The sequence below is a fragment of the Ixodes scapularis genome, unplaced genomic scaffold (genome assembly GCF_016920785.2).
Source record: "Ixodes scapularis isolate PalLabHiFi unplaced genomic scaffold, ASM1692078v2 PGA_scaffold10__122_contigs__length_95168666, whole genome shotgun sequence".
NCBI classification, from domain to species: domain Eukaryota; kingdom Metazoa; phylum Arthropoda; class Arachnida; order Ixodida; family Ixodidae; genus Ixodes; species Ixodes scapularis.
In genome coordinates, this window is record NW_024609836.1 from 60115056 (window position 1) to 60176003 (window position 60948).

Here is a 60948-nt window from a genome sequence, read left to right on the forward strand (position 1 = left end):
ATTTGCTTTATCCGATGTTTACTAAGAATTGTTTACGAATTTAAAATCGCTCGCTGAGAAGCGCGTCACGCATTATGCGCATTCGAGTCCGCATAATTAAACGTACAAACGGTAGTAATTCGTAGCACGTCTATACCTCATTTTTTGGGACGCTGAACTGTCACCGACTTGCTAGGTTCAAGACTTCGATCAGCAGGAGGTCTCCCACGTTTCGCGTCGACCGGGTGAATAAGCAAGGATTTAATTGAAACGACCCCGGAAGCCAGCCACCGCCTCTTCCTGCCAGTTAAGGAAATGTTTGTTTACTGGTTTACAAAAATCAAGAAGGATTCAACTTGGAACTTATAAGAAACCAGCACTCACGGGACATATTGGAATTAATAGGATAGACGGAGTCGCTTTCACCCAAGTGTTTACTACACACCCGAGAGGTTCTCGAATTTCGCTTTTCTATTTTCAATTTGATGAGACGTTCCTTTCTCAGTTTTGTTCTGACCAAATCATAATCTAATATATATATATATATATATATATATATGCTGTTCGCTGTGGTAGGTGTTGTAGAGGGGTAAACCGCTGGATATTCTATCTTCATCATCCAGACTTTTGTACCCGTGTTTTACCATCCCAGCGCTTCGACACATCCGGGCCAAAAGTATTCATTAGTACGACTAAACGTGCTACGGTTTCAAGCTTCGGTAAAATGTCCTACCAGAAAAACTTTCAGCCTTTCCACTCTGGAGAAGAAGGAAGACCAGCGAAGCTGTACTATGGGGGAAATGAAGTAATGGCCGGCAGCAAGTCGGAAAGCCAGAATGGAAATGCTCGAAAGGTTACCGCCATCTATAAGCGACGGCAGCAACAAGGCAACCGGTTTGCCGCTTGTCTGGTTGGCGCCGTCGCTCATAGATGGCGGTAGCTGTCCAGAGTTCTCAGAGTTCTGTGTCGACATTTGTTTGGTACCGGACACGATCCTGGCGAAACTAACCCTTAACAGCTCCGCTGCAAAAAACACAACGCGTGAAACAGGATTTGCCTCGCGTTACCCAAACAGCGCATGAAGCGAGCTAACGAGCCGAGGGATCCAAGATCTGCGCGGTCTGTTCCAGTCCGTCATACCCGTGACGTCACAAACAATGATGATGATAGCTAGAGAAGCGACCCCCTGTAGTTCGCGCACGCCGCCAGTATCTGAAATATACTTTCAAAAATCCCCACAAATAAAATGGCTCAGAAAAAAAAAAAAAAAAAAAAGACTTTTTGGAAACAAGCATTCAGCCACGACGGGTTGCAAAGGGTTGCAAAAACACAATAATTAGCGAAATAATTACCTAGATTTTACTAATTATATATATATATATATATATATATTTTTTTTTTTTTTTGGAAATAAACATAACGCAGTGATGGGAAATGAATCCGTGTTTTCGCATTGCGAACTGTCCCCCTACTGCACAAAGGGGGACCTTAATCCATTCCCGCAATTCACAAATGCTTCAAGCATTCCTAAAATTGACAGATGTAGAGGTTTCCGATGACGCTCAGCCAGTTTCTAATTGGAACCATACGTTCATCTTCACGAATTGATAAAGGTAATTAGTTAATTTTAGGTAATTATTCTGCAATTACTGACGTCTGCCGTGGCTGGCAGTTTGTTCTCGAAAATTATATCTTTTTTCTCAACCAACCTTTTGTATAGTGTTCGCAGAAATGCAGAGCCTATTTTCCTGCCATATAGGCGATCAGAAAAAGGTAGTTTCTAGTGTTCAAGGCGAAAAGTAATCAAAAAACGTCTGGTACATTCGTTATGGTATTTCGTCATAGGAAAAGAATGTTTGTTTTTACAGAAATATTTGTCTATGCTAATAGGTACATAACGCATGACCTCATTTTATCGCAAGTTAGAGCGAAGAGCTTGACGCTTGAGCGTGAGGTCCGACCATGTTTCGCGGAAACCTCAAGGTGGCATATTAAATTGGTCCGATGTGTGCATCTTATGAAGGCTGAAATATAGTATTCGGCGCGGAGGCCTATTGGGGTACTTTTCTATGCGGTAAATGCAAAAAAAGTGGCGAGTTACAAAATAAAAGCCCCCCCCCCCCCCCTCTCCCCTTACATTTTCTTGCCATCTGCGCAGCGCAGACCCTTTCACGACATTTCTAAAAAGAGAAACAAAAGAAATAAAAACTCTGTAAAGTTTTAAAAACACCCTGTATCAAACTATTAACAATAATAACATTCGCGACTAGTCACCTACACCCCTAAATTGTTTATAAAAACTATTGTACTTCTCCTTGTCTTATTACTTGGATGATTTACTACCCAACATGGCCACTCCGACGGTCCCTGTAAATGGAGGTGTCCACCCAATTAAGCCACGTTAAAAACAAATCAATCGAAGGCTAAAAGTTATACCTGGCGTAAATGACCAGTTTGTTCTAAAACACGACTGAGCGAACCAAAGGTTCATCGCTAAGCAAAAACGTGGCGTGTAGTGGTGATGAAACTACAGTGCCATAAACTATCTAAGATAGTCAACCGTTCTCCACACAATGGTCACACAGTGTGTGTAACGTATTCACCACCGAGCAGGTATTAATGTGCCAAAACAAACAAAAGTAACGTGCAAAAAAATAGAAAAAGAACGGGCGTTTCTTTTTTTTCAACAGTGTATTCAAATACATTACTAGTAAAGTATTTGGTGAACCTTTTCCCTGGGGGTAAATATCTTTATACAATGAAAGGGTGCAGGAAGGGATGTGACCCTACCGAGAACGTCGCAGCTTGCTCATGGGCGCTTTTTCCCTAAGCTGACAGTGCGGCGGGAACTAGGCGCCTGCCGGACCAATCAGCCGCCCTTCTTTCATCACGTTACCCCGCTTTCTGCTCGTGGGTATGAGCGAGAATGTGACCACGTGGCGAAAGACGAGCGCATGACTGGTCTAACGAGCACGTACCAATTCCACGGCTCTGCCAGCTGAGAGGTAAGCGGAGATTTCTCGAATGGGGGAGCACTGCAGCTCGTCGCGGTGCTTGACCGACGACGACCCCACCTGCCTCCCTCCCGGCAGGGGAAACAGGTATGTGTCGAAAGGGTCGGATGTTTATATCGGGGGAGCGATCATCCCCCGTCAAGGACGCCTTCTTTCAGAAGCGCAGGGCTGTCCCGAGGATCCCCCGAAAAGTCGCTTCGTCCCACTACAGCCCCACCGCGTGAACTCGGAGCACTCACCATCCTGAAGATAGGCACTGAATTCTGGGTTGACCTCTGCTCGTGCATAACCGGTAAGTGTCTGCTCGTCTGCTGCTAGTTCAGTCTGTTTAGTCAGTCGATGCTCCTCAAATGGCTCGCACCGATGTCTCGTCAACAGGTATTTTGGTGGCGTTGCTGCTCAGCACGTATATATATGTATCGCGTTCCATACGAGCTGCAATCAGTCTTTCGTGTTTTTTTGACGTGCCTGCCAGTTTTTGGAAGTCCTGTGGTCCGAACTAGTATAGAATGGAATGCGAAGTTGAGGTCCCTCATACTTCGGGTCCTTTGACACACTGAGAGTTGATCAGAACTTGCGGGGACCGTAGATGCAGAACAAGGTAGGGTCGGGTGATTTAGGTCACAATGAATTTTGTTTTTCCCGGTAAGACCGAGTCGGAACGAGCACCAGCATGGCGCGATGACGGCTATAAATGTTCGCGCAGTGCGATCGCAAAAAAAAAAAAAAAAAAAAAAAAAAAAAAAGTTAGAAATTTTTTCTCCGAACGCCGCTGATTGGCTCAGCCGCTCCGCGACTAGATCGCGTTGCAAAAAGTTGCTTTTACGAAAACGTGGAAAGATAAATCTACATAACTTATTTTTAATCTAATAAAGGGGAACTACAAGTTAGATTATCAAGATTACTTTAACTTCAACACGTCTAGGGTCACAAGAAATAAACACAGTAAATCAATCACTGGAATAAAATGCAGGATTGACTGTTACAAATACTATTGTTTTCCTCGTGCCATCCATGTCTGGAATGCGTTACCCGAACGAATTGTCTCTTCAAATTGCTTTGCATTGTTTCTAGCCTTGATAAACCGTCTACCTCAGCTTTGAAGTTTCCGGCTTTGATACCTCTTAAAAGAATATTTTTCTACTCTGCGTGCGTTCCCAATTATATATGTGAATTTTTTTTTTTTTTTTTTTTGTGCTAGTACATTTTGTTTTTGCTTTATCGTAAACCTTGATCGATGTCTCTTTCCTAGCTAGGCTGCCACACGGCGGCCGGCAGTATCAATAATTAATAGATGAAATGAAGTGGAAGCTCCTCCCACCCCTTTCCACTTTGGCAGAACGAACGCTGGAGAGGAGGCGACTCCCTCTCCAGCGTTCGCTCTGCTAGAGTGGAAAGAGGTGTGCTCAAATCGGCGTCGCTTTCTTTTTTTTCTCAATGGTGTCTTTTGCGATGAGTTATCGCCGGTGTGAACGCGCCTTAGCTGTATTGGCCATGATCAGCACTCGAAAGTTGTATACAGCGACCGCGGGTTTATTTTGATGGTAGTATTTCCTCGGTGTCCTTGCAAGCCCTTTCGTCATGTCTGGCTCCCTGCCCGCCCTGATGCTGTTGTCCTGCCTCGCCATGGTGTCCCTGTCCTGGACCGAGGCGGCCTTGAGCAGGACGGAGCGGGCGTCCTTGCCGTCTGCGGTGGGGCGTCTGCTCGAGGTGCCCCTGTGGGCCCGACGGGCGGGCAAGGCACTGACCGCCCAGAAGCCCAACCTCTGGGGTCGCCTGGGCTGTCTGGACAGGGTGGCTTGCGTCCTGGGCGTCGCTGTCAAGGAGGCCGGTGACCGACTGCGCAGGTTCGTCTTAAGAAGAGAAGAAAAATTACACTGTATTTTTCACTGCAAGAACAAACTACGCACCGCAGAGCGTTCAATCTTCGCTTGCAGTTATCGCGTTCAGTTATATGCTGAGCGATTTTTGGAGCTAACAGGCCCGATTTTCCACCTGAAACCCTCCCCTTCTCTTCTAGCCTCAGATCCTCCCTTGGTATCTAACATCTCTCTTTGCGAGCGACAAAGTTCGCTTGCACATTAAACGCTGGTTCAATCACTGGAATTTGAATGTGATCAACTGAGTTGTAACCGCCTGTGACTGCTCACGACGACAAAGCACACTGGCTGGTGCCATCTGCGTGTATTCTGGCAATGTTAAGGTGACCATTCCGCAAACATAGCGGGTCAATTTGTTCACACAAGTTCTGCAAGACATTCAGTCTTGTTCTACCCAGATCGGAAGATTTTCAGGGCTACATATGATAGATATGGCACCGGTGTGTTGTTTTCTGGTCGGTTCTAAGCGGTTTCAAACTTTCAACTCAGTCGATCACGCTCAAACGCAAGCTTGATTTGGAGGCTTATTAAACGCGCTTCCTTGACCTGCCGGTACTTGCAGGAAAAACCTGCTGCCTTCGGGCGCACTGGAAGGTCACCAGTCCGCGTTCGCCGAGGGTCTTCGGTACGGCAGCAAGGCCAAGTGTCGTCTGGCGTACGCCTGCACTTTCAAAAAGGGGCCGGCGGGACAGGACGTGCCACCGACGGTCTCAGCAGCCGTCGAACCCCTCTCCAAAGGTCTGAGCAAGAAGAAATCCAAGAAGACCAACTCCAAGAAGGCTTACGCCAAGAAGGACTAGGCTGTCTTGGCGCACTTTGACACGTCGTGTGTTCGGAGGTTGAGAAAAAACGAAAATGGCTGCACCTCCTCGAAGACTTTGCGGTTGCCAGAATAACTTGAAAACAAGTCCAACTGATATTTTTTGTTCGAACTCTGTAACCAATTAATCTACGAATAAACTACTTCAGAACAAGGAATGTAAAAATTCACTTTCATTTCTTTCCTAGTATTTTACGGATGGTTGTACGTTTTAACGCAGGATTTTTGTGGGAGCGTAATCCAAGATAATCAAATCGGTTATCCAGATATTATTATTATTTTTCTTTAATTCCGATCTGTTTTAGGTTTAAACGAAGTTTCGGTACTATTGTGACAGTTACTGGCCCTCCCGCGTCTGAGCGAGTTGCCGATACTGAAACAATGGAAGCTCCAATTCCAAATGGTCGCCGCTGTCCACTTCATTGATCATTTATTTTTCATCAGATTGTATGCCGAGAAGCGTCAATTGATTTAATGTAAAATTAGGATTCTTCTACTACGCTTAAGTACGCCGAAAATTAAAGTGCTCCAAGTGGGGAAAAACTGTCCGCATGAAATGTTCCTGCCGCCGTCACTGGAGCCTCCTGTAAGCAAGGATGCCTGTTTGTAGAATTTCAACACCATCATATATTTTTTTTTCTCCCTCTCTCTGCTGATTGGTTTTATAGTCAGTTACAAGTTAAGGTAGAACTTCCTCCTCTCCAGCGTTTTGTCTGCTTCCTCCTCCCCAGCCTCCTTTCCCTCACCACTGTTCTGTTCTTTCGATAGTGATGATAATGTAATTAAATGCAAAGGTGCAAGCTCGCTGGAAAAGAAGAGCGATAATAATCCCCGGAGAAGGAGAACAAAGGGGACAAAGGACAATCACAAATCTCCAAACACAGCTAGGTGACTGGTGCGCGACCAAGGAAATCCGCGCGGTCCTGGTATCGAACCAATGGCCCCTCCGTTTCCAGTGCGGTTGGATATTTGTGCTTGTCCCCCTTCTCCATAAAATGTTATTGCATAAAAAAAAATGAAGATAAAATTTTGAGGATTGCTTACATTGTTGCGTGTTTTCAGCTTTACGGCGGGAAGCAGCCGGAGGGTTAATTTCTTTATAACAAACGCCTCCTTTCTCATAAAACAAGGACACAAAATCTCTGGACGCTGCAGGTCGCACCGTTTTGTCCCGCCTCTTTCCTGCCCTCTCTTACAATGTGTTTATTTATTTTCAAAGCGGGTAGAATTTGGAATTCAAACTTGAAAAACTAATTTGAACGCTTTTAAGTAACTAAGGAAGCTGAAAAGAGCAGGACGGTTTATTTCTATGCAAAGTACCATAACATGGGCGAAGCAACGAGACATCATAATGCAAATAATAGAATAAAATCATCACCTGAAAATAAAATAGTAAAAAAAAAAAAAAAAAAAACGCATCTCCACGTGTCACGCTGCAGTATTGTGCTCAAATGCGTATATAACCACGTTCCATACCACACATTCTCTATCTGACATGGATGAAAACGAACGAAATGCTCGGCATGCTGCGACTCACCGTCTACGCAAACAAGCACCATTAGAGCTTCGCCCCAACAAACATCATTCACCACGTGAAAATGCGGTTTCTTTTTCTTTTTTGCCCTACACGAGCAAGGGAGCACATGAGCTCACGAGCAGGAGCACGTGCACCGGACGGCGGGCGGACATAAGGAGCTTCGCCCCTAAAACGCACAAGTTTTAACAGGCGTTGGGGTTTGACTGTTGGTTTCTCAGAACATGTAGTCACGGTTTAGCACTTAGCTCTCTCCCCCCCCCCCCCCCCCCACACACACACACACACACACTTACCAAAAAAAATATTGTTTTGGTCATTATATAGAGGGAAAGTGTCCACATAATCCCGATTCCCGATCATTCGCCAAGTAGTCACTGGCAAGTAGTCGCTCGTAGAAGCGAAACAAAGCCATACAAAAACGAACTGACTGCGAAATGGGCTGCTCTGCTCAGTCAGTGGCACGGACACACCGCACTGGCGGGCCACCGCCGGCCCTCCCTTCCCCTTCCCCGACCTCCGCCTCTGGTTCATCGACCGGCGACGAGGAGTACCGGAGTACCGGTACCCGACTGGTCCAGAAGAGGCAGCAGCAGCAGGAGGCCCCTCTCCCTCGCGAGTGACCGTGGTGCCTTCTTGAGCCATCCTCTCCCTCTGGTCCCTCCTCCGCGCCCGCACGGGGGGGCTCTCCTCTGGACGGACCTTGCGTGGAAGACGTGCGTCTCCGTAACGGATTGCATTGACATCGTGGGAGATATCTTCCTGCCGTCGCCTTCCAGGAGCACAGCCGGTGAGTGGCGTCGCTCGTGATGTGCGTGAAGACGTAGAGCAGCGTGTCGTTTCCTCTGCTGCGCGTGATGACGTGTATAGATGCTGGGCCGTCACAGTCCTGGTCGTTTTTCTTATTTTTTTTTTATAAGTTTGTTTTTACTGTGGTCGTGTTTTGCTTGGTTCGGCTTTTGACGTCCGTGAACCGACGTCCGTGATGTGGGGAATTGGGACGCAGTGTCGGTCGATGTCATTCCCTCTCTTCGAATTCACCGAGTTCCTTCTGCTAATCCGTGAAGAGTTCGAACCCCAAGTAGTTTTTTGATCAAAAGTTTTCTTAGGAAAAAAAGAAGAAAAAAAAAAAAAGGAAAAGAAAAGAAAAACGTTTCAATGTTTTACCGAACAGCGAATGTGTTCAGTGACTGAGCTGAAATTCTTGTCATGGTATTTGAGCTCTGTCCTTTTATTTCTTTTTATCGTAACCTCGTTCGGCGCTCACTTTCGTCGTGACTTTGGACGCTTCTCCCATTATAACGTGCTATTTTGACGTTTCGATGGGATCCTTGCGCTGGTGCACCCCAGCACGGTGTTTCCAAACGATTCCGCTTTGCCCGCCACCAGGTGTGGGCACTACCCGTGCGCGGAAACCAAATACGAGAAGGGTGAAGTGTTTTGCGCATGCGCACAGTACCGACGGCAGCGCCACCGCAGTTGGCGTGACGTCAGTGAGTTCCGAGGGAGCCAATCGAACAGGGTAAAAAAAGTGCACTGTCACGGCGACCGCTCGTCTTTGTGCGTTCTTTTTTTTTATGAAAAACCAAACCGTTTGCGCGCAGAGAAAAAGAAAAAAAAAGTGAAGGATCACGGCGCATTGACTGTCATTGATTTTGTCGGCGACATTTGATAGGAGACGCACAAGAACGACGAACGCCGTGACGGTGCACTTTTTTGGCTCCAGGCAGCGTGGACTGCGGTCGGACGGAGCGTGACATAATACGAAGCGCGACCTTGACACGAAGAGAGGTGTGTGCGGCATCCCGGAACAGGACCCCAAAGTCTAGCGCGCACAAATATTCCCACAAAAACCCGTGCCTGGCGTGCGAAAGGGGGACTTTCTTCCTTTCCACCAGCTTCCCCCACTTCCTCTTGTCCGTGCCTCGTTGCTTGGCTGTCTCCTGCATGTATGCCCCATTGTATCTCGACCCCTACCCATTCAGGCTCTCTTCTTCTTTTTTCCTCCGTTTTCCACGAAACTTTTTTTTTTTTCTTTTTTTCTCGTTATCCCTGCCTCCCCCGCCATCCTTGTTTTATTTATGTTTTTTCTTTTTTTTTCGATCCTTACCCAGCCACTCTTCGTTTTCAGATTTCCCTTTTCTTCAAAGAGGCTCGGGAACTGAGAAAGAAAGAAAAGTAAAAAAAAGTAAAGGGGTAGATTGTCAAGATGGACTTTTCCAAGGAATAGGGGATAAAAGCTTCCATGCGTGCACGGATTTTACCATAGCATGTAAGAAAAATAAGAGAAAAAAAACAAAAAACAAACGAGGTTATATGTTTTGTACCTTTTTTTCTTCGCCGCTTCGCTAAGCCAGGCTGAGCCAAAATCTGGAATTTTTGCGGCATCGAGGTACTAGCTTCTGCACAGAGTAGGTGCTTCGCGGGTTTCCAAAAGCCGACGCAGTAGGTTTCGCTGTACTGCAGCCCCCCCCCCCCCCCCCCCCCCAATTAAAATAAATAAATATATATATGCATGTATGTTTATATGTATGTATTGTTAGCGCAAAAATAAGCTACGGATAGGCCGGGTGAGCTAGCGCACACCAGCCACGGAGCACGTGGAGCGAAAGCTCGCGCTGCAGAACCCAGGGATCTTGGGTTCGATCCCCACCCCTGCCCGTCTCGATCTGGGTGCGCATCGTATCGGCGTGCGGTCGTTTGTATCACCACTGCGTGCTGATACAGCGAGTGAAAACATGACATTTAATATGGGTGTATCCCTTTCTTGCCTAGACTTTTAAACAATGTTAGTTTTGAAACTTTCCCATGTGGTTCGGACCGCTTGAGTAAGCGGAGAAAGAGCGTTCAATAATAAGTTGTTCATTATTGCACGAAAAAAAACAACAAAACAACGTGTGTGTGTGTGTGGGGGGGGGGGGGGGGGGGGGGGCAGTAGTGAGACAATTCGACCTGTCCCAGTTATTTATTACCTGCCCCAGACATTCGGGATGCCCTTAAAACGAAAGAAGCCTTCCTCGAACAGAACATTCTCTTTCGTCTCTTTCGCCACGTACTGTACGTTGCCAACGTGTTCGTCAACAAGAATGCCAACAGGCCCAGCTGCATTCTTTCGGCTCTAGGACCTTCTGCGAGCAGCGAGCGAGGAGGGACAGGAAGGGCGCTCCCGTGAACCTGAACTTCCTGAAAGACGCCCTTCCCCTCTCAGCTTTCTGGGTCACTGGGCTGAAAGGTGGCGGTGCCTCTCACTCTCTCCAAGTCCGGGTTTCTCTTTCCCGCTCCCCTCACCCTCCACCCGTCTCTCGTTTCGTTCGAGTTACGCGCTTATGCGGTGTTACGCAAGACGAAGAAATAAAAAAAGAAGAAAAGTCTGCAGCAAAGAAGGAGGCTACACTCTGTGGCCTTTGCCGCTTTGGGGACCGTTAGCCGGACGGATGTTGGACGAATGAGAGTTCTTGTGTCACTCCGACCGTCGGCATACTCCGTTTCATGTTAGGAAGGACAACAGCGAACGCTAGCGGATAAAAGTTTGATCATCCGTATTCGATCCGTATCCGCAGACTTCATATCCGCGTCCGAACCGCATCCGCAAAATTCAGAACCGCATCCCACCCTCAATCCGAGCATTCCTTTTAGATCACGAAACCAAGCATGAATATAAATTAAAGAAAAAGAGCATCCGGATGGTATCATATAAGTCATCTGCTTACATTTGTACGACAAACTCTTCGTCAGAATACGGTGAAAGTCATTTTATCGTGTTCCGTTTTATCCTATTTATAAAATAAGCGATTATCCTTCCAGATACACTTCGCATCGCTGGAAAGAGGATCGCAGTTATGAGATCGTCTTGAGGTTCCGTGACACTGACACTCTGTCCAGAAGACGCGCTCGAAGGGAATGACATTTTAATATTTATCTTAATTTCTTTGCTTTGTAAAGCCCACTACAAGCAGACACCTATTTTATAAACGTGAAAATTAATAAATGGCAGACTAACAACATTGTGTCATTTTACTGAGGCCAAACAATAAAAAGGGGGAAGAGGAAAGGCGCTCACTCCCCGCTGCAAAGTACTCGTGTATATGGGGTAAGTCGCGAGTACATCACTGGAGAAAATATCACAATAATAATGGCAACAACTCCTCTCGGTTTCAGTTTTGAACGCAAACACTGAATTGCATGCGAGAAAAAAGAAAACGCACACATAGGCAGCGTTTCACTTGTCGAAGTTGCTGCGTATACAAGAAACAGAATATCGTCAACATGGACGAATTAAGACTGGTCTCTTTCCGTTGATGCACTTGATGCTGGCACGGCATGCACGGACTGCGATACGAGAGTGAGATGCGGAAAGCTGTGCTGGCGCAAGTTCCACTAGTCCAGAGGATCGAATTCAGTCTCTCCGACCTACTTGTAGGCGAAGAAGCCACTGGCGGCTCTTGTGGTTTGTCCGTTTTAGGTTTTCTTTACCCAAAGAATATTTTCTGCTCTTTCCCTGCCCATACAAGAACACACTTTCCAGGGACGACTGATGCTCCCGCATTCTTTGCTTTTTCTAGGGACAGCCTTTTTGGCGAGATAGGACGTTCTAATGCGATCTTTGATGAGAATCAAGTCTTTCTTGATGTAAAGCTCATTTTTCGCCCCGATGGCACCCTTTCATCTAAAAACCTCTTAGTATCACTTACTCAGTCACTCTACACTGAGGGGTCGCACACGTTTATGGGCCGCCTCGGCAAAAAATGTAGATCCGGACCCGCGGATATCCGCTTCCGATCCGCATCCGCAGCCCCTGGCGTCCGTATCCGAACAGCAATCCGCCAAATCTGATTTATTTCTATCCGCATCCTCCAATTTATTGCGGAAATCCGCGGATGATCCATGGGTAATCTGCGGATATGCAGAGCTGTAACACTCAACATGCTGAGAGCAAGTCGTCTTCTTCTTGCGTAGGGGTTGTGGTGACGTCAGAGCGACGCCGAGTTCTGATTGGCTTTGATTGGAAGAATAGTGGCTAGACCTGAATGCTAGATGCCTTGAGTGGAGATGCACGCGCATTAGTAAGCGTGCATCTTCACTCCGTAAATATGTAATTATATCGAATGATTTACTTTCTGGAGTAGAGTTACGTATGTTACCAAAACGATTCGAAACTGCTCACTGATAGCACTGCACCGTGCTCATTTCTATCCAGCAGCCCGGTGGCAGGCGCACCTCAGAACCAACCATGTCCTCTTCCTCCATCGCGATGTCCCTGGCCATCTCAACGTTGTTATCGTCTTCACTGGTCATCTTCGTCCACGCCGAGGACACGTCCCGCCAGGACACGCTCGCGATGGCCAACGTCCTGGGCGACCTTTCCGGAAACACATCCGACCTTAGCATCGACTTCCGGAGTCTACGGAGGAACTCCAGATCAGTTCTGGACGCGGCCAGCGCGAGCCTCCTCGGAGCCGCGGCTGCGATGGGGCTCTTGGGCGTCGTCTACCCGATCCTGGCGTCCTTCGGCAAGGTTCCCAGCGGTCCCCACGAGAGGGTGATCTTCGGCAGGGGCCTCGCGGGACTGTCCGAGTTCGTGATGACGAGGGTGGACAAGGGTCTCGAGAAGTTCCCCAGCATCCCGAGCCTGGATCCACAGGAGTGCATGAAGAGGAGCGTCTGTGAAGCCCACAACCAGCCCAACAAGTACGGACTCATCGGACTGGCCCTGCAACTGCTCTATCCGTGAGTATAGGGCTGTCTTCTCTTTGAGGCTCCCTAGTGCGGCGGGCTATACAATCGGGCCGTCTGCAGACACTAGCCGGAGGCGTGTTTCAACTTTGTATGGCTGTCCTATCACATTGCAGACATGTTCGGAGCATAGATATGTATGAAGCAAGTGTAGTGTTTAGAATATTTACAAAAGCGGGTAAACAACCCTGGGTGGGGACTTCCGAAATGGCGTGAATGGATCGTAGTAATCTGGAAACATCGGCGTGTACAACACCACTACAACAAGCATACTTAGAACATGCGTGGGGCGCGTCCGCGGACAGTTCTCTCGTCATTTCGGCAGCGAACACTGTCTTTTGTATGATATATGAAGAGTGCGACCATGAGCGGCAAAAACGGGCGCCGCGCGCTGATTCCCAGAGCAAGCGTGTACCGCTATGCATTGGGCCACTATAAGCCCGCTAAATTTAGCGGATGTTTTTTTTTCGCTACACTTTTGTGGGAAGGGGGGGGGGGGGGGGGGGGGAGGGTAGCTCATGAACGCAAACAAACACTTGTCCTCGCAGTAGTGAGCACTCTTGAGACGGGTGTTTTGCAGGGGCAGATGTGGTCAGGCTGGCGTGCGCGCAAATTGAGATTGAACGTCTCGGACAGATGTGAAGTCACGTGATAAGTGTTTCCCAGATCTATTTTCCTTAGTTATTATTTGCCATTTAACCAGAATCTAAATACTGTCATCTTTAAATTAAAAAGAAATACTTTTTTTTTATAATTCTTTGATCTACACGCACTGCGTTTACTATAATCCGTTTAGGGCGTAACGACAAAATAAAACTTAATACAACTGCTTTTAAGACAAAAGCTTCTTTTTTTTTTTTTGCATTCGTCTGAAGAATTAAAAAAAAATGCTATGACCTGATTTATACAACTATCTTTTGATGGCAGTACACAATACTGCTCTAAAACCAAATTATTACTTTTTTTTTCTTTCTGTGGTAAGAACAAAGTCTGATTGTAGACTAACATGCTGTCTTGATTCAGTTTTTATATTGAACTCCGTAATAAGGCATTTGTGCTTTTCATTTATCTAGTTATTCTTTTTTTTTTTTTTTTTTTTTTTTTTGCTTTCTGCTATAGGTGGCTGGGCCTTGTCGAGTTGCGAATTTGCAGCTTTTCCATTGTTTAAATTTTTTTGCTTGTGAAGCAAATATTATTAACATTATTATTTAAAAAAAATAAAGAACAATTGCCCCCTGAGTGTTTGTCTGGACGGAGTCTCCGTTCATGGGAGTGTACTGTTTTGCGAAGGTCAGAATTTATTACAAACAACTTGACAAAAGGAAATTGTTATCCAGCAGGTGACATTTGTGACTTGTGGAGCCCAATCTTTTCGCGAGGCTTGGCGAGCCACGTGACACTTTCGTCAGCAACTTTCGCTAAGACAATGAAATTGCGGCATTGGCCGATAAGAACGCCAAAGGACCAATCACAATGGCGGATAATTAACTAAAATTCGTTAAGTAACCGAAGCACATGGTAAGGGCAGGAGTGCGCTAAAGTTAGCATTCGTGGCAACGCTAGCTGTCCGAAGACGCGGATGGTAAAATGGTACACCCTGTATGCAATTGCTCCGTGCGGTTCAGAAGCAATGATCGGTATGTAACGGACGCTGTCCATGTCTCACTTACCTGCAGTCCTTACTCGGCGCCCGACGAGCCAACGACGGTGGTGTCCAAGTATCAACTGGCCGCCAGGTACGGCCGCCAGGAGGACGCCGACTGCTCGAGACAGTACGACGGCTGCATCGTGTCTCCGCTCGAGATCATCCAAACCGTTGTCACCTACTTCCTCAGATAGGCCGCTCCGTATCATAGAGGGCGCTAGGATTGTGAGGAGGAACGATGGCGGGTGGTCCCTTTACGCCCTCATATTATCATTATTTTTAAGAATCTAGGATTGCGACATCTGACAGCGTGACAGGCCAGCTTCCGTGACGTCATTTACTGCCACTTCGGGAACATTCTTGGTGTACGGGCGGGATAGGACGCTAAACAGACCAGTCGAAGACGCGCTCCAAGCACCGCAATCAGAGTCCGGCAGAAGGCAACGACCGCCTGCTGGAGGCAGAGCATCATCTACTGGGTCGTTAACGTGTCACCGACCATGGTTTCTGTTCACTACGACGCGCGTTGACCCCGAACACTTGCGGTGCATGTGCGTAGACACCGTCGTTTGACAAAATGGCCGTCGGAGGGAACGGAGAAAAAACTGCGCATGGTTTTGGGCTTCCGTCATTTCTTGAAGTTGTCATCACCGAGGGCTTATCCTGTATCTCTTGGAGGCTCATTGCTGCAAAGTTACCAGAGACATATGGGCGGTCGGTGCGTGCAGCTGTAGTCGCTGACAGACCATGAAGGTGTCCTTTTGACGTTGTCTGATTGGTGATATCAGCTCGCAGCGTCGACTGCGTCTAAGGTTAAACTTAATTATAGATGTATGGGGGTTTAGAGAGATCATAAAATAGCATTTGCTGTTTATGTTGCCGCTGATTCTTTTGCTGCGCTTAAATTGTAAAGTTATACAAAACAGTCTTTTTTTACGTAATGTACGTATTGTTTTGCGGACGCCGAAGTTCGTCAGGTCCCCTCAATTGTGTTCTTGGCCCTTGGTTCGAAATTGTTGCGAATTGATGGGCTAAATTTGGGAGAAGTAAATTATTAGGAAAATACATGGTAGCCCCGATCAAAGCAAATGTATTCTTGGTGTTTTTTTTTTTTTTTTTTTGTGTTAATGTCTTTTTGGCGGTGGTAGGTCTTGCCGCCAGCTTTGTGGAGGTCAAGTTACCGTCGTGATATTTGGGTCCCACCTACCGTTCGGGATGGGCATTCTTGTTTTCGGGGTGAGGAATTCTTTCACTGTCCGTCCTGGTTGCTAGAAAAGTGTGTCATTGTCTTGGGGAGGTGTAGCGTCTGTTCAGTAATAGCTATACGCCGGAGAGAACAAGTGGTGCCATGTGTTGTTTATTTATTATGGGTGAGTCCAGCGACAGTTCGCAGCATTGTAAATAAAGCGTTTACTGAGTCACGACGACTGTGCTTCGTGGTAGTTTATTTCTTCCATAAAACGGATTGCATTGCTTGTAAAAAAAAAGACAAAAATTAAGAGGAGCGAAAGTAATTCTGAATTCCGCGGGGAGCGAATATGCGGCGAACAATCGACGAACCTAGGCCGGCGGTCACTGTTCAGAAGGATGGATGGATGGATGAATACGGCTGAGCCCTTTGGATCGGGCGGAAGCCCGCGTCGAGCGTACACCTCCTGGCGAAATTCGCCTCTTGTTCGCAGCATATTCGTTTCACGAAGTCGAGCATTTGGCTTTTGTAAATTTTTCGTCAATGTGCAAAACATCTGCTGTCGAATTTGCTCGTTCGAGCCCCTATCCCCTATCTGTCTACACCTTGTCGCGTGTACAAAATAACAACTGTCATGTCTGTGCCAGGTTCAAGTTGACAGGTACTATGTAAAGTTTTGATACTAACCGTATTACTTCGTGCGCTTGCCTTCCCTCCATCCCTCTGGTTTCACTGAAGAAGTTTCTATGGAGGCCATACTATCGCTAAGGCTACACAGCCGTAACTGGACAGTGGACAGTCACGTGCTTGTATACAACTTTGAGTAAGAACGAGACAACACAATGCGCTAGAGCATTGTGTTGTCTCGTTCTTACTCTCGTCCCTATCTTGAAACGCTACCATGTTCTCAAAGTTTCAGTACCAACTCGCCCAAGAATCCGCGTTACTTGTATACAAACCCACGTTGCTTCCTAGAGAGCGCATATCCACCGTATGAAATCTGAAAGCTGCCAAAATAATTTCTTGGTGGTTTGAGTAGTCAACGAGATGAATAGAGAGGTCGATTTTCTTCCCTTTCAAAACATTGCTATGTAACATCGTCACCCTAATTTATGTGTAGACCAACCATGTAGATTTGGCAGCCCTGCGATTCTAAAGTGTCATTTACGTTACGCGTTTTCAATATTTACAAGTCAGCCCAGCGTGCGATCTCCTGAGCCCAGCACGCGCATGTTCGTCACTTCGGAAAGCGAACAAATCACGCGCCATTCACACGAACACTGAAAAAGGAACCGGCCATGGAGCCCTTTTTTGGAAAGGTCTATAGTGAGGGAGTTCGAACCACGTTTCCGCCTTTGCGATAACACAGCGCGTCCATGACACAAAATGGCAGACATGCGTCATATCGTGATTCCCCGTGTGCTAGACTCTCAGTGACTTTCAGACTGTCCATCCATCCAAAAGACATCTGAATTCCTCTGCAGTGAATGTTACTTTCGTTCTTAGCGTCTCATATACTACATGCTTTGCGTCCCGTATACAGAGGAAGGCGCATGACTCAGTGTTTCTTACGGAGCTTCTCGCATCCCTCGCATTGTATAAGTTATCTAAGAACAGTACACCCGGTGTTAATACAAAAAGAAAGAATGTCTTCTCTTTTTTTTTTTTTCTTTTTAGCAACGCGTGGTTTATTGGAGGCGCCATCTGGCGAAGTGCATCTTCTCATATTCCTCTTCGGAGAGTCCTTCGGAGTCTTCGAGGCGCGTGGCTGGCGTCACTATGACCATCGTGGCCGCGCCAACACCGTGGATGACACCGACATTGTGGGCCACAGCAGTACCGGCCCCACCGGCACCATGGGCCCCACCAGCACTGTGGACCACACCAGCACTGTGGGCCACACCAGCATTGTGTGCCGCATTGAGCGTCCTCCTTTGGCGGCGGATGGCGTAGTCGACGACTCCCTGCATGGTTTGTAGAATGTCCAGGAAGCAGCCGTCATACTGGCGACCGCAGTCTGCTCCGGAACCTCGCCCGTACTTGGCGGCAAGTTGCAGCGGTGTCATCTGCGCAGTCTCCTCCGCTCCAGGCTTGAATGGCCTGAAGAACACCCGAATGCACAAAGAAATCGGTGATAATCTGCGCCTTTTTTGAGAAGGCAGGATGGCTGATCTTCGCTTCTTATTCTGGTTGTGCGAGCTAAAGAAGGATGTATAAGAATGGCCCCGGCCATAGCCTGGCAGATCGCAACGAGAAGCAGCCGCCGAAGTGGAAAAGTTGGAGCGGCAGACAACGGATGAAAGAGCCACGTGACTGGCGCCCCGCTGCGGTGAGACGCCGAAACACACTTCTCCTGAGCGAACAAGTGTGTTTTGGGTCCTCGCCGCTGCAAAAGCTGTGCGCTGACGTCCAGCTTCCCGAGAAATGGCTCTTTGGTGCTCAGTGTTACCAGATCCTCGCGCTCCAAATCTGCGACCGGGCACTCTATGGCTTCGTCGCCGAACTGCCAGGCTTCCCGCACGAGCTTCCTATCCTTGGGTAGTGCTTCGGCGTCTCGTGAACCCAGAGCGTGCACGCGCAGCCGAAGCACTATAGGCGGCGAGAGCGTGCGGGAGGAATTCGAAACAGACGCCTACGTCGGTCTCATCCTGCCAGTGACAATAGTGTAAGAATTTCCGTCCTGACAGAAAAGCGTATAGTCCGTTCCAACTCAAGAACGTAGGGCTAGGGAAAGGAAGGCCGGGGAGGAAGAAGCAGACGGAACGCTGGAGAGAGGAAGAGGTTTCTCCCTCTTTTCCAGCGTTCCGCTTGCTTCCTTCTCCCCGGCCTTCCTTTCTTTCGCCCTATCTTTTTGAGCTGTAAGTTACTTAGTGAGGCAAAATTTCACCGACAATATATGTTTCGTTACTTATACAAACAAATCCCCCCCCCCCCCCTCAAAAAAAAAAATCTTTATTTTTTTTTTATTTTTTAAAATAAATTATGCATTGCTAAAACGCTCCTCCTCCACCCAAAGGTAACGCTACCGGTCTGAACCAGATGGAAAGTTTAAGCACTAACCATTATTTTCTTCAAAAGTTACGTGATTTTCTCAAACTTTCAATGGGAAAATGGCAACCGACAAAGCAAATTCTAATACAAAAAAAAAAAAAAAATTAAAAATGGACAGACAACGTCTGTCCCTTTTCCTTCCTCCATGAGTGTTCCGTTTTTCAAACCAGTTTCCGGTTTGTTTTTATTCATCATGTTTAGCTAACACCAGCTCGCCTTTTCATTGAACACAACTTTGTCAGAGGGACGTTTTTATGCCCGTGCCGATTGTTATTCAGCTGTGCTTAGCTGTGGCCACAAGATGCACTGAGTGAAATCTCATATACACAGTGACTGATGTTGCGCCATATGCCATCCTCTGAGCCAGAACCAGTTAGACCACGTGAACCACAAGCTGGTTGAACAAGAACGCGAGCGCGCTTCCGCGCTGTTAAAATGTCATAGAACTTACGGAAAGATTAGTTGCAGGGCAACACCGACGATCCCATAGCGACCAGGCCTGTTATGCGCTTCGCAGATGGTCCTCTTGAGGCACTCTTGAGCATCCATCCTGGGCACCAGGTTAGGCATCCTGTCGGCTAGTTTTAGCAGCGCCGTATGACTCTTCTCAAGCAGCGACTGCACGGCACCCATTAGGAAATTCTCAACTCCCCTCGGCTGGAAGTCCCCGATGTCTAGCCTCGATGCCAGTACTGGCGGCTGTAGGACCCAGAGGACTAGTGCAAGGCCCAAGGCCGTCATCAGGGGTGTCGTTGGCCGATTGTTTCGCAACGACGCGCACAAGATGGAGGTTTTTCGATTGTGCTGGTAATGCATCCTGTTGTGTCCTTGGTGAATGCGTGTCTAACTTCGTTCCAAGTAGGACCCCGATGTTCCATAATTAAATTTGGGTAGGATCTCAGATGGTAGCATCATACGGAGGGCCCGCCTCCAGTCCGGCAAAAAGGCGAGTCTGGTTCTCAGCAGTTTCATGGCGCTGCTATCACTCGATCGTCACAGGCTTTAGTGAGGTTGTCGGCGTGTACCTAGATGACGAGAAAAAAACGAAGTTTCAGTCACTTACATGACTGTTGACACAGACACCGCCAGTTGTCGCTTATTGCAGCATCATCCGTGTTGTGGGAGACTTTTAATAAGCTTACAGTTCTTAGTAAAGACGTTCGAGGGATGCATTCTGTAATAAAAAAAAAACGTTTACAAATCTCTGTAACGCGAAGCTAGAGCGCAACTCTTGAGGAGGAGGAGGGAAGGGTATGCCTCCCCTCCTACCCTCCTCCTCCTCCGGTGACGTGACATGAAGAGGTGATGTCATTATCCCCCAAGGAGGTTATAAGTACTAGTAGGGGGCACGTACGTTGCAATATTGGTGAAGCCTAGTCATAAAAAGTTTAAACGATGTTGTGGCCAACGTGACCGCAGATCTCTCTGGCGATTGGTGTGCGTGACATGTCACGTGCGAGATGGATGGTTGCTTGTAGGAAGATTCTTTGCAGGCTTGCGCGCGCTCCGTCCGGTAGGTTTTATCAGATCGAAGGCTAGACGAAGGCTAGCTACGGTCACGTGATGTGGTCACGTTGGGCTGATAAGTGAGGAGAGTAAGGAGGAAAATGAGAAAGAGGTGAGGCGTCAAGGGAGCATGGCTTGTGGAGGCTAGGCGGCTGACGTCATGCCCTCTCCTATCCTTCTATCCTCCTAGTTTTCTTCCCTAGAAACTGAATTGAGGTTGAGGCCAGGTGACGTCAATTTACCCGCTAAATATAGCGGGGAAACACTTTGCTAAATTTAGCGGGGAAATTTTCCCGTTAAATTTAACGAGAAAATTTCCCCGCAAACTTTAGTGGGGAAAGGTCCCATAATAAAGAGTTTTCGTAGATGGTTTTCGCCGTCCCGCCACGCTCTCCGCAACCCGCTACGATACCTGGAACTCTACAGACAAGGCTATCGGCGCGCAGGCGCAGTAGGCGCGGCTTCTTCGTTGCGGAGGGCTTAGCGGAGGGAGAAACGCGACACCGCTCAATCCGGAAACGGGCGCCTAAGAGCTGCGCTCTAAAAACCAGACGTCGCACACTGGTGCCCTGTACGAACAGCCCTGCAGGACAACAAAAGGATCAATGAAGAAACAGCATTAGTAGAAAAGGAGGATTAAATAAATAGTTGATAGGCCAGCGCTAGAGGGTGCTAGTACTAGTACACTCTACCAGAGCATAAACGAAAAGTTTTCAATTTACCAAAAAAAAAAAAAGGGAGGGGGGGGGGGGGGGGTCTAAAGCCCGACAAGACACCGCCCCCCGGAAAGACGCCTTACCAGGTTACACTTACGATTTCGTCTAGGGAATAATTATTCGAAATGAGTCATTTTGCAGTGCAACATGGTAATGAGAGAGCAGCCGAATAAATATACAAATCAAATCAAATTTGGGGGTTTTACGTGCCAAATCAACAACGGGCATCTGGCACGCCACAGCGGAGGACTGCGGATTAATTTGGACCACCTGGGGATCTTTTGATGTGCAACCCAAAGCATGGTTACGGCGCCTCCTCCGCAATAAGCCTCTGGCAGATTGCGGGCACCTCGGCCGGGATTCGAACCCGCCACGTGGGGATCCGTAGGCCAGCGCACTCGCCTCGGAGCCCCCCAAGGCGGCTCCGAAAGAAATATACGAGTATGCTTAATTTAGCTTGACCAGCTTGTTAGTTTTCATCGCGAACATTACTCTATGCATATATCTCCGTCCTAATACTAAAGCAGCAGTTACTATCGTTTTGTTTGTGATATTGCGGGAACAGTAATAATAAGGAGTTTTCGTAGATCGTTTTCGCCATCCCGCAAGTCCCTCCGCAACCCGCTACGATAGCGGGAACTCCACAGTCAAAGCTATCGGCGCGCAGGCGCAGTAGCAACTTCTTCGTTGCGGAACGCTTAGCGGAGGGGGCAGCGCGGTCTACGAAAACTCCCTAAAATGCAAGCTCCCACGTTACTCCTTCGTGCCTCGAACCAAAATAATGCGAGGCTTGTTTGATGCTGGTTTAGCTCTCCCCTACCGAAAAGACATCCCTGCTTGCCCTCCTTATCACCCCTCGTAATGTTGAGGCAACACTCAAGTAGAGAGCTACTGTGGAGCCAGGCTGGCGCTCGGTGGGAACCTGGCGGCCATCGGGCGACTCTTGAGTCCGCGGCCGTCGGTCGCTGAAGCTTCGCTTTTTCGGTCTTGTCTGGTTGCCGCCTGTTTCAGGCATAGAACAACAACACAACGCCAACAACACGTAGATGTTATTTTGTATTTTATGTTTGGCCATTTTGTTTTTCTTTTACGAGCGTTTCTTTGGTTTCTTTATTAGCCGCGAGGGGCATTTTTTAAAATGCCTTTCAGCGTCAAAAAAAAAAAAAAAAAGCATTTCGCTGCTGTCACTATAATGCGAGTGAGTATGGTGTCCTTTAGTATTTATTTTCTACCGCCTGCAGGCTTGTTTCCTTTTTTATTGCTACTCTTTTTCCCCTAGAATTAAGTTTTTTTTTTAAATGTTAAAACAAGTAACATCGCTTTGGGCGGAGGCGATGGTACTTGCTTTTCCGAAGAGCTCGGGAGATGGAGGGGGGAGGGGGGGGGGGGGGGGCGCCCCCCTTAGGTCGGGGCCTATGGGCCAGCGGTCGGTTGTCTCTTCTTATCTCCCTTCTTCCTTCCAATATCCAACTGGTCTCTCCCGAAATAAATGCACACGTGCCGGATAACAGACTCCATTGCTGACCTCCTCTTGCCTTACCGAGATGCCGAGACACTGAAGCGGGCGTTGACGAGCCACTACAACGGCATACACCGGAGAGGACACAGTAGAATCTAGAATGGCAAGAACCTCTCCGGTTGTGGTAATGATAAAGTGAAGTAACCGGAATACGAGAAAACAAAACCTGAAAGTCGTTTATGACGGCGCCCATGCACAGATGCTGCAAAGCGTATTCCATCTCGCAAATATCTGCAGCAAAGTAACGGTGATCTGCAGCGAAGAAATATGTAGGGGCACGAGAGCGTGACTTCAGAAAGTGTCTCTTATGGACGAGTCCTTGTACAAACAAAAGCATGCTGCTGAACTAGGCCCATGCCTTTGCTACAAACATTTGTGAGATGGCTGGCTCAGCTCATTCCTCTTTAAAGAAAAAGCCACAAAATCATCATCAGAATGCTTGCTCCTGACTCCTGACGAGAACGAAAAGGGACAGCTGCCCTCGTGCTCTCGTGGGCCAGAGTCACTCGATCGAAGCAGCAAACCAAGTCGGAAGCCGCCATGTCGGGCACGGCCGCGACCTATCTCTTCAGCTGCGGCGGCCTGCTCAAGATAGTCCAGCTGACTTGCTCCCTGACGACGCTCTACCAGATCGCGACCCTCACATTCGACCGGAAGCACCAGGTCTTTCGGATGGAGCAGGGCGACCTGAGCGTGACGGTGACCGTGTTCGCCTTTGCCACGTCATCCTGCATCCTCACCATATCCATCCTGAACGGCTCCTCGGACGTGCCCGAGACGCAGCTGTACCGGATGAACTACGCCATCGGGGCCCTCGTCCTCAGCGTCAACACGGGCTTCTACGCTGCCAGGGTGTGGGACATGCTGCTCTCGTCGCCGAAGCAGGGTGTGGCCGTCTACCTGTGTGCGGCCAACGCGGTCGCGCATCTGATCAACTATATGTACGCTGTGAGAGCCAGGACCCGGGCCTCCATAACCAATTGATTTTTTGTGCGGTCAAAGGGCGCCGCCATCTTTAAAAAGGCCATTATAGTGATTTGGGACAATCGTTTCTCTGAACAGCGGGGAAGAGCGAGGATGATAAAAGATATCGTATTAAAGGTACTGCAAAAGCAGCAAGCAAACGTATATCGTTATGTGTAAGTTCACGTGGCCTCATCCGCGAAGTCATTCTCAGACGTCGGAGAGATTAAGCGGAAATCCTGGGAATTATCGCATTCTGCACATGCTAGACAACCTCTCAACAACAAGGCTCTCAACAGACCATCATGGGTGAGCAAAGCACTCTCCATCTGACAATGGCACCGACCACGAGCCTCTTATGGGCGAGCACGTGCGTCATGCGCGTGTAGGTAACTTTTGCCACACGAGAAGGGGCATGGCGCTGGCCAGGTTCGTAAAGAAAGCATGGGCTAGGGTGGTTCAACGTCCTTCTGTTTAGGGTGATGTTATCCCTTGTAGTATCCCCGATGCCGACAGCACGCGCTCAAAGGGAAAGTACGAAGAAACCGCCAAGAACAAAATGTCGTCGTATCACAGCAGCGCCACAAGCGCGTGCAGGGACACCCTCTCTCACGCGCTTCTGAAAAAAAAAAAAAAAAAAAGTGTTTGGAACAAAATGGCCCGTTGTCATCAACCCTAAGCCCCCTAAGCAAAGCGCACATGAAAGCGCCATAGCGCGGGCAGGATTGACAAACGTTCAAAGGTACTTCCACGCCGCACGTTGTCTTGCTAAAACAACAAAATAAAAAAAAAATAAAAAATTGTAAAATTTATTTTTTGACACGCGTCCCCCACTTAGACATTTTTTTTTTTTTTGGACGCAGCCGACGTGGCCGCTTGCCGCGCCGATATTCGCTGAGATGCGATCACGTGAGGAGGAGACTCAAATGCCGTACAGGAAAGTAGACGTTGCGAGGGCGCTCCCCGCCGTACGTTCCCCTGCTTTTAAACGCGCGGCGCCGCTATTCGCCGAATTCAGTCACGTGAGGAGCAGACTCCAAATGCCGTGCAGGAAAGTCGGCGCTACGGGGATGAACGCGCAATTCTGGCACAAGATAATAGGGACTTTTCGTACACCGCGGTGCCCCCTCCGCTAAGCGTTCCGCAACGAAGAAGTTGCTACTGCACCTGCGCGCCGATAGCCTTGACTGTGCAGTTCCCGCTATCGTAGCGGGTTGCGAGGGTCTTGCGGGACGGCGAAAACGATCTACGAAAACTCCCTAATTGTTCTGTGTGAGTTTATACAGCCGGAAGTTAGTCTGCCTCAGTCAGTGGGCGTCTATGTCTCAGCTGTAGATGAGCAATGTAGCCAGCGCGGTACAACCGCTAACCTGGGGTCTTTAACGTGCATCAGTAGTGATACACGACCGCACGCCGGTAAGATGCTCACCCAGATCGAAACGGGCAGGGGCGCGGCTCCGTTTCATAACTTTGCGTTCCATAAAGCCAGAGCCGTGCATAAAGCAGAGCTGAATAGACACCGTGCTTCGAAACGTATGTATTCCATCATGGCCTCCGAGATCCCGCCTTCGCGCGCGCGCTTCGGGATCTCGGAGGCCATGATTCGATAGCAGCCGTCCGGCGCCGACGGGAGGCGAGCCGTGGTGACAAAGGGGTGAGGTACTGCTCGTGCACGCAGCGTCTATGAGCAGTTCTAAAAACATTGGCCAAGAAGGACGCGTCGTCTGCTAGCACATTGTGGTGACTCGCATCAACCTATTGGCCGCTTGGCGCGGGTTGGGGCTCCACGAGTTTTACCACTAACGATGACGTCATGAGCAGGCCATGTCCTTTAGGTAGTATACTCGTATCACAATAAAACAGAATCTGGCTCCTCGCGAAGCTTTACTAATTCCCCCCTTTTATGCGTTGTATTAAGATATCTGTAGGCGAGTGATTTATTTGAAATTCTGCGCGCGAAATCCATGACGTCACAGGTCATTCCGGAATGACCATCTCGGTCGTAAGGGCGAAGCCGACTCACCAGAGCCCTTTATACTGGGCTCTGGACTCACTTCTCAAAGGAGGTGTTGCTCCAAGCCCCCGAAATGCCGAGAGAGAAAAAAAAGTGGAAAGGAGGGGAATGCCGACTAAATCGCGTCTTGCGCCGTAAATATTCCTCTAATTTTTTTTTTTCGCGTAAAATTTATTTTTTGACACGCGTGTCAGGGATTCTTGAAGCAAAATATAGTAATAAATGCCGCTTTCTTTTTCTTTTTTTTTTCTTCTTGGGGGGGAGAGAGAAAAGTGGCAGGCCCTTCTAGTAGGTGGTTTTGGCTGGGCAGTGGAAGTCGCACGCTGAGATGTGGATTTGCTACGTTTACTGCAGCTGCAAGCGCGAGCGGCGAGTTCATAAATTTGTTGGTTTTGCTGCTTCTCGTCCGTACAAGGAGCTCGCACAACTGACATTCATAGCACACGCGATATTTGGCTTACCGCTTGAATTGCACGACGTACTTCGAGCTAAGGTGAGCCGGCAGGAAAATCAGGAGTGAAGCACCGGCTACAAGAGCGAGCGCCACACTGCGTTCACGCTTGCTGCCCAAGTGAGCTCGACAAACCCGTCAGCGGTTCAGGCTTTTCGGCAAGAATAGTGCAGCGCACAGACAAAAACACGTAAGAACTCTGACCTTCATGAACTCCGTGTTCGGAAGAAACGAAGTGTAGTTGCACTTTAGCCACGTAGAGCGTTTGCAATTAAGTGGCAGACACCCCTTGCGCAGATTACTTTAGCGCAGGTTGGTTGCTCACGCGCAGTGGCGTAGGCAAGGGAGTGGGGGGTTCAGGGGTCGAACCCCCCCCCCCCCCCCCGAAAAGTTCGACCGCCAGTCGGATGTTAGGTACAGCCCACTCGGCGGAGCAGACGAGGCGCAGGGTGAGAGGGGAAGGGCATCTTTTTTTCTTTCCTCTATATTATAGAGGAAAGAAAAAAAAAAAAATGCCCACAAAATGCTCAATTCGTCAATTTTTATTAGCATCTTGTTCTTTTTTAGCTTTTCAGTGCAACGTGGAGCTGTATCTGTTTCGCTCCGTATGCTTACAACTCTTGCCCACGCAATCGTCTCTTTTTTTTTTTTTTTTTTTTTTGCGGCATTATGGGTTTGGCCGAAAGAACCGAAACGAGCACGGGCCAGCTTGTGTCAGGAGGACGCTGGAAAACATCGACTGGCTAAAAGGTAGTCATCACGCACGCCAACCCAAGCAGGTTCTTGTATCCGGCAAGAAATAGCACAGAGTTCATCCGCGGCGATTCGTGCGCCTGCCAAGTCGTGCGAAAGGTACAGCACGGAGGAATCTGAGGATTTGTTATTCTTTGGTTTCCGTAATTTCGTTCTTAATAAAATCAGGATAGAGGTTGCTTATAACGAAGGCGGAGGTGGATCCCCAAAAGTACTGCGTACAAAAATAACTAAAGTACACAGAGGTGCAGATAAATAACATCTCTACTACACATAGAGATGTTGAGATCGACACAGCAGGAACCCACGCGCGCGATGTCACGCGGTGCAACAACCTGGGGGCTTCAAAAATTAAGGATGTTTGAGCACGCTGAAAGATATTCAAAGGACATTATTCTTACCAGAATGCCAGAACGAAACCACTTCGAGAACGCATCCACAGTCCTGTCGTCTGCTCATCTCATCGTCTGCTTCGACTTTCCTCAATGACGTCAAACTCAGCCGTGCTTCCATCTGGTGCTTTAAGATTCAACTATAAAAAAAAATTGACCGGTTTTGTGATTTTTTTTTTATATCCTTCATAACACCTCATTACTCGTAGTGGACAAAAATAAAGTCATAATAGTTTCAAAATTTACTCGCTCATGTCTAGGGTACACTTTGTTGTCACGTCGTACGCGTCGTACACTTTGTTGTCACGTGACATAACCCGTCGACCAGTGTCGTCGACCGTCGTCGACGAAACCGAAACCAGCGTTGACCGAAACAAGGTGGTCCAAAGCAGTGGTCCAAAGCAAGTCCAACGTTCTTGGTTTGATAAAATCAGTAAAATAAATTTTATAGCAATAATAAAACAAATAAACATTTGGTTAATTAATTTTCTTTGAGCAGGAATCGGTTTTGTTTTGCCGTTCGAAACTAAAGAGGGCAAAACAAACAATTCAACCTGGTTGAATTTTGAGCGGGTGTTGCCGTTGTACTGGTTGTACGGTTACACCGTTACACGGTTACACCCACAGTTTGTTACACCGGTTACACCCACGGTGTGGGGGTGTGGGTGGTGGTGGTGCTCGTAAGTTTTAGTTGCAGAAACACCCTCTGGTCTCTACGTCGCCGCGGTTTTTCATCCTCTTTAAAATGGAACATAAAGAAATACGCTGCATGGGTTGGGGCGTCAAGCCCTCCGGGGAGTCTACCATGCAAGTCGAGGCACGCACTTGGAACGGCAAGTGCTTCGTGACCGCGAACGTTCAGCAACGTATCGACGACACTCACATCCAGTGCGTCGACGGCCGGGTGTACGAGTTGGTTGGAGAATTTGATTACGTCAGCGGCGCAAAACACGGACTTCCCAGTAGGATCCTAGACACCTTCAAGGAGGGCGTCCCCGAGAATTGGGCCCAGGTCATCGCAGGTTGGACGTCGGAAGTTCAGAAATTTCAGCCTTCCGCAACCGACCAGTACTGTAACGACGACGCAGACGCCGAAAACAGCTGGGGTGTGACAAAGAAGGCAAGTTCCAAGAAGGCAGAGGGGCCAGGTGCTAGAGCCTCTGCAAGAACTGTGATGGCCGAGCAGGCATGTAAAACCGTAAAAGAAACTTATCACGTAGAAGGTCGTCGTGACCAACCTAAGCGACCGTGCAAGAAAAACGCCAGAACTGAAGTTGCAACAGGAGACGAGAAAAAAGAAGGGCCCAGACCGAAAAGTGGGAGACAATGGCGAAATGCCAACCCGCAGAAAGAGGACGTCACTCTGCCTGTGAACATCACTGCAAGAAAAGGAACTGTAAAACGACAAACGCAGGTTCACAAAGCAGACAAGACACTCTCCGTAGCCCCTGAGGATAATGCCACTCTGTCCGTTGCAACCGTTGCAAGAAAAAGGAGGTCCAGAAAGCAGGTCCAGAAAGTAGATAAGGCGATTGCAGCTGTTGCTGAGGGCGATGCCATTCTGGCCGTAGAAACCTCTGTAAAGAAAAGGACTCTGAAACGACGAATGCAGGCCCAGAAAGTGGACAAGGCAATTGCCACTGTCGCCAAGGGCAACGCCACTCTAGCCGTAGCAACCGCTGCAAGGAAAGGGACTCTGAAACGACGAACGCAGGTTCAGAAAGTGGACGAGGCGATTGCAACTGTCGCTGAGGGCAATAACACTCTGGCCGTAGCAACCGCTGCAAGGAAAGGGACTCTGAAACAACGAATGCTGACGCAGAAAGCAAACAAGGCCACAGTGTCGAGCGACATGTTTCGGTCCCCTGTTCCGACAAAAGACTGGGTCATGCCGCCTGCATTGCTCCTTGCAGGGAGTGACGAAGAACAGGACGATGCAATGTGGGCAGCTGGACCCACGCCACCCCTGGGTCCCACCTTTGGCAGCCCTAATCGCCACAGTCCTTGCTCGAGCGCCACGCCGTCCCCAGGTTTCATTGTGTCGGGGAAAGTCTTCCACGGCCTGAAGAAGGCGGTGGAAGCCGAAGACAAGAAGAGTTGTCGTCCCACTTCTGTGCCAAAGAGAGCTGGGGGGAGGGTGCCGTCCAGGGCAAAAAGAGTCCTGAGAGAGCTACAGTTGTCAAAAGGTCAGCTCCAAGACGGGAAAGAACAAGAGAGCCACCCGCAGCAGTTCGATGTGGAGCTGGACTAGGTGCATTTTGGCAGCGACAGCTTTTCCTAAAGGCTTGCACGTGGCACGTCGGACATGTATCTTGTGGCTCAGCTGAGCCGAATTGCTTTTGGCATTTTATATTAAATTATGTGCATGTATAAATTATTTTGTACAAGTTCCGCATTAATTTGCTCTACCTTAGCTGAAGCAGCATTGCAGCGAGAGAAGAAATTTAAACAGAACATGTGCCCATATGAATGTTCAGTTTGGGTACAGGTGTTCCCTTGCATTAATGTGAGCAGCCCCCAAGAAATGCCTATGCAGACAGTTGGATGGAAGCTGCGTGCCTGTCGGATGCGTCGTACGTCGAGTTTTTTCCCGTGCCAGTTAGAAAGAGGGAGGATCAAGTGATGAAAGGGAGGCGGTCGACCGGTCTAGCTGACACGTACCTCCCACCGTGCTGTCGGCTTGAATGGAGTTTCACAGTGTGGTGTTTTATGGTTACCGTCGCCTTGTATGAGCACTTAAAATGTTTCACAATGACTCCATGTCTGGATTGAAACTGCTTTACATATTTCTTCCAGATCTGGTACTGCATCAGCTTGGTTTCTTGGTAGCTAACTATGCGTTACCTTGCCCCAGACAAAATGGTTCTGTATGATATGGCTCCAACTGTGAGGCCAGTCAACGTGTTTAAAAAATTCTTTATTCGAATGCAGTGGTTATATATATTACACATAACTATACATTATGGTATATATAAGATCTCATGCTTGCCCCAACCTTTGAAGTAAGTAAATTTGAAAACAAACGTCTTGTAACATCTAAAAGTATTTTGCATAGCATGTTACTATTTTGTCCGGATACCGGTGACCATTCAGCGAAGTCCAATACATAACTTTCTGTGGGCATCATAGGCAAAGCCGGCGCTCAGGGTGACGTGAGCACGCGCACCTTGAGCGCTGATCACCAGTTGTGCATGTACACTATTCACTTCTAAGGTGCCACAGAGTTGAGCAACACCAACGTATGACCTGGCCTATGATGACGAGTTTATTGTTCATTGTAGATACTAGTCGCTGTCTTCGTAGCCTCTGCAAGCTCATGAAGAGTGTGAAGAGCTCGACCGTTTCGAAGGCCATGGGCGTACCTAAAGCCCCTTGATAAAAGCGTTTTTTACAAGTACCGCCAACCATTGTTGTGGAAGCGCTCGAGACACGTGCCATGAGCAGGTGCTCCGCCGCCATTCGCTTCCAAGGCCCGCTCATTTCAGTGCTGCGCCGCCATTTGCTTCCAAGGGCCACTCGAGACATGGGCCTCGTGCACTTGCGCATTTGACGCTACTTGCAAGACGAGCGCAAACACATCGAGGGGCTTTAGGCGTACCAACCAGGGAAGCAAGGGGAGCGCTTGCCCCCCCCCCCCCCCCCCCCGAAACAGCCGCCAGTGGGCAGGGTAAACACTAGCCGGCAGCGCACAAGGGATACCAAGAGCACCAACACCGCCCCCGGCCCTGGGGGGGAGGGAAGGAAAGAGAAGGGGGGCGGGCGGGGGAGGGGAAGTCTGTTTCGCCCCCCCACTCAAGAACAAGTTGGTACACCACTGTCGAAGGCTTCAAATACTGACGCTGATAATAATAATAATATTAATACTTGATTCATACTTTGGAGGGGTTTATCCAGGCGCACAGGGTCGCAAAAGGCAGTGATGCCCATACCACGAAGGCTTGCAGTCCCAACCTGGGGCCCATTATCGCACACGCACGTGAAAAAAAAAGAAAATTTCCCATTGAAATTTTCAGAAAATCACTTATAACTTTTGATTAAGTTATCGGATCGGGCTGAAACTTTGGCATATGATTGTGACCTCTAGCTCTACCTTTGGGCAGAGAATGAGCGTTCGGCGATGCCTAGTTTATTTTCGCGGTAAAAAAGACCGTGTAAATTTTCTTTTGGGACACCCTGTACTTTGTACCACGTTTGTACACGCGTCCACTGATTGAGAGATCAGTGCACGCGTCAAATATGGGCGCTCTGGGTGTTCGAAAATTTTCCCGCATCCAGTCAATCCAGTCATCAGATCCAAAGTGTCACGTGACATAACAGAGTTGACGGAGTCGCCAGGGTCGCTTGGAGGCGTGGAACAACTGAACGTTCGGCAGGCCTGATTGATCGAACACCACAAAAAAATGGCGCAAGCCAGTGTGGCTGCGGTACGAGATAGCCTCATAAAATGCATATTTTTCTGCGAATTTCACCCCACTGCTGGTCCCAAAATCACATATCAGGTAAGCGAAAAGGTAACGACAGCCAGATCGACCAGTTGATGACAGCTGCTAGGTAAGATCACAAGGTCTCACAGGTTCTGAACTTGTGTGCTAGTTTCGATTTGAACTGTGCCAGTGTTTGGCCGTAATCGCGGTTCCTTTTTCATGCGGTACTTATGAACAGATGACACTATTATTGCAGGTTCCCGTCAACTACATCAGCGAGGAAACGTTCAGTTCAATCAGCGTCTACCTCATTCCCAAGCCAGAGCTTCAGCATAAACTGATGACTGTGTAAGCGCCCTCGCACTTACTCGCGAGTTTATGAAGCTTTTGTTGAGTTGGGAAGGCGAACTGAACGGTGGTTCATTGCATTTCAATCTTCCGTATTAAAAAAAAATAAAAAAGAGGAAACTAAACGTTTTCAACGGTGTAATGCTGACCTATATCATCTCTCTCGATTGGTATAATTTAATATTCAACGGTTAAAGGCTGCACACAAACAGTGGTGTGAATCCAGGTAGGTGGAGTGCAACCAAGCAGTTTACAGGAATGAATAAACTAAAATGCTGCATCCTGGTTTTCCCGGGTTTCAGTTATGGCAGGTTTCTCTTATGGCGAGTTCCTCAGGGTCTGGTGAATCTCGGTAGATTCGCGTTGGCTCGCAGAAGAGCAAAGAAATGTTTTTATTTGAACAGACTGCTTTGCTTCATGCAGGAACATGTGTGAGATGAAGGTCATTGGCTACCCCGTGGGTATTGACAGCGCCCAGTACGACCGCAACAGACTCATGTTTAACCTGTGCTTTGTTTGTGATGCCAAAATGCGGACCATTCAGTATGAGCCCATTGTTCGGAAGCTGGCAAACTACCTTATCACGTTGGAGGCAAGCTAAGTTTTGCTTTTCTGCATGGTAAAGTGGGCGGGTTTCATCAGTGGAACATTTAAACTTTGCCTAATGGCTGACACGAATGTCTTGATGGATTAACTGTGATGCAATGTCCTTATCTATTTTTAGCAAGAAACAAATTTCATCCTCGATGAGTCCAAAAAGCGGCAGCTGCCTAAGATCATGTCGGAGATATTGCACGATCTCAACATCAAGCGAAGTTGTTCCATTCCCATAAGTAAGTTTCTGCCTAGCCCTATATTCTGAAAAGTAGAAAAGGCTTTTTTTCATTATAATGCAATTCAATGCAAAGGTGCAAGCGAGCTGGACAAGAATGACGAAAATAATCCCTGGTGAAGGGGAACAGGAGGGACAAAGGTCAAACATAAATCTCCAAAGAGATTATGTTTGTCCTTTTTCCTCTTGTTCCCCTTCTCCAGGGATTATTTTTGTCTTTTTTTCATCTTCTTTTTGTCAATTTGAGTTTTGTGAACTGTTGTGTTTTCCCCCGCCAAATGTTAGAATTCATGCTTTTTTATTTTCCTCTCTACAAGGGTGGCGTAATGTTTACTTGATTGCTTGAGAAAGTGATGACAATTTTCGTATTGCATAACGAGACCACTACTTTAACTTGGGATGTCAAAAAGATCTAGCAAATCATTTATTCATCCATGAACTGATCTCATTTGTAATTATAATTACGAATTACATTGTAATTATAAATAATATTGATGGCAGACGTCGAAATTTGATATTTACTGACGTTCAATTGCGGTATTTTTTAACGAGCGATTTCGCTGTTTGTTTGATCCCTCCTCTCTAGAAAGAAAATGTAGGTGCACAACAGTGTTAAAAGTTGATATTCTTACTTATTCCGTTGCAGATGACTCGACAACAATATACCTCAAGGTGACGACTGTCCACGAGGCCCCCTGTGAGGTGTCTGACCACGACGTCCCCATCTTTACGGCCAGCAGGCCAGCATGCACTCCGTCCCAGTGGGACCTCACCACACAGCAAGTAATGCTTGCGTCGTCCTATAGCCTTTCTGCAGTGCAGCCAGTGGCCTGCCTTGCTACCTCTGTATACATAGACCCGATAGGTGTATTATAGTGTGGTGTGCTGCTGTATGCTTGTTTCCAGAAAAAATTGAAAATGTACAGTAAAATTATCTTGCGTCCAGTTCATTTGAGTAAAAAGAGAGTGCGACGATCACATGACTTGATGCGTTTAGATAGCAGCAGCTGTGCTGTATATTCAAAGATATGACGATGACGATCGAGTCACATTGTGCTGATCGTGCGTCATGCGGTGATCTGATGTTGAAATGACGCATCGATTTAGCGTCGATACATTTTTGATGAATAAATGATTTTAAGGTCGTGATGTGTTTTCCCACCATATTTAGCGGGTAAACCAAATTGGTGCATATGTCGCGTGATATCAATTTTTCTGCTAGATTTAGCAAGGAACCTGAATTTATAGGTCCCGTGACATTGGGTTGCGTGACATCAATTTTTCCGCTAAATTTAGCGAGGAAATTGGATTGGTAGATTAGTCACGTGACATAAATTTTTCCGGTAAATGTTGCTGTATAGCAACTGGGAGCACTTGCAATTAGTTTACTGTCGAAAAGCCTCCGAGTTGCTATCGGTGCAGTTATAAAACTATTATAATTGCTGCTGTTCAGAATCTGTGGAAGAGCTTTTTCCTATATATGTTCAAAGAATAATGCGAGACCACTATTGGGACACATATAAACTCCCGTTAATCACACATATTAGTGTGTAGTTTCCTCACGTTATATTTGACTATGAACTGAGCAATACAAACTGGAAGTGCTGAAAGGTGGGGAGAGAGTAAAGACGACAACACAAGGTGCACTTGCAACTGCATTTTTAGTAGATAAACGCTGGCTTAATACCATTTACAAAAAACAAACATGTCAAAACATGTCAAACAATGATACAGAGCCAGATACAACTCCTTTCCTAGCTCAGAGGCTGTTGGAATCCATCTATATTTGCAGTTACAGGGATTTCTTTTGTCATTCGCTTCGTCAGTGAAAGATAAACAAGGTGTCTGTAAATTCAAGACATCCAGAAAAGTTTTTCAACGGATCACTTTTGCTAGTAGAAAAGAATCTGTCATTATCAATGTTTAGTTTGCCAATTATTGGATCACATCAGAAAAACTGAGATGGGCTCACTAAAAGCTTTACTAGGTAATTTTAAAGGTTATCACTTAGTAGACTGCTGGTTTGAAGCATTGTTGTTTGGGAACGTAGTGGCCAAATGTAAAATTAGCGGGCTCTGCAGGATTCGCCGTGTGTACGTTCTTCACCTCAATGTAGAAACAGCAGCCGATAGGTATCCTCAACTGCGTGCACGTGAGAGTTGTTAATGAATACGGCTCCAGTCGCCGATGGATAAAGAAATGCACGGTGTGGCCAGTTCTGAGCATCTGATTATCCCTTCTCGGCCAGCGAGATCGTGCCTTTGGCCGACAAGAGTGCCAAAGAACCTGTCGCAAAGCGAGAAGCCTGGATGTCGTAGGCCACGCCGTTTCGGCTGTCGACGACTGTAGGAGAGCAGGAACGCTCCTCTTCTAAACGCCGGCTTCGTCATATCTCGCAGAGAGTGCCGTCTGCTGCCAATGAAGCTGGAGTGCCTTCCACTTTGTCACGGGGTGTGCTTCTTGTGCTGGGCGGGGACGTCTCTTCTCTATATGGTGCCCGTAACGCATCACCGACTGGTGCAGAAGTGGTCTTTCGATTTCCACCCATCAGCGTCTTAAATTTGTAGCGCAATTCGGGCGCCATTGGTGTGACGTGCCATCTCGGCAGCGTCACATAGGCTCCGACAGTCTGCGGAGCTTAGGTGACGCTCACATTTTTTCGCTTTTTTTTTTTTTTTTTTTGTGAAATTTCCACGTTGCCAGGATCAGGACGTCCGACAGCACGACAGGTCGGCTCTCACGACGTCGTATGTCGCCACTTCGAGACCACTTTTGACGCCTGGGCGGAATGCGGAGCGCGAGTTCGTCTGGTCGGAGCTCGGCATTCCGATGTCGCCTCAACCGCGGCGAAAGAAGTGGCTGAATTTGCGCTCTGCATAGGATGCTAAACGTACCACTCGGATACGTGCTCTGGGCGCCACTGTTTGTCGGGTGCTTGGTGTCTGGTCTTGTGACCGCGAGTGTGTGCGTGTGAAGGGCTGCTCTTTGTAATGCTGAATTGTGCCTCTTTTTTTTGTTCTGTCTGGTTAAAAACCACCAGTGGGATATCACGGCGATGCAGGTAAGGGGAGACCGACGCTTGCATGCCGCTTTCTCTGTTCTCGTTCCCGCATGCCCAACAACTTTTGTCGCACTGGGTCGTGTTCTGTGCCTTTTGTCATGGCTCTGAATGTGGGGTTATGTGCGAGACTCGCTACATAACAAGAAATGGAAATGACCTCCTTCTCTGCCTCGGACCTTCCCGCAGACGCATCGCTGCTCATCTTGTCGATTTAAGGTTGTTCCTTCGTCGCCGTGAAACTAAAAACGACACAAATGTAAACAAGATGGTTCTGGACGGAAAGGAGACACTTTCCTTCTTCCAAATGCAAAGTAAACGTACGAGGGTGGGACAGATTTAACCTCTTTAAACCAGTGACAATGCTCAAACCCAAATCCGTAGATTCTAGAGAAAAAGACTAAAAGAGCAGAGAGAAAGAAACAAAGGAAAGGAGTTTAGCTACTAGATATCCCAAACAACAGTTCCATGACAATCCTTCAAATATGTGTTGCGAAGCCAGTCGTCTTAATCTTATGTTTCCGGAAGTGTATGTGTGCCACGTGTTTAGTAATGTCGTAGTGTTAGTATCAAGTGCTGTAGGGAATGAGGCAGACGGGAAGCAATTTTCTGCCCACTGTCTTTATTTCATGATCTCATTTGGCAGAGGTGTAGCAGTGGCTACTGATGCCTATTTTACTTTATCTGACTCGAGGTAGATCAGGCTTAAAGGGATGCTGAACCGAAATCCGGATTCCCCAAAACATGCCGCAAAAGCATGCAACGGGATGCTACAAACACCAAAACATCACTCATACAGTGATATCTCGAACGGATGACCGTATTTAAAAAAAAAAAGAGGCGCAATTGGCAGGAATGTTGACGTCATGTTTCTCCGAGAAGGAGAGGGAACGGCCTCGCGTCTTCTCCGCCCCGCGGCCTTGAAGGAGCGAAGCGAAGAGAGGAGGAAACTAGGTATCATGACGTCACGCGCCTCATCGGCCTGGTTCAATCTCGACTTTTTTTTCCAAAAATACGGCCGTCCATTTGAGATGTCGCCTTACTAGCAGTGTTGTAGGGATGGTAGCGTCCCGCCTACATCTCCAGCATAGTTTTTTTGAAATCCATATTACAGTTCACCATCCCTTTAACATGCTTCGAGCATATGGTAGGCCGTTGTGAGTTTTAACTTCATTTAGCTTGATTGGGCGGACCAACATAAGTCAGTTTCTTGTCATCTTGCACGTTACAGCTTTTCACCAAGGTACTTGCCAGGGTAAAAAATTTAGAGTGGGAGACCACCTTTGTCGACTAGTGGCTGCCACGGTCGCGGACAGTTTAAGAAACGCAGGGCACGGCGAGCCCCAAGCATCTCATTGTCGCTTCGCAGCCAATGACAATGCAGAGTTACCTGATCAGAACGCCAAGAAACCACTTGCAAAGCAAGGGGTGTCAATTTGATCAGCCATACCCTGCGTTTCTTAATCTGTCGATGACTTTGGTCACAAATGATTGGGTGTAAGGGCCCGTCCAGACACTCGTGACTCCTTAGGACCCAAGAGGGCAAAATCCTGCTTTTAAGCCTTTCGCAATGGCTTACGATCATCTCCGCAGCAGCGCAGCCGGTCAGAAGGCGTCGCGAGAGGCTTAAATACCGGTCGTGTCGAAGTCAGTCGGGGTCAAATGCAAGTGTTTGAACAAGCCTTAACGCGTATGGAGGAGCGCTTCCAAAAGTGCGCAGCATATGTAATGGAGTGTGACTTAACGTGTGGCCCATTTGCCCTATCGAGAGTTTGAGGTTGAGCATGCCGTACGTGATGGACTTGCAACGTATTCTAAGACATAGGATAGGCACCCTCCAGGACACTGCTGCTTGACATACCTTCTGCTACATGTGTTTGGCCAGCTATCTGGCCAGCTAGTGCAATGTAGTGAGGAAGTTATTTATTCAAACTTGATACAGTATAACATGTATTTCTGGTTTTATAATTCCTGGCGTCGCCTTTTTATTTCGCGAAAATATCCTACTTCACTTAAAATCCACAAATTCTTTGTATAAGCGTTCCACTTCTATATGAAACATGGAACTAAAATCTTGTTCTCTTTCCTGCCCTCTCACTGAGAGAAGAGATAACAACAAATCTTTCGCTTCAGTTTCTGGTGCGAAAAAGAGATACAACTTTAAAGGGCAACTCCGCTTAATTTCAAAAATTTTGAGATAGTGGCCGATCTTGCTTTTTGAAGCACTCAAAAACAATCCCCGATCCTTTGTTTCGCGAAAAATAAAATATTTTTCGTGTAATTTTACTGTAGCCATGATCACAAACCGAGACCGAAACGGTGGCAAAGCCGGACAACATTGTATATTCGGCATCACTAAGCATGTACACCCACGTGATATACAAGGGAAGAAGGAGCTCTGCCCTTATCAGGACCCTCCTTTGTGCCTCCTGGATTAGCACAGGCGTCACTATTCTCCTCCCAGAAGATTATAGAAGATTAACCTGTCACTGAAAATTCTTACAAAAGCAGCTTCCCTCTCCTCCTTTTACTTGGTGTTCAAACGTATGCGATGTAACACAAGCCGCGCTCAACGAGGCGATCGGCTTATCAGTAGTATCAATAGTCGAGCGCCGGGCCGGCCGAGCACGTCACTCACGTCTTTCACGGCGCTGGCGCCACCCGTGCTCTCCCCGGGAAAGAAAACAAAATTGAAAAAAAAAAAAAAGAAGCTGTACATGTTTGATGACGTCGCGGACGTGCCGGGAGAAGGAATTTGGAGGAAGCGGAAATGCAGCCGGGCAGTGTTGTCTGGCCCGCACGTCTCATCCAAAACCAGCGGATTCGTGCTTGTCAAACTTTGACAGCGATTTTAATGAACTTCTAGGCGGAATTCCGTCGTAATATTTGCCATGGGGGTTTTGTAGATGATAACAAAGATAACTGTATAGTTTTGCACTACTGGAAAAGAAGCGGAGTTGCCCTTTAAAGGGCCACTGAAGTGCTTTTTGTAGGAGCTTGTTTTTGATGGCATATTGTTTGTCGGGTTTTAGTCAGTAAAAATGTCCAGTTCTAGATGGCAAGTTCTAGTAAGTTTGCAGCAATAGAAATGCACGGGCACTAATTTCTCTTGGGGAAGGGGGAGGGGCATCCTTGGGTCCCCACCACCTTCATAAAATTTTACCAATGAAAATAGTTAATTGCATAGAGATTCAATATATTATCATTACTCATCTTCTTAGGTGCGTTGTGCATTATACTCCGAGGCAAACGTCAAATCTTGTATGTGTAGTAGACGTAATACAGCAATTGTTTGAAAACACCATCCAGTGGCACCCCCTAGCGTCTGCTCCAATGCACAGAAAGAGGGGCCTGTCAGGATCTTTGATTAAATTTTAATAGGAAAATCGGTAATTTCGGGTTTTTACGGATGCTTAGAGCCCGTAGATTGACTTATCGCCATAAATAGTCAACCTCAAACTTTGCTCGTGGTGCCCCTTTAGTTGTTCACCTTGTATACAAGCGGTATGCTTGTGCAAATGATTCGTGGATTTCTAGACCTCTCAAAGTTGGTAGACCATGTAGAGGCCATAAAAATGTGAAGGAAGAAGAACTGCACGACTGCACTTTTAAGGTGAAATTCTGCACCCAAAGTGCTTCAATGCTCATCTGGTAGTCTCATCTCGTTAATGTGGACACCTCCGTTCTCCAGAAAAATTGTTCAAAATGTGAGTTCATAATTAACAAACGAAGGTCAAGGTCAATTGCAAAATAGCAGGGTATCCACATTAACAGGATCCACATTAAAATGAGACGTGACTATACCCCACCCTGTTTCGGGGGTTTCTTGCGAACCTGGTAGAAGCGTCAGAGGTGGCCTCTTGCAGATCCTGCCTTACATTGATGGCTTCAGGCATGTCGCTAAGATTGCCATCGAGGCCGATGTGGAGGTGAGCCTCGTCAAGGAGTGCATTCGGAACATGCTGTGAGTCCCGTCGCCTCGTTTCTTTCAAAGTTGGCTTTCGTCTGCTCGTTTTAAGTCGTCCTTCACCTTCCCGCGGGTTCTCCAGGTACTATGGTATAGTCCAGCTGATCCCGCTGTTCCTGTACTCCGCCGTGTACACGACGACGCCCGAAATCCGCAGTCTGGCGTCCGACATTGCCCTCCAGAAAGAGTGCATCGCTTATGTTGCCAGGCAAGGTTAGCGAGACATTTTTTGGGGTTTGTGTGGCGTCTGCCGATGCTTGTTTTACTATTAGGGTGGACTGCAGTTGTATGTGCGTACAGTTTCCCACTTCTCACTCACATCAGCACAGTGCTAATATGTCGATTAACGCCGGATGTTCTTGAACTTTTTAATCTCGAGGAACCCCCGTTTGCCTTGAATGGCAGCCAAGAGACCCCTCCCAATCTAAGCGTTGATCCAGGAAAGCAGTGCAGAAGCTTACAGACCTTATACGAAATAACACACATCCTATGTTTGGCTCGTAGTTATACATCAATGGGTGGCCGGGGTTGGCTAAAATGTTGCTTGGACTGTAAAAAACGCTTTGCGTGAGAGGGCTGGTGAAGGATCTCTGGGAACCTATGAGGGTACTCAGGAAAGCTTCTGGGTTCTTAGAAACCCGGTTCAGGTATAAATCTTCTCACGTGACGTTGCATGGCCACTGCCATCTTGAAATCACGGGACAATCTGCTTCAAGGAACTCCACCGTGGCGCAAAAGAAGAAGATGTGGGCTCGCCTTTGTGTCGATCATCGGTGCTCCTGATCGAGGGGGCATTGGCGTGAGCTTGGCGCATTGTCGGTGTCGAAGTGACATGTCGACGTCCTTTTCAGGTCGGCCAAGGCCTTCGTTCCGCTCTGTCTTCGAGATGTACTGCAGCTTCCACCTGAGCAACAGCGTCCGTGATATCTGTTCGCGCACAAATCCCCATGGCCTCGGCATCGACGAGAGGTGATGTTGCCAACTCAATTTTGGCCCGGTTTCTTGGAGACATTATCTCCGAAAGGCCTCTGACACCCTGAAAAATCATTTGTTTCTTGATGCAATGCACCGGAGCAGGGGTTCACAAACTTTTCGCTCTCGAGGAATGCTCATCTGCCTTGATTTAAAGCCAAGGAACTCGCCCTACAGGTCTCTGCATTGGCATAATAAAGCAGTGCAGAAGACTACTGACCTTGTAAACAATAATGCTTATAATAAAATGAGTGTTTGGCACATAGTTATGCATCAATGGATCGAGATCTAAAGTAGTGCTTTAACTGTAAGAGCACTTTACTTAGGGGCAGGACAGTTGAAGAGGTTCCTGAAAGTACCCCTCGGGGTACTTTTGGGAACCTTTCTGGGGACCCTCCTTAAGAACGCGTGCGCTAGAGTAGGGTGTTGGAACACCAGACACACCATCCAATTAATTTCTTGCTGCGGAGTTGTATATTTGCCGAGAGAAATAAACAAAGCCGTACCGCTAAAACATCTGTGCGCCCAATGTCGCGTGGCGTGAAGCGATCACGTAACCACAATGGGTTTCTTGATTACGTAAGAGATATATATATAGAATGTTTTTTCTAAAAGCTACACTAATTTTTTTTTTTAAATCTGTAAAAGCTACATTTATACAGTTTGTGCAGGTGAGTTATACAGCCAGGGGGACATAGTATAAGGGGCTAATCCTAACGTCGGTCGGCTAACTAACTAAAATTAGTGAAAGTGAAAATAGACGTATGGTTCCAATTAGAAACTTGCTGAGCATCATTTAAAACCACTAAATCAGTAATTTTTAGAAAGACTGAGCGCGTGAGAAGTGCAGTAGTGCGCTAAAGTTACCACTCGTACAACACGAGCAAGGCTATAGCGGTGCGAAAAGGTGCCCGCGCAATTTTCCTGTCTCTTACCATAGCCCCAGCCTTGTACCTGCTGCAAGAGGTGGTACCTTTAGCGCACTACTATAGTCAGTTACAGGTTAAGAAGGTAGCGGCAAATGCCCCTCAAAGGGAATCAGATATCCCTCCGCCACCTCCGTATCCAATAGCGTCCCACCGTTTCCGTGACGTCGCGGCCAACGCGCGAGGAAGGGCTTGCCTTTCTGTACATATTTGCTTTATCTTTCGACTTTTACTTAGCATTGCGGAAGGCACGAGAGGGAGATTAGAGTTCTCCCCCACCGACGGAAACAAATACGACTTTCGGGGATTAGCTTCCCGCCCGATGGATACAAAGGCTGCTTTCAGGGGCTCGGTTCCCTCTCTGTTAAATACAAAGGTCGCTTTCTTAAAAAGTGGGATCGGAGACAAGTTGGAATCCGTTGAAGCGGAACAAGGAGCGTTTCCAGTGAACTCTTCTTTCGACTGCGGAGAGATTTGAAACGGGCGCATCACGCTTGTGGGTGGAGCTTCTCTTACCTTCTTGACTTGTAACCGACTATACACTTTCCACGCGCTCAGGGTACTTCTAAAAATTATTGATTTAGTGGTTTTGGATGATGCTCAGCAAGTTTCTGATTGGAACCATATGTACATTTTTACTAATTAATAAGTTAATCTACACATTTTACATAATTAGCTGACTGATCGGTATTATTAGCCCCATATACTATGTCCACCTGGCCGTATAACTCGCCTGCACAAACCATGTAAGTGTAGCTTTCACGGCTTTTTTTATTTTTAATTAGTGTCACCCTTAGAAAAAAACACCCTGTATATTATATACTTATAGTTAAGTTGTAAGCTATAAGTGTGTTTTTAGTTCTGTATGCAGAAATGTTTCTCTTGTAAAGAATATTCTGTATGTATGCATAATATGAACTGTTTTGCTCTCGTTTTAGAAAACTGGTCCAGTTTGGCGTCATGAAAGGCCTTTTGCGACGTATTCACAAGTACCCAATTGACTTGAAGATGTCCTCCAATGCTCCTTCGAAAAGCAAGGTGGTTGGAAAATACTGCGACGGCACTCACAGCTATGATGACATTTGTGCAAAGACTGGTTGGTGTATATGCTCTCGTTTTTTCCTTTGACTAAATTAGAGCTATGGACAGAATTAGAATTAGCTTAGCCTAAAGATGGGTGTTCGTATGTTTTTGGACATTCAGAAAGTCGTCTACCAGATGTTATTTTCCTTAATTTGCTGCTCCTTGCAATATGTGTGGCTTCTCTACGCAGCTTAATTCATACACGACTGTTGAGTGGTCAATACATTTTGCAAAACTAGGAGTAATAAAAAAAAAAAAACAAACATTGGTAGTGACAAAAACAATATTTGTAAAGGAAATTAGGTACTGTATTGAATTGCGGGGAGATCTGTTAACATATTCAATTGACTTGGTTAGCTCAGCCAATTGGCTCAGCTGCCATTAGATATCTGGAAATGGTGAATCGTGTATTAAAGGGCAGCTCCGCCGTCAATTTGAGCGTTTTTTTCAAAACATATTTTTGGAAAGGGTACTAAAAATTTAGCCTATAGCACCGGTTAAATCATGAAAAAACTGTTTACATAATTTTTAATCGTTAAAATACGCTGAAACCGATACCGAAACTAACTTGCCACTCGACTGGTCCGCCATTTTGACGTGACGTCAGATATGGTATGAACACTTGCACGTGTGCAGTTTGAGCCTGGACAGCCTGGCAGCAGGTCACTGTTTTGTGTTCGTGCCGCGGATAAAAATGGACTCATCAGGCTCGCCTGAATCGAGCAACGATGAGGATATGCTGCTAGATGTTGAGGACGATGACGATAACCCGTTCTCATACGATCCGCCGGCATCGCCTCCGAGAAAACCGCCAGCGGCGGCTGCATTCGTGATCTGCTGCCATGTGGACCCAGATGCCGCTTCCGAAGCGGAATGGTAAGGCAGCTTTCGTTGCTAGCACGCCAAGAAAAACTGATCGACGTTATGCCTTTTAATTGGAGGCACTTTTTGTTATATCTTGGGGTCTGACAATAGACGGTTTTAGTAGACCGTGTTTTCAAGCGACGCTTCCACACACAACACCAATTTCCTCCAGTCGCCATTACGCGCTCTTACATAACTGTATAAACCGATAACATAAGCAAAAAGCAGACAGTCGCTAGCACCAACTAGCTACAAAGCAAGCACCCTGACCAACATGTGACGTCACGGCAACGTCAGCGCCATCATGGCAGCCTCCGTGTGTCGCTCTTGCTCAGTGTTGCCAGTAGGGCTGCAGCAAGTGATTTGGGTGTGTACATGTAAATTTCAAAATTCATTTTCTTCTAAAAAAAATTTATATTTTTCCGAGATATTTTGTACACATGATCAGGAAGGGCATCCAAATACATGGTGAAAATTTGATAGAAATCGGTGACCATCAAAATTACGGCGGAGATGCCCTTTAACTAACTCTAGCTTTTCTTGGTTTCTTGCAGCATAGCTTTTTTTTAGTATTTTTGTGGCGATCAAAATTTAATTTGGTGTTCTTGTGTGAACAGGGCTCAGCTACAAGGAGCTGGACGACATACTCGACAAGGATCCAAATGTCTGTGTCTGTTGGAAGTAGGTGCTGCTGACAGGGTGCCTGTAAATATATTGTATATTCGTGTGGAATAAATCGATTTATGAATTAAATTTCCTCTAACAAGTGTGCTTCAGTTGTTCGCGTATAAGATTATTTTGAGTTTTTGATAGTGCAAGAATGCTTGCAAGTTTTGGCGAGTTTTTAACATATATGGACGAGCAGATTTGAAAGATGCAGTGTGCAGAAGTCCACATGTGGGTTCTAGGAATAACCGAATGCTTCAAGAATTTGTTCAACACTAAAATCTGTTTCTACGTTGCTTATGAGTCATTACCAAGGAGCCTCCGAGCCTCCTTGTAATACCTTCGGACCATGAGAGACATAATAAATGAAAATAAATGACAATGAAAAATCGCAGCCTGCGAAATTCACTCGCAGTCATATTCGAAACCGAAACTACAGCGGATCGCGACTCCACCTGGATACTGCATAGTTCTTGTAATAATAGGCTTTGAACTTACATGTATGCAATCTATCGTTCAATTCTTTCTATAATGACCATATTTCAGTGACCCTGGCTTTGTTTTAACAATAGACTACTTCCATAAAGCCCAACGATAAAGCCCTACATGCAACACGGCGCGCGTTGCACTCTGGGAACTAGTTGGCCAGCCAGGGAGGAGGGTAGCATGGTTTCGGTTTCGATCGACACGTCGACATGAGATTATACACAGAGCGTGGACTATTAACGGCCGTTATCTCATGTTTTCTGGTCCCAAGAGCGTCATTTGTGGTCTCCAAACTAACCTAAATGGCCAGACCTCGAAGCTTTGGACAAGCCCGAGACGTTTAGCTTGTCTTAACTCATGCTTGTTGTATTTTTGTACTTGAGCCTTTCTGTTAGCGTTCCAATCGAGGTATGCGGACGAGCCAGTGCCGGGAATCTCGACGCTGCGAAGCTCGGGGATCTTGCTTGTTTACAAATCAACAAGTTCTAGCAACCAATAAGTATGCATACATCGAGTTTGCGCCTTTACATTAGTGTTGTTGATCAGGAAGTTTGTTTGTTTCGTGCGTCCATAGACGAAATATCACTTTTTGCAATTACTGTTTTTCTTAATACGCCTGAGTACGTGAGGTAAAACTCGGAGGCGCCATTGAAAAGCTTAATTTTAACACACTTCTTGTCTCTTATCTGTACTGACTCGCAGCACTACACGAAGTGAGGTCCCCACCCGCTTGCATTCCATAATGTTCAACATGGCGTATGCGCATAAAGTTACCCTGCAATCATATAGGCACATTCGCTCATACAGACCGTTTTTAGAAAGCAAAAGTCGAGCACTTGTGTGAAGAATGTTGCACCGTTCGCCGGGAGTGCGCCGGAGGGGCATGAACCCCTATGCGGTGCGCCAAACGCACGAAATTATTCATGAAAAAATAGTCAGAGTGCAGGCGAGCTGGTGTAAGTTGAACATGATTGTAAACCTGAGACTGGGGCAGAAAAGAGAACACAACAGAAGGTATAGTAAAAGAGGAGGCAACCTCCTCTTTTACTACCTTCTGTTGTGTTCTCCCTTCTGCCCCAGTCTCAGGTTTACAATCATGTTGAAATTATTCAAAGCGCGCGTTTGACGGTTGCTAATGGCCATAATATTTGTTATGTGTTTGCTTTCTTCCTGCCTGAGTATGTCGAGATAATTTCAGACACACCGTTCAGGCACAGATCTTGGGCGTCAGTAAAAGCTCGTCCAAAAAAAATTAGCGAGGAGTAGGGGACGCTTGTTAGGGCCTCCGTCGTAGCTAGCCGATCTCAGCGTTTGCGAAAACTTAATCTTCTATCAGCATAAAATTTGAGTGGGAGATATATGATGACACGAGGAAGGCATCATAGTAACTTTTGTGCAGTAGTGAGGTCGAATTTATAGCGTTTCCTTAAAAGTTGATGCGTCAACGCTGGGCTCATTAACTTTGATACTCCTGCGAGAATGAGGCTTGCTTTTTGCCCAATGAAGTAACAAGAAGCGGACGTATGGCAAACAAAATAGGTGAAAGGCTCCAGATGAACAAATTTCAGTTCTTGTTAACTGGTACTAGACGGGATTATTGAAATTGAACTCAAAGATGCACTCGTGGGGTGAGGTGACTGAGGCACGTCTTACTACGTTTGCATACGCACTCATAACTTCCGGTGTTTCGGGAACGAAGAAAAGTGTTCCGGTCTTTGTTTTGTATCGCTCGAGAATGAGTGTATTGTACGCTCGTGAAAAGTCAGATAATCGAAAACGCAAGCAGCGCGTTCGGTCGCGGCGTGATAGCAAGAGATGAAGATGCTCAGTCGAAACCGAAACTGAGTGGCCAACTAGTTCCCAGAGTGCACTGCGTGGTATTTCGCCGCGATGGGGCGCGTCGGTTTTGGAAGAAGTCCATTAAACTGGAGTTACTCTAGCCTACCTGCCAAGGTCATTTGTGACGTCATCCAGTTGGCAGAGCACAATCGCTGTTCAAACCGATTGAACGCACTGCGGCTTGTTTACAATACAAAACGACCACGGGACCACGACTCTGAAGACGTTTCGTGGGTTTCATGGTTGGTTTCGTGCACAGTGGTCTCGCGTGGTTACAGTTACGGCGCTTCAACTTCAGATTAACGCCGTGACAGCTCCGCCTTGCGATGGTCGAAACGTGTCTCGAGCAATGCAGTAAATTATTGAGCAGCGTAAGTCATCCTCGTTGCAGTGGGTTTTCAAACGTTCATTTTGGTACCTTGGTTTTAGCTTCGAGATGCCGGCGTGTTACAGTCCTTCAAGCTCGAATACGACGTTGCGGAACACGTAGTAGGTCCGCCGAAGGCCGCCTCTGTCCAGACGGCCATACACGATTTCATCAAGTGTTTAGAAGACTACAAGGTGAAGTGACCACGCATCATTGTTAAGCTGTGCTTGTGAACTCCGACACACTCGTTTGATATTGCTTTTGTTGCCTCTCACCTAGAACAAGCTGTCAAATGTCGAAGTGCGTGCCGCTGTTGACCCCAAGATCGTGCAGATCCAAGTAAATCGAAAAGTGGTAAGTCCACTCTTGCTCAGCGCCTTTCACGTGTGACCGGTGCAAGTGCGATTCGTTTTGTTCGACACTCAACATCAACTTCCCACTCCAGATCGACGATAGGATCGATGCTTTCATAACGAGAAAAAGGAAAGAGGTTGACGACTGGAATGTACAGGAATTCTGCAGTTCCAAGGCTTCCGAAATCGACAACGAGACAGGTAAGAGATGCAACCACGGGCAGACGTGTGCCAAACTTCATCTGAGCACACCAAAGCTACAATGAGTCAATTAAGCCAAAGATATAATTTGACTTAGCATGAAAAATAAGGTTTGCATTGTGCCATTGCATATGATGTCTCGCGTCTTTCTGAACATATGGCAAAAACTCATTTCTTGTTTGGAAAAAAAAAAATTACAGGAGGATGCAAGCTTTTCCTTAAGGAGTGGAACGCGATAGCAAAACATATAAACTCCCGCTCGTCCCCAAGCATAGCCTCCTTTATACTAAAATGTCTGATCATCTGCACGGCACGCCAGCCTTTGGCGACGTCGGGGCTAGTTTCAAGGCGCCCCGTAGCGGCGCCCCGCTACGGGGTGCCACCAGCCGTAAATGGAGCAGACTACGCCACGGCCATAGCAGTAGTGCGTGACGCCACACACCAGGTTCAGGGAGAGAGATCCACAATGCGTATCTGCCATATTCATGCAAATGTGCAAAAACAGTATCAAATGCTCAACTAGCTCTGTAATGTGACGATCTCGGATACGATTTTAACTGTTTCGTCTCGTCTCTGCCTTTCGGTCCTGGAACAGAAACATGTCCCGGTAGAGATTACTTGCAAGCACACTGTATCGACCTGATAATAAAATACCAAATAAAACTTAAAAGAGCAGCTAATCTGAAGGCCCGTTCACTCGCTTGCGCTTGATTACGAACGACTTGGACAAGACCGGTTTTTAAGCGTTTTGTGACGGCTTACGACCGGCGGCTGCATTGCTGTGCATCTGGTTGTAATCCATCTTAAGAGGCTTAAAAAACTGGTCTCGTCTCAGCCGGAATCAAACACAAGCGTGTAAACGGGCCTTAAGCCTCTTGGCGAAATGTCGGCTGCCGTTCCGAGGTTTGCATAAAGCACCCTTCTCAAATACTTGCATCTAGCCTCACTGTAGAATAAAAAAAGAGTGTAGAGTATGAGAAGAGGAAAACAAGACAAGTGCTTGCCCTGTGTTCCTCTTGTCCTCGTCTTTTGCGGCATTTTTATTCTACAGGGTGATTTAAGGAGACGCCAGGCTCTTTAAATCGACCGCAAAATTCGGTTTCTTAACCTATCGTGCTACTATTTTGTGCAGCGTTGCCTACAGATGGTGCATTTTTTTTTGTAAAATTTGCAAGAGCAAACTTACCTGAGGAAAAAGTAAAGAAAGAAAAAGGCTTAGCTCCTTTGGAAACGCAGCGACGCCACCGGTCTTCAAACAACATGGCACTGTTTCGCACGGGAGACAAGAGATGGCGCAAGCGGTCGCGACGCCAACTGCCGCCAACGAACGAGCATACGACGCCGAGAGCTGGCGTCTTCAGCAGACAAGAATCTGCAGTTCCTTGTTGTTACCGCGCCCGTTTTTGTTTCTGTGACTGTCGCCGCCTGCGGAACGCGCGCCGCTTTTGAGTTGAAAAGATTGCCTGCTACGGACGCCGGCTCTCAGCGCCATATGCTCGTTCGTTGGCGGCGTTCGTTGCACCATCTCTTGTCTCCCGTGCGGAACGGCACCGTGTTGTTTGAAGACCGGTGGCGTCACTGCGTTTCCATAGGAGTTAAGCCTTTTTTTTTTTTCTTTACTTTTTCCTCTAATAAATTTTTTTTTGCAAATTTTACAAAAAAAAAATGCACCATTTGTGGACAACGCTGCACAAAGTCGTAGCACGATAGGTTAAAGCACCGTTCACACTCTTGCGACCGACTTCGACCGAGAGAGACCAGACCGGTTTTTAAGCCTTTTGTGACTTCTTAGGACCGAATGCGCGGCAGCGGAGCTGGTCCTAAGAGATCGCAAGAGGCTTAAAAACCGGTCTGGTCTCTCTGTCGTACTCGGTTGCAAGAGTGTGAATGGGCCCTAAGAAACCGAATTTTGCGGTCGATTTAAAGAGCCTGGCGTCTCCTTGAATCGCCCTGTATAGTGTTCAACAACCGGTCCATAGGATGATTTGGATGCTTTTTCATTCATTCTCTGCTAACAGATTACTCAGAAGAACTGTTTGTTCATGCCATATTTTACTTTCAGAAAAAATGCAAATGCAGGCTCTGAGTCTATTTACATTTTGAGGTCCTTTCGTGACTGAGGCTTTTACGAGAATACTTCGGCCAGGTCTTTCTTGTCTGTCACAGACGAAGCCTAGTTTGTAAACAGAGGTCTGAAAAACTTTGTTCAGACAAGCTCCGGGAGCTGTAAATGATGCTCGGTGTCGAGTTCACAGTTCAACACCCCACAGTCCACAAGAACAGGAACGGCGTTCTTGACAGCTTCATGTAACGGTCTTGTCAGCAGTCTTCCCTTGTTGAGGATAGCCTCAACCCTCAATGTGTGATGCTGTCGAGAAGACAGCTTAATGCTGGTCTTGCCACGCCTTGGTCCGTTATAAAGCTAGTCAAGCCGTCAAGCCATGCTTCCATGCCAGGCCAGCCACCCCGGGCTGGTGGTGCTGCCTTGCAGAGACACATGGCCAAAGAGCAAGAGAGGAGGAAAGAGCGGACATTGGTTTTGTTGCCTTTAGCCATGCATTCCAGTATAAAGGAGGCGATGTCCCAAGCCGTGGAAGCGTGCCTTGCGTGGCTTAGTCATTAGCGTGTCTGGCTCGTAACCGAAGGGTTGTAGGTTTGAATCCCGCCTAAGATTCTTTAAATATTTCTTTAAGGCCAATGAATTACTTTATAAAGTGAAATCATTTGAGACAGGCGGCGACCTTTAATTCGCATTACATGTCGTGTTTTTTTAATCACTCTCATTCCACGTGCGACGTCGCGTTTCATGCGAGCGTCGTGGGTTGTTTGAAATTCCTGCGCGAGGTCATGTGGCTGTGGCATCACGACCCTGTCGACCAATCCTGTATTTTAGCACACGCCACCGATGCCGGCTTTTCTGCGACACAAATCCCTTAACTCTATCGTGTAAAAAAAAAAAAAAAAAATTAGTTTTTTTTTTTTATTGGAGTAGGAAGTAGATGGAGATCCGTGGATAGTTTTTTGAGTGTGGCATAGGTTGCACTCAAATGTCAGCAGTGTCTGACAAAATAAATATTAAAATGTATAGAACAACCTCAACGTTGCACCTTGCCATGTTCCAGAGTATGGTTGTGCTAGGGTTGACGCAGTCTTTGTTCCAAGGTCTGGAGGCTGTAGTCACGTCAAAGGTATGCAACACAATTTGAGCCATTTTATTCGTCAAAGCGCAAATTATTTCATACTTTTTCCAGTTTCAAGGGTTGTGAACCAGTGGGGGCCCATGACAAAGCTCATGAGGCCGGCCCACAACCCCCACGGGCCGACGGGGTCCAAGGAGGAAGAACCCGCCGCCAGAATACCCGAGGGCATCGAGGAGCGACTGCGAAACATGGAATCTCACCTGAAACTCAAATCTGGTACGAGTCGGCATCACCGACCGTCAATTTGGGAGGCTCGCAATTGCAAACGGACGAGCGCACAATTTTAAAATGCCGCCGGTCTTGATCGGAGGCGCTTCTCGGCCGCGGCGAGCGACACGGGCACGTGCGATCATTGATCGCACACTCGATTTAAGGTTGCACAGAGTAGAGAGCGGTGAAATCGAGAGAACTGGTATCGCGTCGCCGCACACTTGGGTCCTTAGACGTGGTGCCTCCAAACCTAATGCCACATGTCGCAGCAGTAACACGTCTGAACTAGCCCATAGCCAGTCAGCCTAAGAAGCGCGGGGGATGGCTTATTGACTGCACGCTTCCCAACTCGCCCTTGGGTGTTCTTATTGGCTAACGCTGCATTCATGCGGAGCGACACCAAGAATGTTTGGGACTTTCCAAGCCCTGAACTTCTTAAGCCATCAATGTCTATAGATTGTCAAAAAAAAAAAAAGAGGTGTGGCACGAACAGAGCTAAGCTTGTCTCCTTAGATATAATGTCCAGACACGCTGGATATATGTTGTCTAAAAATTTAAGTTTTAATCCTTGCATTCAATGCCTTTCCCGATTTCAGGCTGCTCGGTTCCCCAGGACGTGTACGTGAGAATAAAACAACTGGAGGACAGGATCCTTTACCTGGAAGGCATTTCACCAGACTACTTCATGAGCAGCAGTGTGAGTTTCCCTCTGTAAAGCACACACGTGAGCTTGTTTGGCCACATTTAGATCATGTCAGGAATGCATCCGCTGAACTCTGTAGTGAAGTTCACCTCCAGATGCCTTTGGCACCTGTCAGATTAGAGCTGCCATTGCTGACCTTCCCTCGCACTACTGAAGCGGGTAATGACAAACTTAAGCAAATGCTTGTTTTTGAGACTAGGGTGCTGTGGGTGCTGTGGGCAGTAAGCCGTCCTGTTGCCATAGCGATAAAGTGAAGCGAATGGAATTATAGAAAACGAGTGAACTAAAAGCATCTATAATGAATAGTGCACTTATACAAAGCGAATCTGTTCTGCAGATCGAAATCTGTTTGACCATTCTATATTCGCAATTTTTCCTTGACCACTCTAAATTCACCATCATTCCACATAACAGATTTCATAACATGTATCTTTGGGAGCTTTCCCGACGCATTCTAAAAATGGATGGAGGTATAAATGCTTGCAAGTACCTAGTCTCTGTGTGCCGCCATTATACCGCTGGTGCAGGCTTAATCACTCCTTTGAGCCTTGCCATGGGCTATGTTTTTGAAGAGCCCCGGCTATGCTTTAAAGGGAAGATGGGGCACTTCTACATTTGAGAAAAAATGCTTGAATTGAGTTCATTTGGCCTTTAGAATAACAGATATCACAATTATATTTCAATGCAACGCGCCGGAGAGCCATAAGAGCAATTTGAAAATAGGGCTGAAGCCCCGCCTCCCTAGCCTTGGCAAGCCAAAAGATCCGTCGATGACGTCACGTACAGCGACTATCTTTCGCGTTTTTCTCGCGTTTAAAAATACTTGCGCGGCAAATGTTTTTGGTATTCGGGTTCATGGAGTAAAAATGCACTAGAATTCACTTCTAACTCATATTTTTCAAGAAGCTCCATAGCTTCCCTTTAAGCATATACACAGTTTCTTTTTATAGGCCAACTTTAAAATATAAAACACTTGAAATAAACAAATGATTCCTCTGGGGCAGACTTGTACGTAACGCGTTACAAGTAATTGATTACTTGTAATCAATTACAGTTAAGTGTAATTTTGTAACGCTTCAATTACATTTGTCAAGCTGTAACGCTCGGAGTAATTCAATTACTTTTTTCCTGTAATCAATTACAAAATCAATTACACAATTACGAATTACATTTTTCATCCCACAATTCTTTTTTCTCACAAAAATCAGCATAGTCACTCAGCCATGGAGGAAAAATGATTGACATTTTTTTAACATCTAAAAAAAAATAAAACTAGGATTAGTCGGCAAATCCTTTTTTCTTTTACGCCACGCTCTTCTACAAGCGCGCCACCAGCCTTGGCTGGGGAGTTCCGGATCTCGTTGCAGATTGCCGATAAAGTCGACGGGAAGCGGGAACTCGCTATTGACTTTTTAGTGGGCTTTGTTCCTTAGGTCGACGCGTCAGCTACACGACAAGGTCCGGGTCTGAAAACAAAAAAGGGAACAATAACCAAACAAAATTGTGTACGCAATATTTTACTGTGTATTTGTGTATTTCTGTCATCGCAATAAGAAGTAACGTGAAAGTAACTTGAAAAGTAATCAATTACTTTGCAGTAATTGTTCAATTACTTCTGGGAGGCAGTAATCAGTAACGGTAATCGGTTACTTTTTTGACTGTAGTAATTGTAATTGTAATCAGTTACTTTTTTTCAGTAACGTGTACAAGTCTGCTCTGGGGTAACAGTCAGGTTTGGGTTGTAGCTCGTTGTCGAAATATGCCATGGTAGGTTGTTAGATTTCAGAAAACTAAATCCTGGTTTGTGCTATTCTCGAGGTATTGAAACTCCTACGCAAAAGAGCAAAGAAACGCCCTATCTTAAATGGATGTCGGACTACGCAGCGAGAGTGGGCAGCAAGCAAGTGAGCCGATCGGGCAGTGGCATGATGTATGTGGATCGTGAGCTCGTAGAAACGGTGCATCTTTGAGGCTATTGTGTAGCACATCAACGATTGTGTTGCATTCGTGCCCCTGCGTCTGCCCCAGTCGGTATAAGATTGTTTTGAAGAAATGCTTCTTTTTATTTCGAGTCTTCCTTTTACACGAGCCCCTATGTTGATGTACAATGCAATCAAGTGCTAGCGTGACGGGCTCGATGAAATGCACTTCGGCTGCTCTTGTGCACGCTACGTGTTCCCCGAGGCTCCAAACCAGAACACATACTAACCGTCAAGATTGCAGTGGAACGTTCCAAGAAAGCAACGAATGGTAAAAACGAGAAATTAAGCTAGGGAGGCTGCGAGGGAGCTGCGGGCACCGCCAGCTCGGTCGCGCACGCGACAATTTTGGGTTTGTATTTTGCCACCTACAATATAGGCCATTTCAGAATAGAGCCATTTTGAATACTCAAAATGGCTAGTGCCATTTTGAGTGTTTTGTGCGTGTGGCGCGTGCCCTGCTGGCTTCCTGAAGCGACGAAGAGGCACGTGCCGAGCCGAGGAGACTGCACGCTGGGCTGTGGATTTGTGAAGATTGGAATGGCATATAGAATGTAGGGAGGGTGACAGAAGTGAACTGTAACATAAGGACGATAAGCTGAAAACACCGTTTCCGCTGTGAAACTTGTAAAATTAAGTGGACCAATTCTTTTTTTCTTTCTCTTTTTCGTTGTCATTAAAGACTCAAGGGGCCGGTGCCGCAGAGCCAAGACGTGCATCGGGAGATACCTCGAGGCACTATGACGTGAGTGATGTTTTTAAGAACACATTTTGTCTTGGGTTGGTTGTGGTTACGCAGCTCTTAGGATTAAGCAGAATATAAGAAAAAATAAAGCTGACGAAAAAAAGTAAGGCAGTCCTAGGAAATAATAATTATGTTCTGGAAAAATGAGGGATTTGCATTATTGGCCGTAGTGGGCTTTGCATTCTGGCAAATTTGACCCAATGTGAGAGAAAAGACGAACTGTAGACACCTTACAGTATGAATCAGTTGTGAAAGGAGGAACAAAAAGTGAAAGCCGTTTACAACTCCCTGTAACACTGAATTAGAGCGCAGCTCTTGAGGAGGAGGAGGGAAGGGTACTGGGGGGTGAAGTGACCTGGGGGGGGTCACGTGACATTGGGGAGTCATGTGACCATGCCGATGATGTCATCAGTGACGTCACTGATGACGTCATCAGTGACGATGACGATGCGGACTCCGATGACGTCATCAGCGATGATGACGATGCGGATGTCGGTGACGTCATCAGTGACGTCACTGATGACGTCCTCTGTGATGATGACGATGACGATGCGGATGCCCCCCCGAAGTCACGTGACACCCCCAGGTCACGTGACCTCCCCGATGACGTCACCGGCATCCGCATCGTCATCGTCACTGATGACGTCATCAGTGACGTCACTGATGACCTCACCGGCATCCGCATCGTCATCATCACTGATGACGTCGTCAGTGACGTCACTGATGACGTCATCAGTGATGACGATGACGATGCGGATGCCGGTGACGTCACTGATGACGTCATCAGTGATAATGACGATGCGGATGCCGGTGACGTCATCGGGGAGGTCACGTAACCTCGGCGGGGGTCACGTGACCCTGGGGGTGGTCACGTGACCTGGGGGTGTCACGTGACTTCGGGGGTGGTCACGTGACTTTGGGTGTCACGTGACCTTGGGGTGACCTTGGGGGCCACGTGACCTTGGGATGACCTTGGCTACGCCGACGGCGACGCCGCTCAAGCCGGGAACGGGCCCCTAAGAGCTGCGCTCTAAAATATAATGGGCAGTCCCGCGTTCATCCACGGCCGCGACACGTCACGTCGTCGGCTCATTTGGCTTCGTTCCCACGAGCGTGCACCTCAAAGGTCTCTCTGCAACAAACGGCCAGACGTGTCGTTGTCACCGCCGGCGCATCTTTCAGCGTCTTTCACAAGCGCGACGTCGGGACACCTGCGTCTGCCGCTTTGTGCCATACTCTCGCCGAGTTTCAGCGCGTTTGCCGCTTCGGGCTGCTCGGAGATCCACTGACAACGATGTAATGCGGAGGCCCCCTTCTGGGTGGGATTGGGTGGATGGATGTGGCAGCTCGCGCCACCTAGCCAAAGTTTTTAAGTGCAAAAACTAACTGCGATTAAATTTGAAATGAATTAAGAATAACCAGGAATTTTCCATCGCGATGTCCCAGCAACTGTGGCCATCTAGGAGGCACTGCTCGAAACTTGTACTCACGTTCGTTCCACGAAAACCGAAAAATAAAGCGGATTGCCAATCCTGCGGTGTAGCTCTGTGGCGACGCGCCTGCTTCACGCGCGACGGACCCAGGTTCAATTCCAAAGCGCGTCCGGCGACCTTTTTTTCGAGCAGTTGGCGACTGATGCTGTACGTTCTACTGCGCCAACCACAACATCAGCTATTACAACCAACTATTGCTGTAAAAGAAATTTGATTTAAATATAACTATTAATGTAAAAGTGATTAGACAAAAAAGAATAATTTGAAATTGTTTCTTATTTTAAAGATAGACAGGCACCTTGTCCTGGTGGGAAAAGAATGCCTGGAAGCACATTCTCTGAGAAGCATGAAAAAATGCTCCACATTATTGTGGAGACAGGTTATAACAAAGTCAACGGGAATCTGAAGTCACTTCGCTATATCCGCTATTTCGTTATAACCGAGTTCGGTTATAACGAAGTGCAAAAGGAAATGGGAAATCGCTTCGCTGTAGCTGCTATTTCGTTATAACCGACTTCGTTATAACTGGTCTCGGCAGTAGTCTGTTTAAAGGAGCCGTGCAACAATTTTAACGTTGAAAGAATTGGCATCTTTTACTTTGGACATTGTTCATCTTCTCACAAAGGAAAGAAAACACACCTCCTTCCTTCAAGATGTCGCGATTCCGCCGCATAATCGCGAGGCAAAAATTAGAATATTCCCCGACCTGCAGCCGCGAGTGGCGGCCATGAGAAACACGTGGCATGACGTCAATGGGGGTCTTGTAGAAAGGTAGCAAGTTGTGCGAACACCTAAAAGGCAATTTTTCTATAAATCTTGTAATTCCAACATAAATATAAATGCGTCAAAAACCTGGTATAGTCGACAAAACATTTATTATACGGAGTTTTAGTGGCACCATCTATCCTAGGTCCTCAAAATCGTCAGCTCTATCTGCTGCCGCAAACAGCCGCCAGAAGCCAGAGGGGGAGGGGGACAGAGCCGGACGGGTATGGCCGGACCCGGTTGAGACTTTCCTCCTTTCACCATATTGTTCGCGTTGCGCCCGCCAACACGTGGTCACGCGGTCGCGAGCGGATGAGTTCTCGCTGCTCACTGATGGCTCTAGAGAGGGAGCTTCACCGGAACCCCGCATAACCCCCATTGACATTGCAACGCACGTGACTCTGAAGGAGTTGAGAGGTGACGAACACCTCAATCTTTGTCCATTTTTAAAATAAAAACTAGAACATGCAGGCAAAAGCGGTTTTTGTTCTTTACTTCAGAAATGCCGAGACACTAACTCCCAAATTATTTAAGCAAAGCACTGAAACTGTTGCACAGCTCCTTTAAGACTACCTCTGCGACCTGAAAGTCTGTACTATTTGTGACATCACACCACTGGGAAGCGTGCGGAAATTCAAATGTTGGTTTCAGCATCATCCTCATTTGCGGTTTTTTCAGTAGCCCTTTTGAATTTCAAGACAATAGGTGGCATACCGTGAAGACTAAAGTCCGGGTATTTAGAAAATGCAATTTGAGTAGCTCACAAAATGGCTGGAGTACCCATTTAAAGGGGAACACTGCTCTTGGGAGTTTTCCTGCTTATTATTTGGCCAAATGCTATGAAACAAAAGAAATTTGTTCAGGCTTTTGTGCTGATTTCAGATATCTTATTTCATTAATTAGTATAGTATTTTAGTTCTTAGAATAATTTTAATTTACCAATTTTGTTTCTAAAAACAACAGTGAAAACCACTGACCAAACAACAGTGTTGTTTGGTCAGAGGTTACGTTGGTTGAAAGTGGCATTCTTTGGGGTTCTCACCCTCTCCCCCCTTTTTGCTTTTGTATCGAAGTGCCTATATAACCAGGTTTGGAAAATAAAAATTTCAGCTGTGTTAGAGGCTTTTTAGTGTTGTGTCGTTTACCCGCAGTCTCGGGTTTTTTTTCAACCAAGTGAAAACCATTTTAAAAATTAAAGGATGTTTTCACGTAATACTAAAAATTACAAAGAAAACAATGTTGGAAGCACTTTTTAGACTGAACCATTATTAATGACTTTACAACACATTGAAGTTCAAGCTGTGTTAGAGACTTTTTAGTGTTGTGTCGTTTACCCGCAGTCTCAGGGTTTTTTCAACCAAGTGAAAACCATTTTAAAAATTGAAGGATGTTTTCACGTAATACTAAAAATTACAAAGAAAACAATGTTGGAAGCACTTTTTAGATTGAACCATTATTAATGACTTTACAACACATTGAAGTTCAATGCTCAACGAGTGGCTATGCCAAGCATTAAAACAATAGTTCACTTAAACATTTTCCTATACCTATATTGACTAATCTGCTTCCAACATTGTATGCTTTGCACATTTAACTACGTGTTGCTAAAAAAGTTACATTTCTGTTCGCCCTAGACGCCGAGATATCCCTCCTGAAAATTTGTGAGGAGTCAGAAATTTGTGTTTTGAGAAAGTGTTGTATTATGGCTCAAATACTGTGAACGACTTAATTTTCGCAAGTTTTGCGAATCGCCTACAATTTGCGAAAATTAGGTCCCACAAACAATTCCGGTAAAATGTAAACACATTGGAATCTAGTAAGTTGAGATCCCACCGCGTTGCGAAAATGAGAGCCCTTATATTATTCCAAAACTTCAGCTTTGACCTAAATTGTGAAATATTGAGCCCGCGAAAAATATGTAGTTTACAGTATTAATATTCAAAATAGGGAACTTGGCAGATAAAAAAAAATAGCTGTATATTTCAAAATTGCCATTTTCCCAACAAACGGTTTTTTAGGGTTTTTTTTGGCTCCTACGGCCCTTGTCTCTCCTTAATGTCTGCAATGCAATGCAAGCTCTACACGGAGCAAGTTTTCTCGACATTTGAATTGCAACTACTGCAACGTTTGTTCCACATGTTCACATGCGGCGACCACAGCACTAGAAATGCAGAATCCTCTCGCACAATTTAGACACAAACCTGCGTAGCCACCTTTAAGCAGCACTGTAAGTGTTGACTGAAGGAAATAGCCGAAGACAGTGATTAAACTGGAAACCAGAACATAGTCAGATACTCAGTTATCATTGACACCACTACCCGAGGTCACTCAAAAAAGTCGCATCATTGATGAACGAGTTTTTCTTGCTCCCCCGAGAGTTCCCGAGTTGCATTAACCGAGTCATTGATGCCATTGATTGATTGATTAATTGAACTCTTAGCGATCCCAGCAATTCACATTGCAGCCACCGACCACTCATCAGCAGCCCCAGAGCTGCAGAAAAAAGTGCTCCGTGTAAAGCGGGTCCAAGCAATTAAAGCTCCACTCGAGGGGCAGAAGAAGAGGCTAAAGATTGCCCTAGAGATCACCCTCTTAAGGTGACTCCTGGGGCTCCCAAGTTGAACATTCGGCGAGAAAGTTGGCAACATCGCTGACCGGCGTGGCACTGGCCAATCGCAGCGGTCAGCGATCTCGCCAATATTTTTGCCAAATGTCCAGCTTAGAGCCTCTGGAGGTTGTCTTCAAGAAAAGGCCAGTTCACATACACATTCCAGTGCTTATATAGCACTAAGTTGTTGCTGCATCGGCGCTACTGTCAGCACGGACTCGGTGCTCAGTTAGCACGGCACTGTGTGTGTGAACACCTCAAGACAAAAAAAAAAAAAAAAAAAAAGAATAAATTTCTTAAGCATTTTTTTTTTGTCCATTGGTTTGCAGGACTGGAGCATGTCTGAAATAGAGAACAGGATCAGCTTACTGCAGACTCGACTCAGGGAAAAAGTGCAAGACGCTTCTGAGCCGTCGACGTCATCAATGGCCCTCTAGCTCCGTCAAGGGCTACAGAAATGTACAGAAGCCATCATCATGCCATTACTTCAACTACTGAAAAGACAATGCAGTAAACTATGTACGGTGATCTTCAAACTTATCCGGAATGCACACCGGTGTCTATTTCATGGGAGACTATCCTAGTGGCAGCTGAAGCAGTGCTGCATGACTTGACGCTCAACAGAACAGTCCGAGCAGGGCGAGGCCGCTTGCTCAAGGCCGACACCAATTTTGCCTGCAAGCAGGGGCAGATCCAGAGGAGTCTCCAAGGAAGGCCCCAGGATTAGAAAAAAAAAGAGGGAGGGGGGGGCACGGAGGGAATACTTGCTGCACACCTCATTACCTGTTGGATATTTGTTTAAGGGGGACACTACCCAGAAAAAAAAATTTTTCTGCAAAAAAAGTTGATTTTAAAAAATGTCAAATTTACATCCACCAGCACCTGGAGAGTATTTCCAGAAAGTTTCTTTAGTTTACACTGCATAGTTAATTTTTTATAAATTATTTTCGGTCTATTAAAGCTAAAGAAAAGGTAGGGGTTGGAACGCTTTGAACACATTTTGGCATAAATTTCATTTTAGGAAAAGTTTTTTTAATGGGACAAGAGGAAAGACTCACAGATTGTTTTTCCTAAGTGGAATTTTATGGGCAGTGCAACTATGGAATTGTTTTTGACTTTGTGGATGTCTTTTATAAAAGATGGTAAGATTTTGTGGATGACATGAATGGCAAAGAAATTTTGATTTTTCACTGCAATGTTAGCATAAAGTAAATTACTTTTTGGAAATTTTCTTTTCACAGCTGCACTCTCCAGGCATTCTGCTGCAGATCTAGAGTGGAAAAATGTTCGGTATCACATTAGTTTCCTAACGATAGTTTTCCTAAACAAAGTCGGTGTGTTCCTGATAAAAATGACTACAAGTTATTTTACAACTCCTGTACACTGATGAAACTTTGCACTGCATTCTGTCTTGCAACTTCCAGTATATACTCTAAATTTCATTCATATTAAGCCATAGGTTTAGAAGTTAATCCTCTTGGGTAGTGTCCCCCCTTAAGTGCCTATATAAATAGTATAGTAGAGAGAGGTTTTCCCTTTTCAGCAACACCATTGTCACAATTCAGGACATGATTGCTATATCTCTTGCTTCGAAGCGGGGAATAACAAAATCTTGATTTAGTTCTGTGCCCACTTCGCACGACCTAAGACTATGATTTAGGTTTTTCGGTAAATCCCTATAAACCACAAAAATTAACCCC

At 46.7% G+C, this 60948-nt stretch overlaps 5 protein-coding genes across 8 annotated transcripts; 4 read left to right on the forward strand and 1 right to left on the reverse strand.

Annotated features, from left to right (window-relative positions):
- Window positions 1-12478: 12478 nt before the first annotated feature.
- On the forward strand, window positions 12479-14799 carry LOC8033292. The gene is made up of 2 exons (XM_002403284.4): window positions 12479-12954; window positions 14637-14799. The coding sequence occupies exons 1-2, from the start codon at window positions 12479-12481 to the stop codon at window positions 14797-14799; spliced, it is 639 nt and encodes a 212-aa protein (XP_002403328.3).
- A 2521-nt stretch (window positions 14800-17320) lies between these two features.
- LOC115327641 lies at window positions 17321-27254 on the reverse strand. 2 transcript variants are annotated; one of them, XM_029988679.3, is made up of 3 exons: window positions 27169-27254; window positions 19297-19870; window positions 17321-17894 (listed from the first exon to the last, which is right to left on the reverse strand). In XM_029988679.3, exons 2-3 carry the CDS (start codon window positions 19659-19661, stop codon window positions 17483-17485), a joined length of 777 nt encoding a protein of 258 aa, XP_029844539.2. In that variant the 5' UTR covers window positions 19662-19870; window positions 27169-27254; the 3' UTR covers window positions 17321-17482. The 2 variants fall into 2 exon arrangements, with proteins under 2 accessions (XP_029844539.2, XP_042144410.1); XM_042288476.1 differs by lacking the exon at window positions 27169-27254 and adding an exon at window positions 23327-23412.
- Window positions 27255-27707: 453 nt separating this feature from the next.
- On the forward strand, window positions 27708-30195 carry LOC115327726. Its single transcript, XM_029988758.3, has one exon. The coding sequence runs from the start codon at window positions 27905-27907 to the stop codon at window positions 29408-29410; it is 1506 nt and encodes a 501-aa protein (XP_029844618.2). The 5' UTR covers window positions 27708-27904; the 3' UTR covers window positions 29411-30195.
- Window positions 30196-31542: 1347 nt separating this feature from the next.
- Window positions 31543-44386, forward strand: LOC8033293 (GATOR complex protein NPRL2). 2 transcript variants are annotated; one of them, XM_029988732.3, is made up of 11 exons: window positions 31543-31658; window positions 31840-31931; window positions 32355-32523; window positions 32656-32764; window positions 33410-33546; window positions 35804-35824; window positions 39688-39785; window positions 39871-40001; window positions 40640-40757; window positions 42625-42782; window positions 44251-44386. In XM_029988732.3, the coding sequence occupies exons 1-11, from the start codon at window positions 31560-31562 to the stop codon at window positions 44316-44318; spliced, it is 1200 nt and encodes a 399-aa protein (XP_029844592.1). In that variant the 5' UTR covers window positions 31543-31559; the 3' UTR covers window positions 44319-44386. The 2 variants fall into 2 exon arrangements, with proteins under 2 accessions (XP_029844592.1, XP_029844599.1); XM_029988739.3 differs by lacking the exon at window positions 35804-35824.
- A 2377-nt stretch (window positions 44387-46763) lies between these two features.
- Window positions 46764-59778, forward strand: LOC8033294 (MAP3K12-binding inhibitory protein 1). 2 transcript variants are annotated; one of them, XM_029988743.3, is made up of 9 exons: window positions 46764-46995; window positions 47054-47185; window positions 47271-47345; window positions 47437-47545; window positions 50668-50733; window positions 50797-50961; window positions 51552-51652; window positions 54320-54382; window positions 59578-59778. In XM_029988743.3, the coding sequence occupies exons 1-9, from the start codon at window positions 46951-46953 to the stop codon at window positions 59683-59685; spliced, it is 864 nt and encodes a 287-aa protein (XP_029844603.2). In that variant the 5' UTR covers window positions 46764-46950; the 3' UTR covers window positions 59686-59778. The 2 variants fall into 2 exon arrangements, with proteins under 2 accessions (XP_029844603.2, XP_029844611.2); XM_029988751.4 differs by lacking the exon at window positions 50668-50733 and having other exon boundaries at window positions 46773-46995.
- The last annotated feature ends 1170 nt before the right edge of the window (window positions 59779-60948 follow it).

Bases quoted from the DNA above. Each gene is read 5' to 3' on its own strand.
- LOC8033292 (XM_002403284.4), top strand. From the start codon at position 12,479: ATGTCCCTGGCCATCTCAACGTTGTTATCGTCTTCACTGGTCATCTTC. The intron at 12,955-14,636 runs GTGAGTATAGGG...ACTTACCTGCAG, and splicing joins GCCCTGCAACTGCTCTATCC to TCCTTACTCGGCGCCCGACG.
- LOC115327641 (XM_029988679.3), bottom strand. From the start codon at position 19,661: ATGCATTACCAGCACAATCGAAAAACCTCCATCTTGTGCGCGTCGTTG. The intron at 17,895-19,296 runs GTAAGTTCTATG...GGTGTTCTTCAG, and splicing joins GCCCTGCAACTAATCTTTCC to GCCATTCAAGCCTGGAGCGG.
- LOC115327726 (XM_029988758.3), top strand. From the start codon at position 27,905: ATGGAACATAAAGAAATACGCTGCATGGGTTGGGGCGTCAAGCCCTCC.
- LOC8033293 (XM_029988732.3), top strand. From the start codon at position 31,560: ATGGCGCAAGCCAGTGTGGCTGCGGTACGAGATAGCCTCATAAAATGC. The intron at 32,765-33,409 runs GTAAGTTTCTGC...ATTCCGTTGCAG, and splicing joins AAGTTGTTCCATTCCCATAA to ATGACTCGACAACAATATAC. The intron at 42,783-44,250 runs GTTGGTGTATAT...TTGTGTGAACAG, and splicing joins TGACATTTGTGCAAAGACTG to GGCTCAGCTACAAGGAGCTG.
- LOC8033294 (XM_029988743.3), top strand. From the start codon at position 46,951: ATGGTCGAAACGTGTCTCGAGCAATGCAGTAAATTATTGAGCAGC. The intron at 47,346-47,436 runs GTAAGTCCACTC...TTCCCACTCCAG, and splicing joins TCCAAGTAAATCGAAAAGTG to ATCGACGATAGGATCGATGC. The intron at 50,962-51,551 runs GTACGAGTCGGC...TCCCGATTTCAG, and splicing joins TCACCTGAAACTCAAATCTG to GCTGCTCGGTTCCCCAGGAC.